This window comes from Pleurodeles waltl, chromosome 2_2 (genome assembly GCF_031143425.1).
Source record: "Pleurodeles waltl isolate 20211129_DDA chromosome 2_2, aPleWal1.hap1.20221129, whole genome shotgun sequence".
NCBI lineage: Eukaryota > Metazoa > Chordata > Amphibia > Caudata > Salamandridae > Pleurodeles > Pleurodeles waltl.
In genome coordinates, this window is record NC_090439.1 from 1,179,757,020 (window position 1) to 1,179,829,108 (window position 72,089).

The following is a 72,089-nucleotide window of genomic DNA, read 5'->3' on the forward strand; positions in this document are numbered from 1 at the left end:
TAGTGTGGGACAGGTTTGCTGTGCCACACTCAGCTCCTCCCTGGCAGGGCCCCCTTCACCCAAAAGCTCAGCAGTGTCTGCTTCCAGCTCTTCTGGCGTAGGTTCTGCACAGGGTGGGAATTCTTCTTCCTCAGAAGTAGAATCCACTGTAGAGGGAGGGATAGTAGGATGTGCTTTACTTCTACTAGCCCTAGCTTTAGGGAGCACTTGGTCCATTGTTCCAGGATCCAAGTTTCCCTGTCCTTTTTGCTTTTTGGCCTGAGCCCTGGTTAAAGCCAAAATATGCCCTGGGATGCCCAGCATTGCTGCATGGGCCTCCAACTCCACATCTGACCAAGCTGATGTCTCCAAATCATTTCCTAGTAGACAGTCTACAGGTAAATCTGTGGCTACCACAACTTTCTTTGGACCAGTAACCCCCCCATCCCCAGTTGAGATTTACAACAGCCATGGGGTGGCTAAGTGTGTTGTTGTGAGCATCGGTTACTTGGTACTGGTGACCAAGTAGGTGTTGTTCAGGGTGGACTAGTTTCTCTATGACCATAGTCACACTGGCACCAGTGTCCCTGTAGGCCTGAACCTCAACACCATTTATTAGGGTTAGCTGCTTGTACTTATCCATGTTAAGGGGACAAGCAACTAAGGTGGCTAAATCAATAGCCCCCTCAGAGACTAACACAGCCTCTGTGGTCTCCCTAACAAGACCAACCCCAACTAAGTTACCAAAAGTGAGCCCAGCTACTCCCTTGGATTGGCTATTAGTAGGTTTGCTCCCACCACCACTGCTATTAGTAGGGACACTAGGTGTAGCAGTAGGGGTTGTAGTGGTAGGAGGCTTGGTGCTTTTCTTTGGACAACTGGGATCTGTTGTCCAATGGCCTTTTATTTTACATAAATAGCACCATGGTTTATTTTCTTTGTTTTGATTAGAAGAGGATTTGGGCCCACCACCGCCACCAGAGTGTTTTTGTGGGCCTGATGAAGACTCATTTTTAGATTTGTCCCCACCCTTGTCAGAAGACTTACCATCCTTCTTCTTGTTGCCATCTTTGTCACTCCCTGTATGAACTTTTCTGTTCACCCTTGTTCTGACCCATTTGTCTGCCTTCTTTCCCAATTCTTGGGGAGAGGTCAGATCAGAGTCCACCAAGTACTGGTGCAACAAATCAGACACACAATTATTAAGAATATGCTCTCTCAGGATCAAGTTATACAGGCTGTCATAATCAGTAACTTTACTGCCATGTAACCACCCCTCCAAGGCCTTCACTGAATGGTCAATGAAATCAACCCAGTCTTGTGAAGACTCCTTTTTGGTCTCTATGAACTTTATGCTGTATTGTTCAGTGGTTAAGCTATAACCATCCAGGAGTGCATTCTTAAGAACTTTGTAATCATTGGCTTCACTTTCTTTCACAGTAAGGAGCCTATCCCTACCTTTTCCACTAAATGATAGCCATAGGATAGCAGCCCACTGCCTTTGAGGGACATCCTGTATAGCACAGGCCCTCTCAAGTGCAGCAAACAACTTGTTAATGTCATCCCCCTCCTTATAAGGGGGAACTATCTTGTGCAGATTCCTGGAATCATGCTCTTTTGCAGGATGACTATGGGGAACACTGCTGCTGCCACCATGGGTTTCTAAACCCAGTTTCTGTCTCTCCTTCTCTACTTCTAAGGTTTGTCTATCCAAATCCAGCTGTTGCTTCTTGAGCTTCAGTCTGGTTTGTTCCACTCTCAGTCTATTGAGCTCCCTTTCTAACAATCTGTCATCAGGGTGGGTGGGAGGGACATGCCTTGAAACAGAAGTATGGTGAGAATGGACAGAAGGAGACCTGTCCCTTACAGAAGGCACCCTAACAGCTTGGTTAACAGAAACATCACTTCTACTGTGGTGAGAATGAATGCTCTTGCTATGATGTGAGACAACACTATCTGTATGGTGTGACTCTACATCAGTACCAACTATGCTAGACTGTCTAGTAATGGGCAGGCTATGAAGTTTCTTTCCTGAATCTTTTCCTAGGGGGGTCCCTGGATCAGATTGGGAACCATTAGCTACTTTTTCAACAGATGGGGCCCTTTTGGCCTTATCTTGTTCTCTAAGCTTGTTAAGCAATAATTCCAAGGAAGGATTCTTCCCTACACTCAAACCTCTTTCTATACAGAGACTCCTTGCTCCTTTCCAGCTAAGGTGGTCATATGCAAGTTTGGACAGATGAACATTTTGGCCTGTGCCAGACATTTTTTGAAAGAGTTTAAGTGATAGAAAAAGAGAAAAAAGTTTTCAGAACTTTTAGAAAGACAGAAAAAAAAACTTTTTTAACTTTTTAGAACTTTTTGGAAAGTTTAGAGGTACTTTTCAGCACTTAGAAAAGAGTGAAAAGAGGAAATGCAAAACTTTTTGGTTAGGTGTACATACACTGAACTTGTTTTGTATATTTTTCTCTTATGAAAAGTACAATGACAAGAGTGGTAAGTAGTCTCAAAGCACTTATCCCACCACTGCACAACCAATGTAGGAGGCTGGACTGGCTTGTAGTGAGTACCAAGGGGTACTTGCACCTTGCACCAGGCCCAGTTATCCCTTATTAGTGTATAGGGTGTCTAGCAGCATAGGCTGATAGATAATGGTAGCTTAGCAGAGCAGCTTAGGCTGAACTAGGAGACGAGTGAAGCTCCTACAGTACCACTAGTGTCATATGCACAATATCATAAGAAAACACAATACATAAATATATTAAAAATAAAGGTACTTTATTTTTATGACAATATGCCAAAAGTATCTCAGTGAGTACCCTCAGTATGAGGATAGCAAATATACACAAGATATATGTACACAATACCAAAATATGCCGTAATAGTATTAGAAAACAGTGCAAACAATGTATAGTTACAATAGAATGCAATGGGGACACATAGGGATAGGGGCAACACTAACCATATACTCCAAAAGTGGAATGCGAACCACCAATGGACCCCAAACCTATGTGACCTTGTAGAGGGTCGCTGGGACTATTAGAAAATAGTAAGGGTTAGAACAATTGCCCACCCCAAAACCCTGAAAAGTGAGTGCAAAGTGCACTAAAGTTCCCCAAAGGACATAGAAGTCGTGATAGGGGAATTCTGCAGGAAAGAACACAAACCAGCAATGCAACAACGATAGATTTCCAGTCGAGGGTACCTGTGGAACAAGGGGACCAAGTCCAAAAGTCACAAGCAAGTCGGAGATGGGCAGATGCCCAGGAAATGCCAGCTGTGGGTGCAAAGAAGCTGCTACTGGACAGTAGAAGCTTAGGTTTCTGCAGGAACAACAAGGGCTAGAGACTTCCCCTTTGGAGGACGGATCCCTCACGCCGTGGAGAATTGTGCAGAAGTGTTTTCCTGCCAAAAGACTGCCAACAAGCCTTGCTATCTGCAAATCGTGCAGTTAGTATTTTTGGATGCTGCTGTGGCCCAGGAGGGACCAGGATGTTGCCAATTGCGTCAGGGGACAGAGGGGGCGTCGAGCAAGACAAGGAGCCCTCTCAGCAGCAGGCAGCACCCGCAGAAATGCTAGAAACAGGCACTACGAGGATGCGTGAAATGGTGCTCACCCGAAGTCGCACAAAGGAGTCCCACGTCGCCGGAGAACAACTTAGGAGGTCGTGCAATGCAGGTTAGAGTGCCGTGGACCCAGGCTGGACTGTGCACAAAGGATTTCCGCCGGAAGTGCACGGAAGCCGAAGTAGCTGCAAAAGTCACGTTTCCCAGCAATGCAGTCTGGCGTGGGGAGGCAAGGACTTACCTCCACCAAACTTGGACTGAAGAGTCACTGGACTGTGAGAGTCACTTGGACAGAGTTGCTGGATTCAAGGGACCTCGCTCGTCATGCTGAGAGGAGACCCAGGGGACCGGTGATGCAGTTCTTTGGTGCCTGCGGTTGCAGGGGGACGATTCCGTCGACCCACGGGAGATTTCTTCGGAGCTTCTAGTGCAGAGAGGAGGCAGAATACCCCCACAGCATGCACCACCAGGAAAACAGTAGAGAAGGCGGCAGGATCAGCATTACAGAGTTGCAGTAGTCATCTTCGCTACTTTGTTGCAGTTTTGCAGGCTTCCAGCGCGGTCAGCAGTCGATTCCTTGGCAGAAGGTGAAGAGAGAGATGCAGAGGAACTCGGATGAGCTCTTGCATTCATTATCTAAGGAATCCCAAGAGACAGAGACCCTAAATAGCCAGAAAAGAGGGTTTGGCTACCTAGGAGAGAGGATAGGCTAGCAACACCTGAAGGAGCCTATCAGAAGGAGTCTCTGACGTCACCTGATGGCACTGGCCACTCAGAGCAGTCCAGTGTGCCAGCGGCACCTCTGTTTCCAAGATGGCAGAGGTCTGGAGCACACTGGAGGAGCAATGGGCACCTCCCAGGGGAGGTACAGGTCAGGGGAGTGGTCACTCCCCTTTCCTTTGTCCAGTTTTGCGCCAGAGCAGGGCTAAGGGGTCCCTGAACCGGTGTAGACTGGCTTATGCAGAAATGGGCACCATGTGTGCCCATGAAAGCATTTCCAGAGGCTGGGGGAGGCTACTCCTCCCCTGCCTTCACACCATTTTCCAAAGGGAGAGGGTGTAACACCCTCTCTCAGAGGAAGTCCTTTGTTCTGCCATCCTGGGCCAGGCCTGGCTGGACCCCAGGAGGGCATAAGCCTGTCTGAGGGGTTGGCAGCAGCAGCAGCTGCAGTGAAACCCCAGGAAAGGCAGTTTGGCAGTACCAGGGTCTGTGCTACAGACCACTGGGATCATGGGATTGTGCCAACTATGCCAGGATGGCATAGAGGGGGCAATTCCATGATCATAGACATGTTACATGGCCATATTCGGAGTTACCATTGTGAAGCTACATATAGGTAGTGACCTATATGTAGTGCACGTGTGTAATGGTGTCCCCGCACTCACAAAGTCCGGGGAATTGGCCCTGAACAATGTGGGGGCACCTTGGCTAGTGCCAGGGTGCCCTCACACTAAGTAACTTTGCACCTAACCTTTACCAGGTAAAGGTTAGACATATAGGTGACTTATAAGTTACTTAAGTGCAGTGTAAAATGGCTGTGAAATAACGTGGACATTATTTCACTCAGGCTGCAGTGGCAGGCCTGTGTAAGAATTGTCAGAGCTCCCTATGGGTGGCAAAAGAAATGCTGCAGCCCATAGGGATCTCCTGGAACCCCAATACCAAGGGTACCTCAGTACCATATACTAGGGAATTATAAGGGTGTTCCAGTAAGCCAATGTAAATTGGTAAAATTGGTCACTAGCCTGTTAGTGACAATTTGAAAGAAATGAGAGAGCATAACCACTGAGGTTCTGATTAGCAGAGCCTCAGTGAGACAGTTAGTCACTACACAGGTAACACATTCAGGCACACTTATGAGCACTGGGGCCCTGGCTGGCAGAGTCCCAGTGACACATACAACTAAAACAACATATATACAGTGAAAAATGGGGGTAACATGCCAGGCAAGATGGTACTTTCCTATACACTCCCAGCAGTTTGGTTGGTTCATGGGCTTGCTTTTTAAAATTCGCTTTTATTTCATTAGTGAAAGGCATGCATGCCTTTTCTGGTGTTTAGCCCTCTTCAAGTGCACCGGCCAACTACTGAAAAATATGAGGCTCCATGTTTTAGCATGGTTTCTGGACTACTTTTTCTCATGATTTCGCAGTGTGCTCTTGCTACGCAGTTGTCTAGTGTTTTGCATGATAGTGACCATGTTACATGGATAGTTGCACTTTTGCCAGTTACACGGATAATTGTACTTTTGCCGATACTTTCACTGCGAGAAAACTTCTGTTTACTTTTGTGTGTCTGCTTTGCACTGATGGCGGCCGTCGGCTTGCTTATGTGAAACTTTTACATTTCAGTCTGTGGTAAGAAAAGTCAGGTTTGGAGTTTACAATGCTAATAGCTCTAACTCTAGCAAATGCGAGACCCACTGCATTGCAAATGCTTGTTATCACTGGCTGCCTTGGTATCTGCTTTATGAGTGCTAGTTGGCGTGCTAGAATCTGGAAATGCTCAAGATATCAACAAAAAATGCAGTAGGGGAGGAAAAGAAGTGTGGAGCCGTCATTTCTCTTCGGCCTTTCAAGTTACAAATGTATAGAACAGTGTTTTTCAGATATTCTGCTGCTTAAAAGAGGAAAAGAAACTAAAGGTACAGCATCTGCCTTTTATTTGTAGATCTGGTCACATTGGCCAGTGTTCAAAAACAGTAAAGGTAGTGTGTCATTTTCGAAGTGTTAGTGTCCAACATACAGGGCCTAATACTTAAAACTATTTGAACACCTAAGCCACTTACCCCCACAAACAGCCTGATTTGCAAACACAAACCCACATTGGCAATTCAGAAAACCTGACTTCACACTGATACATCGACTTATTCACTTAATATTTCTGAGGAGTGGGAATTCCTAGGCAGGGATGCTCTAGAAGGTCAGAGCAGTGCTGGAGACCAGGCTTCTGATGGGTGTTTGTGGCAGGAGCCTAGGTATTCCTTTTTTGTTTTAGGGGTTGAGCACACAAGCACTCTGGCCTGTTGTATTCTCTCTTTGGGCTTTCAACCACACACACTCTTGCCATTAATTTTTTGTTCTGCTTGTCTTAAATGCTTTATTTTTACAGGTGCATTTTGTGAAATGTCCCTTCTTTGTGTGTCAAGTTCCCTCCCATGCGATTTCACTAAGTGAAATTTTTTGTTGTCCATCACACTATGTCACGCTTCCGCCTATGTGTGATGGCCAACAACTCTCACGCTCATGGCGGATTTGGCGCTTTGAATCGGCTTGCTTCTGTCAACTGTTTTACTTTTCATTTTCAATTTATGTGGCAAGAAAAGTCAATTTAGGAATTTACGACGCTAACAGCTCTAACTCGAGCAAACACGAGACCTATTGCATTGCAAATGCTTGTTTTAGGTTTGTTATAGATGGAAGATGTCCTATAGGTTCTTCTGTAGCTTGAGGAATGATATCCTGAAGTATAGTTCTTGTAGGTGCTTGGGAACTAGTGCCTGAGTCTTTTACAAATTGAACCCCTTTCTAACAGGTATTATTGGTGATTTTAGGGGGAGTGGTTGTGCTCCCTTACAGTTTCTGCATTGTCATCTTTTGCTGTGATTACCATGATTTGGAAGAAATGTTAGTATATTTCCTATGTGCCATTACCAGAATTTTGTTTCTGCTGTAAGAGTATCCCCTGCAGCTTCACAGAGGATTACCCTTTGAGGCATTATAAATGTCATAGTTTTGACATTATGGGGTTCATTATGACCCTGGTCATGCTAATGTGGCAGTGGTTCGGCCAACAGGCTGGCGGTACATACTGCTACATTATGACATTAGCCAACCCGTCAATTTACCATACCGACTGCCATGGCGGTAGCAGCCGCCGGGCTAGAGATAAGAATCTCCAGGCCGGTGGCCGCTATTGTACTGCTGGCGGCATCATGACCCTGCCTACCACCTTGGTTTTCGTGGCGTTCCTTCCCTGTCACTGGTAGGAGGCTTGCCCACCCCCCAAACACTCTCCAGATGCCCCCCTCCATCCCCCATCCACACACCCCTTTATCCTACCTCCCTTCCAATCCCTCACCCCCATACACGCACACTCGCACACACGCATACGCACACTCACTCACACAGGCATACACGTATGCATTCACGCATGCATCCATTCATTCCTGCACACATCCGTACACACATTCACACTCACAGGCGGACATGCATTCACATTTCCATTCATACACACATTCTCACACATACATACACCCACGCAAACAACACTACACACAAATTTGCATTCACGCACACACTCACACACACAACCCCACACACACACAGCACCCCCACCCCCTCCCCTATCGGAAACACAACTTACCTGCATCCAGGGGTCTTCCGGGAGGGAACAGGATAGGGCGCTGCTACCGCCAGCAGCATCCATCAGCGGAACACCGCCATGCCGTATTATTTCTCACAACACAGCTGGCTGTGGTCTACTGGCGTGGCACTTCTGGTGGTAGCAGCGCTACCTGAACACCATCCGCCAGTACGGCCACAGACGGATTTCCACTCTTCTTGTGGCGGAAATCCAGCTGTGGTCATAATTTGGCGGAACAGATGTTAGCTGCGATGATGGTCTTTTGGCGGCTGTCACCGCGGTGGTAGGCGGCATTTACCGCCAATCTTAAAAGGAGAGCCTATATCTGTGGATTATAAGACTATGAAAATCTTAAAAGTTCCTGCTCCGGTACTTCTGCGGGTGCTGCCTGCTTCTCTGGGGGCTCTCTGAGTTGCTGAGCACCCCCTCTGTCTCCTCCTCCAAGGGGCGACATCCTGATCCTTCATGGTCCCCAGCAACACCCAAAAACCTCTACCGCAACCCTTGAGGCTAGCAAGGCTTGTTTGCAGTATTTCTGCATGGAAACACTTCTGCACACTCCAGCACACTGTGGGACATCTTCCATCAAAAGGAGAAGTTCCTAGTACTCTTCGTTGTTGCAGAATCCTAAGCTTCTTCATCCGGAGGCAGCTTCCTTGCACCTTCATCCGGGGTTTCCTGGGCTCCTGCCCCCCCTGGACACTATCGCGACTATTGGACTTGGTCCCCTTGACTTGCAGGTCCTCAGGTCCAGGAATCTGTCTTCAATGCTTTGCTGGTGTTTGTGGTTCTTGTAGAATCCCCCTATCACGACTATTGTGTCGTTTTGGGGTAGTAGGTGTACTTTACTCCTACTTTTCAGGGTCTTGGAGTGGGGTATCTTGAACACCCTGACTGCTTTCTTACAGTCCCAGCAACCCTCTACAAGCTCCAATAGGTCTGGGGTCCATTCATGATTTGCATTCCACTTTTGGAGTATATGGTTTGTGTTGCCCCTAGATCTATGTTCACCTATTTCATCCTATTGTAATTCTACACTGTTTGCATTACTTTTCTTACTCTTACTTACCTGTTTTGGGTTTGTGTACATATGACTTGTGTATATTACTTACCTTCTAACTGAGGGTACTCACTGAGATACTTTTGGCACATTGTTATAAAAATAAAATACCTTTATTTTTAGTAAGTCTGTATTGTGTTTTCTTATGATACTGTGCTATATGATACAAGTGGTATAGTAGGAGCTTTGCATGTTTCCTAGTTCAGCCTAAGCTGCTTTGCCATAGCTACCTTCTATCAGCCTAAGCTGCTAGAAACACCTCTATTCTACTAATAAGGGATAACTGGACCTGGCACAGGGTGTAAGTACCACAAGATACCCATTATAAGCCAGGCCAGCCTCCTACCCGAGCACTATGTTGAAGGGGTGCCTGCATTTGCACTAGAAAGCCAAAATGGTGCCACTGCAGCTCAAAGGGACATGAATCCACCCAGTTGTTTAGATATATGTTGTTAGTGCACTGGAAGCCTGCTAACCAGGCCCCAGTGCCCATGCTGTCTCCCTAGATTGATTTGTTGACTTGGTAATTTCCCTGATTGGCAAAGATTTTAGCACCTTGTAAGCCAATAATAAATGGCACCCAGGGCACCTAGGGCATAGGTGGTAAAGTGGTACCCAGAGCTGCAGCAGAGGTTTGTACCACCCCAGGTTACCAACCCAAATTGCTGATGGCAGGCCTGCCATTGCAGACTGCCAGGGTGGTGCAAACTGCTTGAATTCGACCATACCCTCACCATGAGTAGCACAGTCCTATGCACTGCCTTACATATATGTCAGACACCCCAAGGAAGGCCTCTGCCGGTCAGGAGGCAGGGTACATTACACTTAGGGTGCAGGAATGTAAGCATGAGCTTATATGTCTCTATAGTGTCCTTTCCATTAAAGTACACTATAAGTGCTGGCCACTCAGTAGGATAACATGGAACATAAGTCGGAGAAGACCCTGGTCACTAGCACCATTATTGTACTGCCTAAATATGTCCAGTTTGGTGTCAAACAACATGCTTTCTCTAACCCCAACCCAAATCTGAGTTTGCCACCCTTCTTTGTGCTATGGCTGTCCAGCCTGTGCTTTTTCCCTGTGTTTGCTGCTGGTGAGACAGATTTCTGCCCTCCTACCAGGTAGTGTGGACACTCCCAGGAGTCAGGATCACAGGCTAAGGCAGGAAGGAGGTCACACCTCCCACACTGCCTACCGGGCTGGTAAATAGAGCCATCAGGACGGTGAGCTTCAAAGGCTTCACTGCGAATGATAGCCATCTGTGGTGTCCCCAAGTGGAGGAAACAACCCCCCCCACCCTCAGGCACATTTGCTCCTGGTCAGGCAGGAAATTAGGTATGTAGGACAGGGCACACCCCCAGCAGGCCGACCACACGTTTATGGTGAGCAGCCCATCTGAGCACTAAATTTTTGATTTCTGCCATTTTAGGAGTGCCAGAATAGAGGGTTCTGGGTAGCTAAAGGTGGCCACTGGTTACCTCAGGGGCGGATTAGCTGTAAGAGCTAAGCCCAAAAGCACTCTTAGTCTCCCTTGGACTAGTGACACTAGTCCCATGCAAACTGCAGGTAAAAACACTCACAGGATCCGAAGATTCACTGGCCATTGGGCCCGCCATGGGATTAACAAAAGGAGTTACAGTCTTGCTTGTCCTCAAGTTTGAGGTTGCTACGTTACTCCCTCCGACCCCATGAATTCCCAAAGGATTTCTGCACCGTTACCACTGCCAAGTCTAGTTAGTTGCCAGTCTAGTAACTAACCCCCACACGTGACACTTCAAGTGCAGGACACATCGTGCAGCCTGCATCCCACATCTGCAACCCAGCCCTGAAGGAAAGTACCCCCTTTCTTGGCATGGTTACCCCCTTTTTCTGGCTGATGTCAGTGTGTTTGACTGTGTTCACTGGGATCCTGTTAATCAGGACCCCAGTGATTATGCTCTCTCTCCCAAAACTCTGTATTTTACCCACAATTGGCACACTGGTGCACTATTATAAGTCCCTAGTATATGGTGCCTAGGTACCCATGGCATCGGGACTCTAGGGAATCCCAATGGGCTGCAGCATATATTTTGCCACCCATAGAGAGCCCAAGCAAAGACTTCTGCAGGACTGCCATTGCAGCCTGAGTGAAAAGGTGCAAACACCCTCTCACTGCCATTTTCCACTACACTAGATCACTGTAGGTCACCCCTATGGTAGGCCCCCCTAGCCCAGAGGGCAGGGTGCAGGTACCTGTGTGTGAAGGTACCCCTGCATGAGCAGAGGTGCCCCCATGAACTCCAGCTCTATTTTCCTGGACTTCGTGCATTCAGGGAAGCCATTTTACCTGCGGACTGGACATAAGTCACTACCTATGTCCAACTACATAATGGTAACTCCAAACCTGGGCATGTTTGGTATCAAACATGTTGGAATCATACCCCTATACTGTGGCCAGTATTGGTTGTATGATCCCATGCACTCTGGAGGCTCCTTAGAGGATCCCAAGCAGTGATCCTACCAGCTTTCTGGGGATTCAATGGCAGCCCATGCTGCGGCTACCCTTCAGACGGGTTCCTGTCCTCCTGCTGCTTTACCAGCTCAAGCCCAGGAAGGCAGAACAAAGGATTTCCTTTGGCATTGGGGGTGGGGGAGGGGGTAGCACCTTTGGAAATAGGTGTTACATGGCTTCGGAGGGGTTGCCTCCCCAAGCCACTGCTATGCTTTGAAGGGCACATTTGGTGCCCTCCATGCATAAACCAGCCTGCACCGGTTGAGGGACCTCCAGTTCCTGCTCTGGCACAGAACTGGAAAATGGAAAGGGGATTAACTACTCCCCTGTCCATCACCACCCCGGGGGGTGGTGCCCAGAGCTTCTCCAGGTGGCCACTTGATTCTGCCATCTTGAATCCAAGGTGGGCCGAGGCCCCTGGGAACATCTGAGTGGCCAGGTCAGGCAGGTGACGTCACAGCCCCCTCTGAGTAGGTGGTCCCCTTAATAGGTGACAAATCCCCCTTCCAAGGCTATTAGGGTCTCCCTCTTGGGTGGGTCCTCAGATTCAATGTGCAAGACTCCAGCAGGACTCCTCTGCAATGTTTACTTCTGGACACTGGAACCTACAATCTGCAGCTACTGTGATGACTCTGCTCTGCAACTTTGTTTCTCCGGCACCTTCCAGCTACTGCAACATTTCCTCTGAGGAAGGGAAGTCTTCAGTCTGCACCAAGAAGCAAGAAGGAATCTCCATAGGAGTGAAGAAGTCACTCCCCTGCATCTGCAGGCACAAACTGCAGCAAAGACCAACTGCGTGGATCTCCTCTCCTCCAGAGCTGCATGAATCCTGCATCATGGATTGTGGTCTGGAGTGGTCCCCTTGGTCCTTTCTGACAGCTGTCTAACTTAGGAGCAGTAAGCCCTTGCCTCTCCACGCTGGACAGTACCCCATGCACTGTGTCTCTTGCAGCTACTAAGGCTTTTTGGCATCTCTTCCAAAGGATCTTCAGGTTCTGTGTAGCCCCAGCTCTCCTATCTGTGACACATAGCTCTCTGCATGCTTCTCCTGTAACATGGGACTCCTTTCTAGGTGTGCTGTATGGGCCTCTCTGCAAATCCTGTGATTGCGGGCTGTGGGTTGCCTGTGGGGGCTGCCTCCTCTTCCGGTGACTCTTCTCACTGCTGAGGGTCACCTGGGACTCCCCTTCATGGGTTGAGTCCTCTTGGACCTTGCTGGTTCCTGGCAGCCCAGCATTTCTTCTCCAATGACATTTGTCTTTGCCAAGGCTTGTTGGTAGTTTTTCCACACCACTGACCGACTGCAATCCATCATCCGGCGTGGGACGTCAACTGCATCACTCCAGGAACTCTTCAGCTGCTCCAGGGCTGCACTGCTGAATGTGTTTTTCCACCGTCGACCTGGTCTTGCATCCACAGACAGGTGGGTAGTGGCTCCTGCCACCACTGGACACTCCAATGTGAACTGGACTTGGTCCACTTCTTTACCATGTCTTCCTCTTCCAGGATCAACCTTTGGTTTGTTGCTGTCTTGTCTGGGTCTTGCAATATCCTTCCCTGAAGTCCTTTTGGTGGGTTTGGAGAGAACCAGGTACTTACCTCTCTTCTTCTGGTTGCTGGGGTCACTTTGGTACTTACCTTGTGGGTTTCCTAGTTCCTCCAGCTCCCCTCTACCGATTCCATTTTTTTGGGTGGGGGCCCAACTTTCACATTTCCCTTTCTTAGTATATGGTTTGCCCCCCCAGGCCTTAAGCACTTACTATTGTTTTCACTGTTTTCTATTGCATTCTATACTAATTCCTGACTGCTACTGCACATATAATAGTGTGTTTTACTTACCTAAAAGTTGGGGTATTGCCTATATGGCATTTTAGTATTTGTGTCACTAAAATAAAATAGCTTTATTTTTGTAACACTGTGTGGTTCTTTCATGTGTGTAAGTGTTGTGTGACTACAGTGGTATTGCATAAGCTTTGCATGTCTCCTAGATAAGTTGTGGCTGCTCATCCACAGCTACCTCTAGAGAGCCTGGATTCCTAGACACTGACTACACCTCACTAATAGGGGATACCTGGACCTGGTATAAGGTGATAATACTATAGGTGCTCACCACACACCAGACCATATTCCTACAGAGGGCTAACCCCCACACCATATAATACTCCACTTTCCTACATGGGGGTTTCAGCAGCGGGATGCTGACATTTTGTTTCACAGCACCACTTGGTCATGAGTGTATTTTGCACAAGATCAGATAGAACATCGCATCAAAAATATGTTTGCTAAATATTTTAGATTTTTCTAATTGGCTTGAACTCGAGGAGACTAGTTTGAGAGGAAACAAGGGCTAGGTTCGGCCTAACGTCCAAAGATGGTGTCAGTAATAACAGGGAAAAGGAGGAAAACCTTTGACCCAAATATCCCCAAAGGGATTGTCCCTCTGTATAGTGGTAAAGGTGACATTGATAAATGGTTTGCAGCGTTTGAAAGGGCTTCTGGAATGAGGAAGGTACTATCTCATCACTGAGGCTCTCCACTTTAGGAATAATTCCCAGTTACGGGCAGAGATAGACTTCTGATGCTTCCTATTCATATATGAAGAAGACGCTCATAGAAGGGTTTGGACTCACCACTAAAGAAGATAGACTGAAGTTTAGAGGCACCCAGAAAGGTCAGAGCCAGACATCGGTGGATTTTGTGGACTGGATTAAAGTCAATAAGGTGCTCACATGATGAGCTGTATAATCTGATCATGAAAGAGCACATCCTAACTAACTGTACCATAGAGAAATTGTGTTAGCATTTGGTGGATTCTGAGTTGACTTCTCCCAGAGGGCTGGGGAAGATAGCTGACAAGTGGGTCAGGTCCAGGGTGTCCAAAAAGAGCCAGGGAGGTACCAGAAAAAGTGTTCACAGGCTTCCCAGCAGTGGAAAGAGGTGATCAAGGATAACAATAAAAAGAAGGAGTTCTCAAAAGGGCCCCAAAAGACTTCTCAGGAGGGTGGGCCGAGGCTTCTCCCAGTCCAAAGGTAAAGGCTACTAGGCCATAAGAAAAGTGATGCAGCATGTTCCAAAAAGTCCCCCAGTGTTGGACAGTCCAAGCTATTGGCTATCATAGGAGTGGGGGGTAGGGTTGTACTCTGGAAAGGCCAGAGGTCACACTGAGGCTATTTTAGTTTCCCTGGGTGGGGTGCCTATTGAAGCCTTGGCACTCTTACCTGCAAGCATGAGAAGTATAGACAATGGTTAAAAATCAATAGGCTCTAGGGGATACAGATGCCAGTGTCACTATGGTGGCAGCCAGACTTGTGTCCCCAAACCAAATGTTTCCTGGTGTTAGTCATCAGGTTACCAATGCTGAAAATTAGACTAAGCTTTATCCTATGGCATTGGAGTGCTTTGAATGGGGAGGTAGTTGTGTCCCCTGCCATCCCAGTAGAGTGTGTTTTGGGAAATAATCTACAAACATCTGCATGGTCGGAAGCAGAAACAAAGGCTCATGCAGAATGCTGTGTCTCCCTGAGAAGATATGTGTTACAACCAATAGCACAGACAGTACAATAGGGAAACAAGGGGAGCTTGGATCCTTAAACAGTGAACCAAATGACCCTCATCCAGAGAAAGGGCAAGACATCTGCAAAGCCACCTTTTAAGGGGTCACAGGGCAGGGGGAGAATTATCCGGAGGGAAAATGCCCTGGTGCCTGAGGAGAGAACTGCAACTGAAGGGGCCTGGCAGAGCTTCTCAATGCAGGGACACCCTACAGAGAGGACCTGTGCCAACGGCAAAGATAATGCCCTACTCTTGAAGGCACTAGGCAGCAGGCTGCAAGGCAAGCAAAGGGAGATGACAGCGGTACCCACTGCATGTACTCTGAGGATGGGCTTTTGGAAACTGAGGCCGAGGGCCCCAAACAAGAGCAGAGAGGAGTGTAGAGATCCCCCAAAAGTAGAGAGAGTTTATCCTCACTTTGGCCCATGACACCCCCTTCGCTGGACATCTGGGACAAACCAAAAAGTGTGACAGGTTGGTTGGCAATTTTTATTGGCCCCATATACCAGAAAAACTGTAGGCATTTGTGCCCTACTGTGTGACTTTCCAGGGCAGTGGCAAAATAGACACACACTTGAAGGCTCCCTTAATTCCACTACCAGTGGTTGGAACTCCCTGTGAGAGGAAGTGATTGACAGTGTTGGCCCCATGGACCATCAGACTGCCTATGGGAATAGATGTATCCTAGTGGTAGTGGGCCATGCCCTAGGTACCCAGAAGTAATTCCTCTTAGGACTGCTACTGCTCCTGCAGTAGCAAAGACCCTAATTGGCATCTATACCAGGGTTGGATTTCCTAAAGAGGAAGTGTCAGATAGAAGCACTAATTTTATGTCTGCCTATCTCAAGCCTATGCGGGATGAATGTAGGGTGCATTACAAGTTCACTACCCCCTATCACCCTCAAACTAATGGTTTGGTTGAGAGATTTAACAAAAACTTGAAGGGCATGATAATGGGCCTGCAAGACAAACTCAAAAGGAGTTGGGATGTCCTGTTACCTTGCCTACTGCTGCATACAAAGTGCTACAACAAAAGGGGGTTGGGTTCAGCCCTTTTGAATATTTGTTTGGCCGTCCTATAAGGGGTCTATTGAGTCTTGTAAAAAAAAAAAGATGGGAGCGACCTCTCAAAGAGCCCAATCAGGACATAGTGGACAGAGTATATGTAGGAAAGTACCATCTTGCCTGGCATGTTACCCCCATTTTTCACTGTATATATGTTGTTTTAGTTGTATGTGTCACTGGGACCCTGCCAACCAGGGCCATAGTGCTCATAAGTGTGCCTGAATGTGTTACCTGTGTAGTGACTAACTGTCTCACTGAGGCTCTACTATCCAGAACCTCAGTGGTTATGCTCGCTCATTTCTTTCAAATTGTCACTAACAGGCTAGTGACCAATATTACCAATTTACATTGGCTTACTGGAACACCCTTATAATTCCCTGGTATATGGTACTGAGGTACCCAGGGTATTGGGGTTCCAGTAGATCCCTATGGGCTGCAGAATTTCTTTTGCCACCCATAGGGAGCTCTGACAATTCTTACACAGGCCTGCCACTGCAGCCTGAGTGAAATAACGTCCACGTTATTTCACAGCCATTTTACACTGCACTTAAGTAACTTATAAGTCACCTATATGTTTAACCTTTACCTGGTAAAGGTTAGGTGCAAAGTTACTTAGTGTGAGGGCACCCTGGCACTAGCCAAGGTGCCCCCACATTGTTCAGGGCCAATTCCCCAGACTTTCTGAGTGCGGGGACACCATTACACGCGTGCACTACATATAGGTCACTACCTATATGTAGCTTCACAATGGTAACTCCGAATATGGCCATGTAACATGTCTATGATCATGGAATTGCTCCCTCTATGCCATCCTGGCATAGTTGGCACAATCCCATGATCCCAGTGGTCTGTAGCACAGACCCTGGTACTGCCAAACTGCCTTTTCAGGGGTTTCACTGCAGCTGCTGCTGCTGCCAACCCCTCAGACAGGTTTCTGCCCTCCTGGGGTCAAGCCAGGCTTTTCCCAGGATGGCAGAACAAAGGACTTCCTCTGAGAGAGGGTGTTACACCCTCTCCCTTTGGAAAATGGTGTGAAGGCAGGAGAGGAGTAGCCTCCCCCAGCCTCTGGAAATGCTTTCATGGGCACATTTGGTGCCCATTTCTGCATAAGCCAGTCTACACCGGTTCAGGGACCCCTTAGCCCTGCTCTGGCGCGAAACTGGACAAAGGAAAGGGGAGTGACCACTCCCCTGACCTGCACCTCCCCTGGGAGGTGTCCAGAGCTCCTCCATTGTGCTCCAGACCTCTGCCATCTTGGAAACAGAGGTGCTGCTGGCACACTGGACTGCTCTGAGTGGCCAGTGCCACCAGATGACGTCAGAGACTCCTTCTGATAGGCTCCTTCAGGTGTTGCTAGCCTATCCTCTCTCCTAAGTAGCCAACCCCTCTTTTCTGGCTATTTAGGGTCTCTGCTTTGGGGATTTCCTTAGATAACGAATGCAAGAGCTCATCAGAGTTCCTCTGCATCTCTCTCTTCACCTTCTGCCAAGGAATCGACTGCTGACCGCGCTGGAAGCCTGTAAAACTGCAACAAAGTAGCAAAGACGACTACTGCAACTCTGTATCGCTGATCCTGCCGCCTTTTCGACTGTTTTCCTGGTGGTGCATGCTGTGGGGCTAGTCTGCCTCCTCTCTGCACTAGAAGCTCCGAAGAAATCTCCCGTGGGTCGACGGAATCGTCCCCCTGCAACCGCAGGCACCAAAGAACAGCATCACCAGTCCCCTGGGTCTCCCCTCAGCACGACGAGCGAGGTCCCTTGAATCCAGCAACTCTGTCCAAGTGACTCCCACTGTCCAGTGACTCTTCAGTCCAAGTTTGGTGGAGGTAAGTCCTTGCCTCCCCACGCCAGACTGCATTGCTGGGAACCGCGACTTTTGCAGCTACTCCGGCCTCCGTGCACTTCCGGTGGAAATCCTTTGTGCACAGTCCAGCCTGGGTCCACGGCACTCCAACCTGCATTGCACGACTTTCTAAGTTGGTCTCCGGCAAAGTGGGACTCCTTTGTGCAACTTCGGGTGAGCACCGTTTCACGCATCCTCGTAGTGCCTGTTTCTGGCACTTCTCCGGGTGCTGCCTGCTGCTAAGAGGGCTCCTTGTCTTGCTCGATGTCCCCTCTGTCCCCAGACGCAATTGGCGACATCCTGGTCCCTCCTGGGCCACAGCAGCATCCAAAAACCCTTTCTGCACGATTTGCAGCTAGAAAGGCTTGTTGGCGGTCTTTCGGCGGGAAAACACTTCTGCACGACTTTCCACAGCGTGGGGGATCCATCCTCTAAAGGGGAAGTCTCTAGCCCTTGTCGTTCCTGCAGAACCTTCAGCTTCTACTGTCCAGTAGCAGCTTCTTTGCACCCACAGCTGGCATTTCCTGGGCATCTGCCCATCTCCGACTTGCTTGTGACTTTTGGACTTGGTCCCCTTGTTCCACAGGTACCCTCGACTGGAAATCCATCATTGTTGCATTGCTGGTTTGTGTCTTTCCTGCAGAATTCCCCTATCACGACTTCTTTGTCCTTTGGGGAACTTTAGTGCACTTTGCACTCACTTTTCAGGGTCTTGGGGTGGGCTATTTTTCTAACCCTTAATATTTTCTAATAGTCCCAGCGACCCCCTACAAGGTCACATAGGTTTGGGGTCCATTCGTGGTTCGCATTCCACTTTTGGAGTATATGGTTTGTGTTGCCCCTACCCCTATGTGTCCCCATTGCATCCTATTGTAACTATACATTGTTTGCACTGTTTTCTAAGACTATACTGCATATTTTTGGTATTGTGTACATATATCTTGTGTATATTTGCTATCCTCATACTGAGGGTACACTCTGAGATACTTTGGCATATTGTCATAAAAATAAAGTACCTTTATTTTAAGTATATCTGTGTATTGTCTTTTCTTATGATATTGTGCAAGTGACACTTGTGGTACTGTAGTAGCTTCACACGTCTCCTAGTTCAGCCTAAGCTGCTCTGCTAAGCTACCATTATCTATCAGCCTAAGCTGCTAGACACCCTATACACTAATAAGGGATAACTGGGCCTGGTGCAAGGTGCAAGTACCCCTTGGTACTCACTACAAGCCAGTCCAGCCTCCTACAGTATATGAAAAAAGCAAACGGATACCTTGAGGCCAGACAGAAGCTTAAATAGCACTGGTATGACCAGAAGTTAGCATTGGTGGAGTACCAACCCGGACACTGGTGTGGGTTTTGGAGCCTGCAGCTCCCAGGCCCCTCCAGTTCAAGTGGATTAGGCCCTATCCAATTGTGGAGAAGAAGGGGGAATTCAAATACCTAGTTAATTTGGGTACCCTCGGGAATCCTCACAGGGTCTGCATTTTAACCGGCTAAAACCACGCCAGGACAGACCTAACATGGTCATGCTCCTTGTCTTTGATAAGGGCCAGGAGGAGGAAACCCTTCCCTGACCTTCTGTCAAACAACCCTCAAGACGGGAGAGCAGAGGGTGTACTCTTGTACTCCCTCTCTACCACACAGCAAACTGACTGCAGGCAAGTCCTAGGACGGTTTGCTTACCTCTTTTCCTTAACTCCTGATTGTAGGAGGCTGGCCTGGCTTGTAGTGGGTACCAAGGGGTACTTTCACTCTGTACCAGGTCCAGTTATCCCTTATTAGTGTAGAAGAGGTGTTTCTAGCAGCTTAGACTGATAGGAGGTAGCTATAGCAGAGCAGCTTAGGCTGAACTAGGAGACATGCAAAGCTCCTACTATACCACTAGTGTCATATGCACAATATCATAAGAAAACATAATACACAGATATACTAAAAATAAAGGTACTTTATTTTTATGACAATATGCCAAAAGTATCTCAGTGAGTACCCTCAGTATGAAGATGCCAAATATACACAAGATATATGTACACAATACCAAAAATATGCAGTAATTGCAAAAGGAAGTAATGCAAGCAGTGTAAAGTTACAATAGATTGCAACAGGAGCACATAGGTATAGGGGCAACACAAACCATATACTCCAAAAGTGGAATGCGAACCACAAATGGACCCCAAACCTATGTGAGCTTGTACAGGGTCACTGGGACTGTAAGAAAACAGTGAGGGGTAGAAAAATAGCCCACCCCAAGACCCTGAAATGTAGGTGTAAAGTGCACCTACAACCCCCAGAAAGCACAGAAGTCGTGATAGGGGGATTCTACAAGGAAGACCAACACCAGCAATGCAACAACAGTGGATTTCCAGACCTGAGTACCGGTAAGACAAGGGGACCAAGTCCAAGAGTCGCAACAGTGTTGAGAGTGGGCAGATGCCCAGGAAATGCCAGCTGAGGGTGCAAGGAAGCTGCCACCTGATGGAAGAAGCTTTGTGTTCTACACGAAACGAAGAGGACTAGGAACTTCGTCTTTGGAGGATGGATGTCCCACGTCGTGAAGAAGCTTGCAGAGGTGTTCCCACGCAGAAAGACCGCAAACAAGCCTTGCTAGCTGCAAGGGTCGCGGTTAGGGTTTTTGGATGCTGCTGTGGCCCACGAGGGACCAGGATGTCGTCACTTGGATGAGGAGACAGAGGGGGTGCCCAGCAACTCAGGGAGCCCTCACAGAAGCAGGCAGCACCCACAGAAGTACCAGAACAGGCACTTAGAAGAGGAGTGAACCGGAGTCCACGCGAAGTCACAAAAGGGAGTCCCACGACGCCGGAGGACAACTCAGAAGGTTGTGCACTGCAGGTTAGGGTGTCAGGGACCCAGGCTTGGCTGTGCATGAAGGAAATCCTGGAAGAGTGCACAGGTGCCGGAGCAGCTGCAAATCATGCGGTACCCAGCAATGCAGTCTAGCGTGGGGAGGCAAGGACTTACCTCCACCAAACTTGGACTGAAGAGTCACTGGACTGTGGGAGTCACTTGGACAGAGTTGCTGAGTTCCAAGGACCACGCTCGTCGTGCTGAGTGGGGACCCAGAGGACCGGTGATGCAGTCCTTTGTTGCCTGCGGTTGCAGGGGGAAGATTCTGTCGACCCACAGGAGATTTCTTCAAAGCTCCTGGTGCAAGAAGGAGGCAGGCTACCACCAGAGCATGCACCACCAGGAAACAGGCGAGAAAGCCGGCAGGATGAGGCGATACAAGGTTGCAGTAGTCGTCTTTGCTACTTTGTTGTGGTTTTGCAGGCGTCCCGAGCAGTCAGCGATCGATCCTTTGGCAGAAGGTGAAGAGGGAGATGCAGAGGAACTCTGGTGAGCTCTTGCATTCGGTATCTGAAGAATTCCCAAAAGCAGAGACCCTAAATAGCCAGAAAAGGAGGTTTGGCTACCTAGGAAGGAGGATTGGCCACTAAGAGAGGCAAGAGCCTATCAGAAGGAGTCTCTGATGTCACCTTCTGGCACTGACCACTCAGATCAGTCCAGTGTGCCTGCAACACCTCGTGTTTACAAGATGGCAGAGGTCTGGGGCACACTGGAGGAGCTCTGGGCACCTCCCCTGGGAGGTGCAGGTCATGGGAGTGGTCACTCCCCTTTCCTTTGTCCAGTTTCGCGCCAGAGCAGGGCTGGGGGATCCCTAAACCGGTGTAGACTGGCTTATGGAGAAATGGTCAGCATCTATGCCCATCAATGCATTTCCAGAGGCTGGGGGAGGATACTCCTCCCCAGCCATCACACCTATTTAAAAGGGAGAGGGTGTCACACCCTCTCTCAGAGGAAATCCTTTGTTCTGCCTTCCTGGGCCAGGGCTCCCTGGACCGAAGGAGGGCAGAAACCTGTCTGAGGGGTTGGCAGCAGCAGCTGCAGTGCAAACCCTGAAAAGGCAGTTTGGCAGTACCCGGGTTCTGTGCTAGACGGGGGGGATCATGGAATTGTCTCCCCAATGCCAGAATGGCATTGGGGTGACAATTTCTATGATCTTAGACATGTTACATTGCCATGTTCGGAGTTACCATTGTGAAGCTATACAAAGGTAGTGACCTATGTATAGTGCACGCGTGTAATGGTGTCCCCGCATTCACAAAGTCCGGGGAATGTGCCCTGAACAATGTGGGGGGCACCTTGGCTAGTGCCAGGGTGCCCACACACTAAGTAACTTAGCACCCAACCTTCACCAGGTGAAGGTTAGACACATAGGTGACTTATAAGTTACTTAAGTGCAGTGGTAAATGGCTGTGAAATAACGTGGACGTTATTTCACTCAGGCTGCACTGGCAGGCCTGTGTAAGATTTGTCAGATCTCCCTATGGGTGGCAAAAGAAATGCTGCAGCCCATAGGGATCTCCTGGAACCCCAATACCCTGGGTACCTCAGTACCATATACTAGGGAATTATAAGGGTTTTCCAGTATGCCAATGTGAATTGGTGAACTTGGTCACTAGCCTGTTAGTGACAATTTGGAAAGCAGAGAGAGCATAACCACTGAGGTTCTGGTTAGCAGAGCCTCAGTGAGACAGTTAGGCATCACACAGGGAACACATACATGTAGGCCACAAACTTATGAGCACTGGGGTCCTGGCTAGCAGGGTCCCAGTGACACATAACAAACACACTGACAACATAGGTTTTTCACTATGAGCACTGGGCCCTCGTTAGCAGGATCCCAGTGAGACAGTGAAAACACCCTGACATATACTCACAAACAGGCCAAAAGTGGGGGTAACAAAGCTAGAGAGAGGCTACTTTCTCACACTGATAGGACAGACTACTAGTCCTGAGCTAAGAATTTACTAGTGTGAGTCAAAAAAACATCTTTGGGGAATCGTGAGAGTATTGCATGGTGAGGGCTATTCCCCACACCACATAATACTCCACTTTCTTACACAGCACATTTCTACCCTGTCCTTTTGATGCAGGAGAACCCAGCAAGATGATTTGCGGCGCTGCCTGCACAAACTTTCATAAACAGAGACCTTACTTTGTAGGTGTGTGGGGACTTTTGTTGCTCAAGTGGTGCAATCCTTTTATGCAGAGCTTTGTTGAGGCAGAGGGACTCTCTCCAGCAGTGGTGGCTTCTTGTGCACATTTTCGTACTTTAATAAAGGACTTCTTTCTGTTAACTGTTTTTCATTTCAGATTCATTAGTTAAATGCTTACTTAAGCTTGTTTTTTTTACTGTATATGGTGAATGCTAATTAAGGTTTATTTCATTTCTTTATGTATGTTTATTTTATATATATATATATATATATATATATATATATGGCTAAATCGTTTTACATGTATGTATTGTAATATTCTATCCTTATTGTGTTTGACATTGTTTTTGTTTTCATTGTTTCAGTGTCTTGTTGATATTGGACATTTTCTTCATTTTTGTTTTCAATATTATATCTTTCTGTTTATTATTTGCAATATTTTTGTAGTCAATATTTTCTAATATAGAAAATTCATTTGCATTTTCTCTATATTTTTAAACAATATTTTTGCATCTCAATGTTTCTTTAGTTAATATTCTGTCTTAGAAGCCCCTCCCTTTAGAGCACCCAGTTGTGCACAATACTGCATCATTAAAACTGAACCATCATCATCAATACTTATCCATGCATTTCAATCACCCAATGACTGATAAATGATGACATATCAATATGTAAATGTTACTTACAACAACCAATGGTGGAAGAGAACGAATCATTTGTCTTTCTCTGGATAGAGTATTTATTACCTCTGCGAAACTGCTAAAGCTTTCCCTAGCCAAACCAACAAATACACATAGGGTATGTTTGCATTGATAGTTATTAAAAACAGATCACTTTCTGGAAAGCAGCATCTTAACACATTCAGATCCTGCTACTAATACAGCTTATGGGAATGAAAAGGAGGAGGAGCCATCAGCTATTAATGGAAGGTCATTCCAAGTATAGAAAGAATGATTCATATTTAAAATCTAGTAAAGGTTGTGGACTTCAATATAAAATGAGTGTGAAATATTTTTACAGTATTACTGATGGAATATCTTACACTATGGGTACAAAAGGCTGGGCCTTTTATCTATTGGAGCTTCTGGTGCATTCTGTAGGAAAGTACCATCTTGCCTGGCATGTTACCCCCATTTTTCACTGTATATATGTTGTTTTAGTTGTATGTGTCACTGGGACCCTGGTAACCCAGGGCCCCAGTGCTCATAAGTGTGCCTGAATGTGTTACCTGTGTAGTGACTAACTGTCTCACTGAGGCTCTGCTAATCAGAACCTCACTGGTTATGCTCTCTCATTTCTTTCCAAATTGTCACTGACCGGCTAGTGACCATTTTTACCAATTTACATTGGCTTACTGGAACACCCTTATAATTCCCTAGTATATGGTACTGAGGTACCCAGGGTATTGGGGTTCCAGGAGATCCCTATGGGCTGCAGCATTTCTTTTGCCACCCATAGGGAGCTCTGACAATTCTTACACAGGCCTGCCACTGCAGCCTGAGTGAAATAACGTCCACGTTATTTCACAGCCATTTTACACTGCACTTAAGTAACTTATAAGTCACCTATATGTCTAACCTTTACCTGGTAAAGGTTAGGTGCAAAGTTACTTAGTGTGAGGGCACCCTGGCACTAGCCAAGGTGCCCCCACATTGTTCAGAGCCAATTCACTGAACTTTGTGAGTGCGGGGACACCATTACACACGTGCACTACATATAGGTCACTACCTATATGTAGCTTCACCATGGTAACTCCGAATATGGCCATGTAACATGTCTATGATCATGGAATTGCCCCCTCTATGCCATCCTGGCATAGTTGGCACAATCCCATGATCCCAGTGGTCTGTAGCACAGACCCTGGTACTGCCAAACTGCCCTTCCTGGGGTTTCACTGCAGCTGCTGCCAACCCCTCAGACAGGCAGCTGCCCTCCTGGGGTCCAGCCAGGCCTGGCCCAGGATGGCAGAACAAAGAACTTCCTCTGAGAGAGGGTGTGACACCCTCTCCCTTTGGAAAATGGTGTGAAGGCAGGGGAGGAGTAGCCTCCCCCAGCCTCTGGAAATGCTTTGTTGGGCACAGATGTGCCCAATTCTGCATAAGCCAGTCTACACCGGTTCAGGGACCCCTTAGCCCCTGCTCTGGCGCGAAACTGGACAAAGGAAAGGGGAGTGACCACTCCCCTGACCTGCACCTCCCCTGGGAGGTGTCCAGAGCTCCTCCAGTGTGCTCCAGACCTCTGCCATCTTGGAAACAGAGGTGCTGCTGGCACACTGGACTGCTCTGAGTGGCCAGTGCCACCAGGTGACGTCAGAGACTCCTGCTGATAGGCTCCTTCAGGTGTTAGTAGCCTATCCTCTCTCCTAGGTAGCCAAACCCTCTTTTCTGGCTATTTAGGGTCTCTGTCTCTGGGGAAACTTTAGATAACGAATGCATGAGCTCAGCCGAGTTCCTCTGCATCTCCCTCTTCACCTTCTGATAAGGAATCGACTGCTGACCGCGCTGGAAGCCTGCAAACCTGCAACATAGTAGCAAAGACGACTACTGCAACTCTGTAACGCTGATCCTGCCGCCTTCTCGACTGTTTTCCTGCTTGTGCATGCTGTGGGGGTAGCCTGCCTCCTCTCTGCACCAGAAGCTCCGAAGAAATCTCCAGTGGGTCGACGGAATCTTCCCCCTGCAACCGCAGGCACCAAAAAGCTGCATTACCGGTCCCTTGGGTCTCCTCTCAGCACGACGAGCGAGGTCCCTCGAATCCAGCGACTCTGTCCAAGTGACCCCCACAGTCCAGTGACTCTTCAGCCCAAGTTTGGTGGAGGTAAGTCCTTGCCTCACCTCGCTGGGCTGCATTGCTGGGAACCGCGACTTTGCAGCTACTCCGGCCCCTGTGCACTTCCGGCAGAAATCCTTTGTGCACAGCCAAGCCTGGGTCCACGGCACTCTAACCTGCATTGCACGACTTTCTAAGTTGGTCTCCGGCGACGTGGGACTCCTTTGTGCAACTTCGGCGAGCACCGTTTCACGCATCCTCGTAGTGCCTGTTTCTGGCACTTTTCCGGGTGCTACCTGCTTCAGTGAGGGCTCTTTGTCTTGCTCGACGTCCCCTCTCTCTTCAGGTCCAATTTGCGACCTCCTGGGCCCCAGCAGCGTCCAAAAACGCCAAACGCACGATTTGCGCCTAGCAAGGCTTGTTGGCGTCCTTTTGGTGGGAAAACACTTCTGCACGACTCTCCAAGGCGAGAGGGATCCGTCCACCAAAGGGGAAGTCTCTAGCCCTTTTCGTTCCTGCAGAAACCTCAGCTTCTTCTGTCCAGTCGAAGCTTCTTTGCACCCGCAGCTGGCCTTTCCTGGGCATCTGCCCATCTCCAACTTGCTTGTGACTTTTGGACTTGGTCCCCTTGTTCCACAGGTACCCTAGATTGGAAATCCACAGTTGTTGCATTGCTGGTTTGTGTCTTTCCTGCATTATTCCTCTAACACGACTATTTTGTCCTTAGGGGAACTTTAGTGCACTTTGCACTCACTTTTCAGGGTCTTGGGGAGGGTTATTTTTCTAACTCTCACTATTTTCTAATAGTCCCAGCGACCCTCTACAAGGTCACATAGGTTTGGGGTCCATTCGTGGTTCGCATTCCACTTTTGGACTATATGGTTTGTGTTGCCCCTATCCCTATGTTTCCCCATTGCATCCTATTGTAACTATACATTGTTTGCACTGTTTTCTAAGACTATACTGCATATTTTTGCTATTGTGTATATATATCTTGTGTATATTTCCTATCCTCTCACTGAGGGTACACTCTAAGATACTTTGGCATATTGTCATAAAAATAAAGTACCTTTATTTTTAGTATAACTGTGTATTGTGTTTTCTTATGATATTGTGCATATGACACTAAGTGGTACTGTAGTAGCTTCACACGTCTCCTAGCTCAGCCTAAGCTGCTCTGCTAAGCTACCATTATCTATCAGCCTAAGCTGCTAGACACCCTATACACTAATAAGGGATAACTGGGCCTGGTGCAAGGTGCAAGTACCCCTTGGTACTCACTACAAGCCAGTCCAGCCTCCTACACATTCACACTATGGGTGCCTCTACCTGATCCCAGCCAACCTATAGCCACAAAGGCTATTTGCAACCTTTCATCTGATCTCTACACGGACTGTGATTGATCTCGGTGACTGACTGAGTTAAAATGTCTCTTTGGTTAATTTGACAATCAGCGTCTTGTGCCATGAGGATTTGTGATTATGGAAAGGACCACACAAAGAATTCTTTAGATGCAAAATGCTTATTTCAACTCATGTTCTAGAGCAATGACTCATCACTTCCAACTACCTTTCTTACCACTCCAGCTTGAAAGGGTAGTTTGGTATATAAATGCATGTTTGTATGCCAGGCTAACAGATGCTTGTTGAAAATATATTCTCAGTAGAATTCAGGACGTTACCAGCTCATCTAATGTATGTGTCATGATCTCTCATTAAACACATATATGTATGGACAAGGGATTTGCACAGTACAACCAATCGAATACGCGTTGTCGCCGACACTTGGACAATCCTTCTGAGATACAAAAAGAAATGTCTGAAAAATATATATTGGTCAGCTTTAATAGATTGTAAAATCATAAATGTTGATATTAAAAATGGATTGCATTTTTATTTCTCAAGCTGTTTGGAAAGCACTAATCTATCAGCGTCCACTTCTCAGGATGAGGTCTGGATCACCTTCTTTTCACAGATCCACCTGGTCTTGGTGATGCAGTCATCGGGTTGGATCTCTTTGCTTCTGAAGGCTCCACATCTGCCTCCACGTCCATTGTCTTTCAATGTAAGGCTAGTAAAAAATATAATATTTAAGAGTAGTATCAAACTAGAGATATTAAGTATGTAAAGTACAGAAACCGATGGAACAATGCAGATGTGGTGCAACTGGACTGTAGGAACCATCAACATGTTTCTCTGGTGTGACGCGTGTGACTAGGCTGTGGATTCTGTGCACAACCCCATGTATGAAGCTAATCCATGGAGCACGGCAATTCTAAAATCAATGAGCTAGAAGGGACCACCCTTGTATGTCAATGTAAGAGGGATCCACCCTTGTATTTCAATGTAAGAGGGATCCACCCTTGTATGTCAATGTAAGAGGGATCCACCCTTGTATGTCAGTGTAAGAGGGGTCAACCCTTGAGTGTCAATGTAAGAGGGATCCACCCTTGTATGTCAGTGTAAGAGGGGTCAACCCTTGAGTGTCAATGTAAGAGGGATCATCACTTGTATATCAATGTAAGAGGGATCAACTTTTGTGTGTTGATGTAAGAGATATCAGCACTTGTATATCAATGTAAGAGGTATCAGCACTTGTATATCAATGTAAGAGGGATCAACCCTTGTATGTCATTGTAAGATGGACTAAGCATCCAGCCATATGAGACAAAAACACTTCCAAGTGAAAGGACCGTTTCCACTGAGGATTTTATTCCAAAGTGCCAAAAATACTCTACGGTCTCACCTCCTGTGGGACATAGAATATGTGCTACCAAAGTTTTGAATTCAGGCCGGGTGGGGGGTTACACTCCTTTCCTTAATTCTAGTGGCAGCCCATCAGCTAGACATTGACCTGTTTACTTTCTCTCTGAATCAACCCTATAAATACACTCTTTATTGAGCATCAAGAGCAGAGTGACTGCTTCAGTTTGCGAAATGTGGCATCCATATTTAGTTCTTTTGCATTTAAATGTCATTGCACTGGAGTGTGCAGGCAAAAGGAAGGGAGCCTCAGTCTCTAATGTAAGTACTGAAACTGACTCCCCTGCTGCCTTGGATGGGTAGTAAAAAACAACCATAATTCAGAGGCAAAGGGCTCCTCCACCTCCAGTGCCACTGCACTTGTTGCACTAATGCTATTGAGGTCCATACTTGTATGTAAGTCTTCATCTTCCCATCCCTGCGATCTTCTTGACCTCCTTCAACCCCTTCTTCTCTTGTTTTACCTCCATCACAATTGCTGGCATCCACCGTTCACTCTTTTCCCTCTACTCCTATTTCTCCACTTCACTTCCCATCTCCATTCTCCATTGGTGTTTCTTTTTCCCACCGTATCTCCTCCTACTTTACTTCCTGTTTCTCCCCTTGCCTTTTTCACATTCCCTCCTCTCTCCTATTCACTTTCCCATACTCTTCCCATTTTTCCAGTTTATCGTTGTCTTTCCTTGTATATATCCATAGTCCTGTCTGCTTGTTTCCTTTGTGTTTCTCCACTATTCGCCTTTAATTATCCCACAACTCACCCTTATCCCCTCTACTCTCCACTGATGTTCACATGCACTGGAATTACCCAGCCCCTCTCTTACCTATCTTCATCACTCTTCTACTTTCCTCTTACTCGCCTGCTCGTCAAGCTCTCCCCCAAACTCTAGGCCCTTATTCTACTCTTATCAGTGTCTATGTGTCTCTTCTTCCTTGACTGATATTTCCATACTCCTCACCTTTCACCTCCTATGTATATCACTACTTTTAACCTTCCATGCTCCTTCCAGTCTTCTGAGTATTCTCTCTATGGTTCTGTTGTATTGTTTGTCACCACTCTCACCTGTACTGACTATCCTACATTCCTCCACTCCACCCCCACTTACTCTTCCCTTTCCATCCCTCTGCCACCAATAGCTTTCAACACCAGGGTCATGAAGGCCTTATCCAGTTCCGGGTTGGTCTTTGCATTATGGGACTTGTAGTCTTCTTTATACCATAATAAAATCAGAACTTAAAGTCCCAGAATACAAACAAAACCCTGGGCTTGATGAGCTAATCAAGCAGGGACACTTGAGAGCTCCGTAATTTCATGTTTCTGTCAGTATCCATTCCTTGCTTCTAAGAGATCTGTGAATCTTCTTCACAGTGCTGTCACTTTCAGGCTTTTAACAGTGCACAACTGTGTGTTTCCTCACAGGTCCTTTGCTGCATGCTTTAACTTCTAATGCTTGAATCACCTGCCTCCCATCTCTTCCCTGTACATTGACTCCAGTGCCAACTTTTTTGTCTCATAATATCACTAGCCCACTCTTCCCAGCTAAGCACACTGAAGCCAGGGTGGAGGTTTCCGTGTACCTGTACTGACCTTCCCATGACCTCACAGTGATACCATTGTTCAAATTTCCATCCACACCAACATCATAACCAAGCTTCTCACCCCCTAAAAGTAACATCATCCCTTTCAATCTCAACACCACCAGTGCCAAGATCCCCATCCCCTGACTGTGACACAGTGATGATGTCATTTGAGAGGTCATATGATGTAATGTGAGGTCACAAGCAGTGCCTGGTGGGGGTGCAAGTTATAGTTAGCTCAGGTAACTATAACTGCTAAATTTCTGTGTTGTTTTTATTCGGTCCAAAATGTTGTTGTTGTTACTGAAATTATCCTAACTACAATAATGTTACTTAAACGTTTGGTATTTTCAGTCAATATCTATGTATAAAGACAATACCCTTTCAGGCTTAGTGTGCCGCACAAATTAAGCAAAACAGGAAGCAACCAACTCTGGGTAGTTCCCATAGGCGGAGAGCAGCTCCTTCATGTGGAGCACTCCACAACACCATTCACACTCTAAAACTGCTCACCGCAAATGTCTATTTTTATAGCAGAGTGTTTAAGCATTGGATTAACACAGTGCCATGCCTGCCAAACTAGAAAGGCACAAAGCTTTTTAACATTTTTACAGTAAAGTCTTTAAGCATAGCTATCCATGGCAAGTTTAAAAATTACAAACGCTTTTACCACTCCAGGTACAGTATTACAGCTCTGGATTGATAAAATTCCATCCAAGCCAATCTGTAATGAATGAAAGAAACTCTTGACACATGTATTTAGATCTCAGACTTTGACAGTGAAGTAATCTTGACAAATGTGTTTCACTCTCAGAGCTCGTCAGAGAAGTATGGCTGTGGCTCAACACCAGGAGGCGCCCAGTATAGGTCAAAACCAATCACTCACAAGCTTAGAGGTTTGCATAAATTGTGTAAAACAGATATAGGAACTGTGATCAGTTCCTAAGGCTCGGGTGAGAGTTGATCTTGTTGGAGCACATCTAGAACCCTAGCAACACTCTAAACCTGCCCACATCAAATGTATCTTTTTCATTTTCTCCAAAAATATATATATATATTGGACTACAGTCTAATTATTTTATGAAAGCACATGTTTATGCAATTTATGCTTTACATTATTCTGTGCCATTTACTATGCATTACACATGTCAAAAGCTGGCCTGGTTGTAGAGTACATTTTAACATGTATGGTGGTAATGAAGGAGCATTCCAGTGTTACATCTAGTCCAGCTCCTGTCCTGTAAAATCCGGGTATTTTTCTTCTGAATCAATTGAGCAATAACAATTGCGCCAAAGGGACACCATATGTGTGTGTACATTTGGCTGACTGCCTGAACAATCTCTTGGAGAGCTATATTTCAAGAAATGTCTTTATTGAAAGTTCTGTCTCTGCAGACACAGCAAATGGGGGATGCATTTGCAGTTTCTCCTCTGATTCTTCCACTGGAAGTTCATATAACTCTCTTGTCTTACTTAGTTTTACATAAGATAGGTAGAGCCACAATCACAGAGCTCATCTGGGCAAGTAATTGGCTTGCCTTCCATAACTGTTCAACTTCATGTAAACTCATGTACTTTGTAACCCACCATTTGTAAAGTTTAATACTGTCTTTAAACCTATGTGTCATGTAACCACCATCCTTTAAATGGGGTTGTCACCTGTCTGCTGTACAGTGTTCTGATAACTTCAAAGCACCTTATCCAATTCTCAAATAAATAATATATATTTTTATAAGGTAAATTGACCCTCAAAGTTTCATGGATGATGGGTTTTGTACTTCAAAAAAGAGTTCCTTTCCTTGGGTTTATGTAGCTAAGGCCACGATTTATATTTTTTGGTGAAAATTGCACTAATGCAGTTTTGCACCAAAAAGTTTAGCACCGGCTTGCACCATTTCTGTGCACCAGCCGGGGGGCACCATATTTATGGAATGGTGCAAGCCAGTGCAAAGGGTAGGCTAGCGTAAAAAAACATCATGTTAGTCGGGTGGGGCTGGCGCTATAGAAGAAAGGGGGGTTTGCAATAAAAAATGACGCTAGGCAGGTTAGAGTAAAATTAAATGATTCTAACCTGCCTGGAGTCATTTTCTGAAGCAAGACCAACCATGCCACATGACTCTTGTCTTAGAAGACAATAGTCATGCCCACCACCCCAGTGGCCAGCACAGGAGACCAGGGTCCCCTGGCATGGCCATTGCACCCAGTGCCATGTAGGAGGGCCATTACAGGGCCCCCAATGGCACTTAAAAAAAATAATACTTACCTATACTTACCTGGGATAGGGTCCCCCATCCTCCACTGTCCCTCTGGTGTGGACTGGGGTGTCCATGGGGCCTGGGGAGGGCACTTGTGGGCTTATTCCATGGTGTTCCATCATGAAAATAGGCCCACAGGTCCCCTAATGTCTGCCCTGAACCAGGAATTAGAAAATTGTTTTACCCCTCCTCCATCCTGTGCCTGATTTTAGCACAGGGGGATAAATATTGCGCTAAAGCCATAGTCATTTTTTGCATAGGAACGCCTACTCTGCATCTCATTAACGCAAAGTAGGTTTCCACGTCCAAAAAATGACTTTAACTCCATACATTCGGCGCCAGACGGGTCTAGTGCCAAAGTATAAATATGGAGTTAGTTTTGCATCAAATTTGAGTAAAAAGAATGCCGCAAATTTGGTGCAAAACAAGTATAAATATGCCCCTAAGTGTACTATCTTCTAGCTTCCTATAGTTGTCTAGGCTGTCAACTGGATGCCCTCAGTGGAAAACAAACCAATTGTTGATGTTTGCTGTCCTATAAGATTTGCCCCCACCAGTCCTGCCTCAAGCTCTGTATCCCTTCCAGAGCTATAAAGTGATTAGATGGGTTGTTGACATGTAACATAAAGCAGATGGGGGGCTGTGGGAAGCAGATGCAGGTGTTCTGATGTTACTACAGCTTGCAATCAAACTTATTGATAGCAGCGACTACACAGCATTTTCCGACAGCTGCCATAAATTTTTTTTTTTGCTGTTTTATATATAGCAAACTCGACCCAAGGGTATTGGAGCGCTTTATATGAGCATGTTATGTTACACAAGGACACAGTAATTTTGGAAAGCATGTGTAGTTCAAAGCCCCGTTTATAACACTGTCGGTCCCTCATTTGGACTGCCAAATGGGAGCTGAGTCCTATCCCGTAGCACAGAGGGGGGTGAGCAGCACCCTCAGAATGCACACTATCTGCATATTCCGATGGTGCTGGGCAGGGGGGGCCCCTGCACTGCCCATGCCATTTATGGCATGCCCCACCTTTGGCCACCAACACACCCTTGCCTCCAGCCTTTCCATGGTGGTCAGACCACCATTGAAAGGCTGGCAGTAAGGGGAGTTGTAATCAGCCAGGTGGCACTGAGTTCAGCACCGTCCTGGCTGCGTACAACTCCAACTGCCGTCATGCGGTCAGGAACCATGTTCTTGGTGGGGGACAGCGGTCTCCTGGTGGGTTCACCCACTAGGTTTGTAAGTGGGCTGTCTGATCACTTGGAGTGAAGTGATCTGACTGTCTTAGGACCACCACACATGTAATGAGTCCCGGTCGTGATTTGATCAGAATTACAAGATGTTCATCTTACACCGAGACTCAAACCTGCCTTCCCAGCTCCAAGGTCTGCAGCTCTGGCAGTTATGCCACTACCTCTCTCTGATTTATCTAATTGTTTACTGCAGGTTCAATGCCCTCCGACTCCAACACTACCAAGATCACCTGCGGAGTCCCCCTAGGGTCCTCCCTCAGCCCCACACTCTTCAACATCTACATGATCCCCATAGCCACATCCTCTGAGCACACGGAATCACTATCCTCTCCTATGCAGATGACACCCAACTCATCCTCTCCCTCACCCGCAACCCCACCACCGCCAAAACCAACCTACACGCCACTCTCCTCGACACCGCCAACTGGATGACCACTAACCACCTCAAGCTCAACTCAAACAAAACCGAGATCATCATCTTCGGCCCCAACAAAACCACATGGAATGACTCCTGGTGGCCCACTGCCCTAGGCCCCGCACCCACCCCCGCAAACCACGCACGCAACCTCGGCATCATCCTAGACCCCTCCCTCTCCATGACACAGCAAATCAATGCTCTAACCTCCTCCTGATTCCACACACTCCGCACTCCAAAAAAATCCTTTAAATGGATTCCCCCAGAAACCAGAAAGACAGTCACCCACGCACTCATCAGCAGCAGACTGGACTACAGTAACGCCCTCTACGCCGGCACCACACTCAAACTCAAACACAAACTCACGCCTCGTCCTTGGCCTCCCCCACCACAAACGAATCTCACCACACCTCAAATCCCTTCACTGGCTCCCATAGACAAGAGAATCACATTCAAGATCCTGATCCACGCACATAAATCCCTCCACAACACTGGCCCAACCTACCTCAATGAAAGAGTTAACTTCCACACGCAACCTCCGATCAGCCGACCTAGTCCTAGCCACAGCCCCCGCATCCAACGCACCACCACAGGAGGCAGGTCTTTCTCCTACCTAGCCCCCAAAACCTGGAACTCCCTCCAAACCGACCTTCGCAAAACTAAAGACCTACTGGTCTTCAGAAAGAACCTCAAGACATGGTTGTTCGATCAGTGACCCTCCCTGCCCCCCCCGTTTCCCCTCCCCCAGCACCTTGAGACCCTCATGGGTGAGTAGCGCTCTACAATTTTTTTTGGATTGATTGTTTTTTGAATATCAGTCATCCCTTCAAGGAGTTGATGCTTTCTTATAGAGTGAATGTGTAGAGTGCATGTCATCCTGGTCTCTTTATGTGGTCTTCCACTGTGTATGTACATGTGCAAGGTCTCTCCAGCAATGCCAGAGCTGAACCCTCTTTTATCGCTCTTATGTAGTTGTTTACCCAGAAAGATCAGACCCCCTCATGGCTGTTGTTATTCAATAAGAAACTGGAGTCAAGAGAGTCTTCACTAGCACAGCCTAGGGTAAGTGAATGGAAGAGATACAGCCACAACCCTACCTCCCAGTCTGCAGTCTGGATCCATTCATCCACCTCCAATCCATTGTGATGTCACTGTACCTTAAGCCGATCCACGTGTACAATGAGTTCTTCGCCACCATCTCAACTAAATCCTAGATGTAAAGAAGCATTAGAGGTAACTCTTCAGTGTCCCCTGTTTTCCTTCTTTTGTGCATCTGTAATGTAAACATGTGTTGCTCCACTATATATTTATAGTTGCATTGTGCATAGACTTGCTTGCATAGGTGTTTATGAGACCACGATTATAAGTCTTATTTTATTTAAGTACACACCTATAAGAGTCCTACTACCAGTCTCATTCTCATCTCAATTACATGTGCACAGAATCTACTCAGTATTGTTTGAGCTTTTGATATGTTCCTAAAGGTTCCACCTCCCTCTCCCTGTATTTGTCCCCTGGACCTGCTTTGCTTGCTTTTTACATGTTTATAATCGTGCAGACAGTGATGTTGGAGATAGGTTTGAAGTTGCTAAACAAAAATCTCATTAGGGATCTGACATTAAAGTGAGACTGATACAACAGATCACTAATGCTCTACCATCACAAAACTTAAATTTTTAACATATCCCGTTGACATCACACTGCTATGTTAGGCACATATTTCTCTCTCAGTGTGTCCATTGTTGATGACGATTACCAGCTATCATCTTACAACACAAGGTCTACAGCCCCAAATGGAACAGTCTTCCGGATCTTATAGAATGCCTCGGCTCAATGAGCTATAGGAAGCCAGAAGAACCCACCATAGACCCCATACTCTACCATTTCATTCTGGTCATCAATGGTTATGAGGTCTGAGAATCGGGAGGCACAGTATTCCTGACTCGAATTCCAGGATTTGAATTCCTCAGAGAAGAAATAGCACCTGCCTCCTAAAAGAATCCAGCTGTAGGGGCAGATCTCACACAGGCAGCCTGAGAGGAGGAAAAGAAGGGTTTAATGAACTGAAGTTGGAGGGATTTGCTTTGAAAAACAAGATGATAAATTTACATATAGTAGTTATGTTTGAGGTAGAGTTTTCTTGGCAAAGGCATTTTTTTATTTGCCTAAAACCTTCGACTTTGTTGATTGATTTGGATTCAAATTGGCAATCAGTCAACTAAGTGTCGGCATGCCATGTTTTTCAATATCTATCGATAGGAAAAAACATAAGTGGAGAGGTCAAAAGTTTATCACTTCCAATTTCCAATCCCAAAAGAAATTATGTTAATAAATAGAGCAAACATCACACCACTTAACAGATTCACACCAAACATGACACGAAGGGAGAACTTTACTCAAATAGTGAGCTTTTTTTGATTTGCTGTAAATCTATTCGGTAGATTTTGAAATATTTGCATTTAAAAAAGATTCCTGATGGGTACTAAAAGTTTTCTATATCTCAGCCATATAAACTTGTGAGCCAATCCTGGCTATCACATTTTCAAAGTTTAAGGCAATGTGATTGGTTGGACTATGGCTGAAAAAATGTTTTTAACATCCATCTTGAATCACAGGATTTAGAACTGACCTGCAAGTTTTATGCTGTGTAAAAATAATGTAAAGTCTCTTTCAAAGTTTAAATTGTCCAGTTCGGCCCAAGAACTTGTCTACTAGGCATGGGCAGAATACAAAAACTCAGCTAGATTCCATGGAGTACTGCAAGCAAGTGGAATCGGGCATGTCAAACTGTTTGTGCTGATATTCAGCACCAGCATTTTCTTCTGTGCTGTAAAATCAGCTTGAACAACACAACACGGCACGCCAGAGGGCACTGCTTCTTTCTGCCACTTGAGTAGATTTTCTACTTGAACTGAAGCTTTCGCAACACAAACTGTTGAAACCACCCTCATTGAGAAATCTGGCCGGGAAGAGTTCTAGTGCCCAGTGCTAGAGAATGTAAATACTTGCACGCCAACTTAATGTTTGTGAGCCACATGCAAGAGAAAACTCCACCATGTGTAAGTTGGTAGAGTTTTGCTGGAACTCCATGCTCCAAGCGGAGTGCGGAGTGGGCAACACTCTGCCATCAGAATGGAATTTTTGATTGTAGGAGGCTGGCCTGGTTTGTAGTGGTACCAAGGGGTACTTACACTCTGTACCAGGTCCAGGTATCCCTTATTAGTATCTAGCAGCTGTTCGATCTCATTTTTAGGTCCACGTGTTTGTCCTACGCTGACAAATCAGTCTGAATGGCTCAAGAGGGTGCTGCTTCTTTATTGCCACTCAAGTTGATTTTCTACTCGAGTGGCAGCTACCTCAACGCAAACAGAACGTTTCTCAACGCGAGCAATCGCAAACATCTGTGACTGCCCGCTTTGAGAAACCTTGCAGGAGGTGGTCTTGAGTAAGATTTTTCTTGCTCGCACTCGCCAACTCACCGTTGACAAGCATCAGCGAGATAAAAACTCTACTGTGCTCCAATACACGAAGTTCACCACCCACCCCTATTCTTTAGTCACTTCTTGTTAATAGGGATAGTTATGCTCTTTTGCCAAGAACTAGGAACTTTATCAAGATTTTAACATGCCTTGAATAGTGGTGTCAAAAAGCTTGCCTTTCAATGACTACAGTAACCTCAGATAGCTTTTCTTTTCATTTTATGACATTGGAATTTATCTTTTATATAGTTTAGAGGTAGTACTTTTCACAACAATACACTAAAAATATGTAACATTCCTAAAATGAGCAGTAGAGATCAGAGAGTGTCAAACACCTGAGGCCCATTTCTTGTAGTTTCTATTTGAATTCTCTTCCAGTTTGAAATTTCCTTCTTCTGCCTTCAGTTGGTATGTGCCCCCTAACAAATTAGAGAAAGTTTGTTTTTTTACCCACAAATTGAATTTCAATCTCCATATTTACTATTCAGTGACTAAGAAGGCCCTCCTAATCGTTAGCAATAGGAGCAGTTTGTAAATAATTAGGCAAAAATCATCTGGGACATGTCCTAAAATGTATGATGTCAAGATCCCCTCCGAGCTACTCTTAGGTCTGGAATGCATTGATTTTCTATGCAGAATTTTCCTATTAGAGTGAAAGGCAAAATCTTCAAATCTCTACTAGGTATCTAATAAAGCATTTCACGCCACATAATTCATCTAGAACTCAGCCTCGTAGTGCTTTAACCCAAGATTGTGCTGCTATCTTAAAATGGGGGCCATAGAACAAGTACAGTGGCCCAACACTCACCAAGAGCACTCAGTAAGAGTAGCGTTTTGTTGCATGAGTTGAACGTGTACACATTTCTTAAAAATTTAGAATTCGCTTTTACAAAGTTTTGCTTGAAGCCTGGGCTTATCTTGCCTAGCATATTACAAAAAAATCATATTCAGTTTTCATTACAAAACTGACAGTTAACAATAGTTTTACTTCAGGTATTGACTAATGTACAATCACATCTGTGGCATGTATGCCACACTAGTATAAGAATAGCCATGTAGACCCGGCGGTGCAGGGAGCCCTGAGCTCCCGGGAGCCCCCTCAGCACAGTACACCATGCATGGGCCCCTAGCCTGAGAGCTCCTGTCTGGGTCAGGGTGGCCCTCCTTGTACTTGCAGGACGAGCTCCCTCAAGTTTGGTTACACCACTAGTATGCCCTGCCAGCCAACAAATGAAAGCAGGGAAATCAAAAACGCAGACCTAGAACCTGTAACACACAGAAACCAATCCAGTCCCGAAGAAATCCAGAGTACAATGATCAACCATGCCCATCACGCAAAATGCAGCCCATAACGAACACCAACTCGCAACAGCAATGACCAGAAGAGAAAAGCCATCTCCTCAACCTGGCAACAGAGAAGATAGTATGCCTACAATACGCCGATGATATTGTCCTCCTGAGCCAAACACCAATTGGCTTACAATCTTCTATCAATGTAGTAAAATCCCAACTGGACCAGCAAGACTTTGAGCTGAACCTAAAGAAAACCAAAGTGGCCCGTCTGGTTGATACCAAGTATAAGTCACTCACTTGGTTCATCAGGGACAAAAGGTTGTGGTAGAGGTCATGTATAAGTACTTGGCCATCAATTTGGGGCACCAGTTGTCCTTTAAACACCATCATTCTGCCTTCATATGCAAAAGCACGTTCATTAGTCTTTGCTATTAAACAGCAGAACAAGAAACTCAGTTGCCCCTCATTCGGTCACCTACTAACTGTGATGGCAACTGATTCATTCCAATGGCATTTGGTATGGGGATTATGCATGGTGGGGAAACGGAAATGCTCAATATGCCACAAACAAGAGCCTATAAATCAGTCTTCTCCTTACTAAAATCATCATCTCCAGCCCAACTTTGTTTCAGATCTGGTTAAAAAATCAAAAATTACAAAGAATGAGCACCTTTGTTAAATATGCTGGACACTGTGTGCCTCTTAGAAGGGCTCCCTAAATAATCTATGATGGATGGAAATGGAGGAACAGTTGAAGAACAAACAAAAACAACTTGGAGAGAATATTTAGAACAGGCAATAGAGGAATTAGGCATTTGAGACGCATGGGCCATCAACATTGAAGGAGCAGCCTTCAGCAGAGTAACTAATTCTGCAACCAAATACCTGTCCCATCCACATGATAAGAACCATCTTGCAAAGAGAGGGCACGCCTGGAGCCCCAGGAGCACCTGCTAGCTCACGTCTCTCCGGCCTTAAAACACCAGTTTATCTTATAGCGATTCGATCACATAGACACTAAAGATCTCACACCATCCTGGAAGTGTCGGCCATCCAACCCAGGCTGCAGCCTATGTGGCTACAAGCAAGAGTCAGTATTACACATCTTCTGCTCATGTCCAGAAGTCATGGACCAAAGGAAAAAGCAACTAAAGCCAATGTTCTTGAAACTTCTTATTCGCTCCTGCGGGAAAGCTGTGAGTCACTGGGTGAGTGGAGCCTTCAACCCGCTAACTTGCCAGGGAACAACATTTTAAAAACTGGCACTGAAGAAGCTGAATGGCACCAGGAATAAGAACAGATATGACTAGTGTGCACTTTAAGATTTCCAGACACACACTTTATAATTAGATTTAGTATGCACTTTAAGAGTTCCGCACATGCATTTTATAATTAAATTTAGTATGCTCTTTAAGAGTTCCACATATGCACTTTACAATTAAATTTAGTATGCACTTCAAGATTTCTGCACATGTACTTTATAATAAAATTTCGTATGCACTTTAAGAGTTCTGCTAATGCACTTTATAATTAAATTTAGTATGCACATTAAGGCCCATATTTATAGTTTTATAGCACCTCAATTGCGTCATTTTTTTTACATAAAAGCGACGCAAACTTACAAAATATAACTGTATTTTGTAAGTGTGTGCCGCTTTTGCTTCACAAAATGACGCCAATGCGGTGCTAAAAAAATATAAATATGGGCCTAAGAATCCCAGACACGCATTTTATAATTACATTTAGTATGCACTTTAAGAGTTCCAGACATACACTTTATAATTACATTTAGTATGCGCTTTAAGAGTTCCAGACACGTACTTTATAATTAGATTTAGTATGCACTTTAATAGTTCCAGACACGCACTTTATAATTACATTTAGTATACGCTTTAAGAGTTCCAGACACCACTTTATTATTACATTTAGTATGCGCTTTAAGAGTTCCAGACATGCACTTTATAATTACATTTAGTGTGCACTCTAAGAGTTCCAGACACGCACTTTATAATTACATTTAGTATGCACTTTAAGAGTTCCAGACACGCACTTTATAATTACATTTAGTATGCACTTTAAGAGTTCCAGACACGCACTTTATAATTACATTTAGTATGCGCTTTAAGAGTTCCAGACACGCACTTTATAATTACATTTAGTATGCGCTTTAAGAGTTCCAGACACGCACTTTATAATTACATTTAGTATGCGCTTTAAGAGTTCCAGACACGCACTTTATAATTACATTTAGTATGCGCTTTAAGAGTTCCAGACACGCACTTTATAATTACATTTAGTATGCACTTTAAGAGTTCTAGACATACACTTTATAATTACATTTAGTATGCACTTTAAAGCCACCAGCCTCAGGATACAGACTGGAGGTGATTAGGATGTATTTTAACGAGCTCCACACACACACTTTAGATTAAAAATAAGTACGCACTTTAAGGGCTCTGCACATATACTGTACATCTGCAAACAAAGGTATTACGGCGACATAAGGCCATTTACAGTCTCACATGCAGGAAGTTCATCTGTCCGCAAAGTGGCATTTTAACTAGAAACGTACCCATGAGGTTTTACGTGCTTTAAGTTGAGCATCATTTCTTATTATTATAAGCACTATCATTACCGTCGGTCTCACGCATCTTGTTTGAGAGCTGTCAGTTACCATTGTATAGATATTAAATTTTTACCAGCTGCATGCAATGATTTTATTAGCTCTGCAAAGAAACTTTTACTTACTTAATGTACATTAACTGAGCACAACGAATTTCTTCAAAACATCTGTCAACTGAAATTTATAAACATGAATTACATAGATTTATTTTTACTCTTTGAATTACCTTTTTATGGTGTTTGCAAGCTTGGAACTCAAGATTTACAGCAAGTTCTACTCATCTTCTCAGCTTTTCATAACTTGAGATGTTGTTACTTAACAAGAATGTTTGTGATTCACAAAGTATTTCGCTAAACAAGCTACATCAATAAACTCACATCGCTTTTTAAATGTGTGATTTCGTTTTATATGATGTTAATGTTATTGTAAATTGTGTTGCCTTGTTACTTATCCTCGTTACTGGGACTCTACCAAATTAATCCATTATTTGAATTGAGTGAGTGTCTCTACCTTTGGAATCTTCACACACGTGGTCCTTTAACTCCTCTGACGTCAGCTGGATATCCTCAAAGACAAAACCAGAATTCAGGAAAGTCTGTGGACTGAGGCAAGTGGCTGAAGAGCTCAGTGGAGTCCAGAAGTAACCTTTGAACACTGAATAACAGAGTGAATAAAATACCTGTAGGTGGGTTGGTATGAGATAACCAATGTTATTTCAATTGCTAACAATTAGATATAAACAGGTGATGAGCAAGGAGTGGGTGGGAAATAATACAGAATGACTCCCACTCACAAACTACTGCCATGGCACTTGCAGAATCAAACAATAATTATTCTGTGCATTGTTCCCTTTACTCATAAAACACAAAAAATATGGCTTAGGACGTTTCTTTCTTATGTATTGATTCATAGTAACTTGAAATGCATTTTTATTTTCATGATTTATTGAACATTCTTATTGATTAAAGAGGGACTTCATTTACATTTAAAAAGGAACCTTCAACTATGTGCACAATAATTGGTTAAGGAGTATAATACAATGGAGGAAAGGTACTGAGGCTTAAAAACTCCAGCATCAGTCCCATTTAGATTGCTCACCACACTCACTGATACAACAGACATCAGTGTGAATCAGGATGACTGCTTGGGGTTCCTTATTGTCGACTGAGACCTCTCTGAACTTCACAAGAGGGAACAAGAGGTGATGCTCTCACACCCCACAAACCTGTTATACCTTCTAATTATCTGCTTATTTCTGGGTTCAGAGAACAAGGGGGAAGGTGGGTTGTTACAAAAAGAGGAGGATTGATGGATTGGAGCTGAATATCAAAAGCACCAAGTATAGGGACAGAGAAAAAGGCACAGAGGAGAGATACCGAGAGAGACAGAAGAGACAAAAATAAGTGAGTCACAGCACTCGGAAGTGGCATCCATGCATGCTGTACATATAGTTTTGTTATTGCAGTATGGATTTTTCTATTGTTTAGCCTCATCTCTAAGGCGAGCCTGATCCTAAGATGGCTGCCTAATATCTTTTGCATCAGCGCGGCCTCCAAGATGGGGATCTGAAGTTTCGATCTTGAGAGAGGTCTGGCTGCAATCTAGATTTCATCATTCATCGATGCTCTCGCTCATCCTGCCACAGGGCTCATGCTGTTTTTGAACATGAACCTTGGTTGCTTTTCATTCTGTTCCAGGCTTCGGCTTCACAGTCTCACTGCAGGATGACTGTCCAGAACTCTCGGTCTCACAAGACATTCAGGCCGATATCCATCTTTTATCTTACCCGGTGTTCCCGTCATCCTGCTCCCAGACCACAGCTGGATTCAGCACAGCCATTGGCTTGTTACATTCCTGCATTCAGTGCACTGATAACAAGCATTGGCATAGCCAATGGGTCTACCTTGTAAATCAAAGTGCAAGCCAGACCTCTTGGCGTTGCTAATGCATGTTACATGAGCAGTTATTACCCCGGTGACCCGCAATACCAGTACTCACGGATGATGAAAGTGGATTACGCATGCTTGCATGAACCCCAATGGGGACACTGTGAGGTAAATCTGTGTATGTGTCATGAATAGTGCCCTCCATGCACCCTGGCTGTACACACATTGTGGGTTACACTGCTGAGCTCATATGATGTGGGGTACCCATATGTTAGGGTGCTCAAGGGGGTTTACATTCCCTCTTTGCTTTAGAATCCTTTGTAAAGAAAAGTGCACATTTAAGCTTGAATATTCACCCGAGAGAAACGCATGTCTGATGCTCAGTGGGCCTGCGCCAGTCTGCAACTGGACAGAACAGCTGCATAAGTACATTTAGAAACATGATAGCCAAGGTTGCACAACTCAGTCCCACCTGCGCCTGTCCCGCCACACATCCTGTGCTTTGTCCTGTCATGAAAACAGTGTATGGAGGAGAGTTCCAATGGAGCTTTGCTGTACAGAGAAGAAAAAGCAAGGGTTTCACTTTGACTCAGGATGGGCAGTTGATTATGAGCCCAAGGCTGGATACAAACTGATGCCCACAGCACATTCAGTGCCCTGGGGCTTCTAGAGGCTGAAGTGTTTGCAGTGACTATATCCCAGGATTGAGACCAGACTCTGCTGGTGATGAAGGATGCAGGAGGTGACCTGCCCTGTATCTAAAGGACCTGCCATGTTCATCTAAGATCAGCATTCAGAGTCTTGCAGTCAGGAAGCTGGAGATGCCTAGACTTCCAGAACCAGTGGGGCGTCCCTTCTGTTACCACATCCCCTAGATGATGGACCCCAAGAAGGCTATCCTTACAACAGATCCCAAAGAGCCTTCACTGATGGGGAACCCCTGAGCCCGTCCTTTACATAAGGTTGGGAGATGCAAGAGGAGGGTGGACAGGGCAGACACAGCATCACTTGACTGGTTACCATCCACCTCTGAATGGGGGGGGGGGGGGTAGTACCACAAACTCCAACATTAGGGAATTAAGAATCTGAGCTCTGCATATTCCTTTTTCTCTGAGTTTATTAACTTGAAAGAGACAGAAAAGTTATTTTATCAGTCAGTATACTCAAGGTTGAAGATACTTACTGACACTTGTGAGACTTATGACAATCCCCAGCTGAAATACGGCCACGCCCCCAAGAGCCACGGCCACAGATTTCCAATCCGTGGGAGAAGGATCTGCAGAGGCACAGAAGTCATTGGATGAACGAAAATATACATTTTTCTCACATTTGAAACTTGCTGAGGATCACTTTGTGGATCCCGAGTAAAAATATCTACAGTGCAGTATTGTACAGTGTCAATGTAAGCCCTAAATATGCATCTCTCACCAATGAAATGTCTTGAGAGCAATGAAGGCCAAGTTGTATCTAACCCCAAAAGGCTTCACTTTTTATAACTCAGGTTCAGGGCCTTTAACAACTGGTACAGCCCTGGGCAGAGGGCTATAAAGCCACATAACAGACCACTTGGGTGGTAATAGACTTTAGTCAGTCCTGGGTGCACCAGTGGTAGAAAGTAGACCTCAGTGGTCTCAATGGTTAATTAGTCATGTCTGAAACAGGGGTCATGACCCGGGCCTCTGGAATTATACAGCAATGGAGGATTAACTGTGTCAGGGCTGACCTCATTATATAGCACCAAATGCAACATTACGTAGCGATTTATGCTTTTAATGATCATTTTATATGATTAGAGACAGATTATGAATAACATTCAGTAATATTATCTCACTATTTTAATATTTCCACATACATAACATACATAGACTGATTTCAAATTCAATAGATTTTATTCACAATGTTAGTCAACATTTATTGATAGTATCTTCCTTGAAGAATAGCAGTGGCCTTTTATTTACACTGTCCTTTCTACCTCTGAGAATAGAACATGTGTAACACACATACAGTGCTGCATTAAACAGAAACAAATGACATAAGTAAAACATTTTTTATTAAAAGGTGAGCCACATTTATTCAGCTCATACCTGCTGTGTTCCAAACCTACCTCCAGCTTTGGGTTTACCTCGCTTCACACTACAGGTCCCTTGGAAGTAGTCCATCAGCGGAATCATACTCAGTGCATGTCATTAATACTGAGCCAGTGTTTAACCAAGAAACACTGTAGAGTCCAAGGCATTGGACATTACACAGAGATGTAATTGACTCTATAAATTAGGAATGTCAGTACTCTCTGCCCACAGTGTCACATTTGTAAATGCCTGAATGCCTCTTTCACAATCACCTGCTAAAAGGTGAGCAGTTGGGTTTGTAAAGCGTCAGGTGTGGGATTTCACCCCATGTGCAGTGACGCAGGATGTTGTGCTCCTGGTGGCTCTAATCATGGTCCCATATGGGTGACTTTATTTACATACTACAGTATTTAATACTCTGCTAGTATCTCACAACTACTACTCTTGAACCCTGGATACATATGTCCACTCGATGAACGCTAGACAAGGCCCCCTGTTATACTGAGATTGAACACAGCCAAGCGCCAAACTGTCGAACTCTTAAACTTTAAGAACTTGTATGTGGCTCAGAGTAGTAGCCCTGGGTACTAAGATATTGCGTGTCTACTCTTCCAAGCTACCAGCTCCATTTAAGCACAGGTGGAAAGTTTGAAAAATTTGGAGACGTAAAACATTTCTCTAAGTTAGCGCCTGCCTCGAGGAGGTGTAATTTTTTGGTGCAAAGCACTATCAATACATGTTAGTAGATTGGGGTTTGCATTAAAAACCATAGGTGTAAGCTTGGGAATGCCCCTGTAACCATGAGATGCCCCTTGGCTTTGAGTAAACTTTCCACCAGACAACAAATAAACAATTTGAGCTGTCAAATTAGGTGACTTTAGACTGGCGCAAAGTGCTGATAACTATGTCCCTGAATTCCCTCTTGGAGCCACATGCTAACAAACAGCCCTTTAATTAATCCAGGACCCTTACTTTTCCAGGGCTCCCTGGATCTCTCTGGGATGCTCACCTTTCTTCCTAGGTTTCCCTGGGCTCCTTGAATATATGTGGGATGCTCACCTTTCTTCCTAGGTTTCCTCCGTCGCTTCAAGTGCAGCGCTGTGTATCTATCCTTGTCTTCCATCAGTAAATCCTGGTTGAATCCACAGCTGAGGAGCCTCTCGGACAAGGCACTTGTGCTGCTTTTGCAGTGTTGAGTGTTTGCAGAGCGCTGCGAGTGCACAGGAAGAGGAAGCCACACACGCCTGACCCTAGGTGGCCACAGACATCTACTGCTTTTATGTTCTCTCAGTGACCATAGGCAGGAGGTGGGGAGCGGCTCAGATTTGAAATATCCTCTCAGGGCATCTGACACTCAGAAACATAAGGAGCTTGGTTCATGGCATTCAGACTCTATTGGCGCCTTGAGACCCTCACGGGTGAGTAGTGCGCTTTACAAATCCCTGATTGATTCATTCATTGATTGACTCTATAATCAGCAGCTCAGTGGTACAATGTCCTCCCTGGGCATCTGACGCTCAGAAACACAAGCAACTTATTTCATGGCATGCAAACTCTATAATCAGCAGCTCAGTGGTGAAATGTTCCCTGTGGGCATCTGCCCGCAGTCTCTACCTCTCCCTCTTCTGTATTTCTACACCCTCCTCCTTCTCTCCACCTCACTGTCCCTCCTCTCTCTTCTCACTTTGCTCTCTTTCTTTGCCCCAGCCTTCTCCATTTCCCCTCTCTCTGCTTTGTCTCTTACTCTCAACTTCACTGTCCTCTCTCTCTGTTTTACATTCCCCTTCCTAAAACGAACCTGTCTCTCTCTGCCTCACCCTCCCCTCTCTGTTTTACATTTTCCTTTCTCCATCTCAGTCTCTTGTCTCTCAAGTTTTACATTTTCCTCTCTCCATCTCACCCTTCTCTCTCTTTGTTTTATATTTTCCTCCCTCCGCCTCATCCTCCTCTTTCTCTCTCTTATACATTTCCCTCTCTCTCTTTCTCACCGTCCTCTCACTCTGTTTTACATTTTCCTCTCCTCGCCTAACCCACTCAATGTTTTACATTTTCCTCTTGTCACCTCACCCTCCTCCCTATCTCACTTTTACATTTTCCTCCCTTCGTCTCACCCTCCTCTCCCTCTGTTTTACATTTTCCTCTCCTCGCCTCACCCTTCTCTCTCTGTTTTACATTTTCCTCTCCTTGCCTCACCCTTCTCTCTCTGTTTTACATTTTCCTCTCGTTACCTCACCGTCCTCCCTCTCTCACTTATACATTTTCCTCCCTTCGTCTCACCCTCCTCTCCCTCTGTTTTACATTTTCCTCTCTTCGTCTCACCCTCCCCTCTCTGTTTTACCTTTTCCTCTCCTCGCCTCACCCTTCTCTCTCTGTTTTACATTTTCCTCTCGTCACCTCACCAGCCTCCCTATCTCACTTATACAGTTTCCTCCCTTCGTCTCACCCTCCTCTCCCTCTGTTTTACATTTTCCTCCCTTCGTCTCACCCTTCTCTCTCTGTTTCACATTTTCCTCCCTCCGTCTCACCCTCCTCTCCCTCTGTTTTACATTTTCCTCTCTTTGCCTCACCCTTCTCTCTCTGTTTTACATTTTCCTCTCTTTGTCTCACCCTCCCCTCTCTGTTTTACATTTTCCTATCCTCGCCTCACCCTTCTCTCTCTGTTCTACATTTTCCTCTTGTCACCTCACCCTCCTCCCGATTTCACTTATACATTTTCCTCCCTTCGTCTCACCCTCCTCTCCCTCTGTTTTACATTTTCCTCTCTTTGCCTCACCCTTCTCTCTCTGTTTGACATTTTCCTCCCTTCGTCTCACCCTCCTCTCCCTCTGTTTTACATTTTCCTCTCTTTGCCTCACCCTTCTCTCTCTGTTTTACATTTTCCTATACTCGCCTCACCCTTCTCTCTCTGTTTTACATTTCCCTCTCTTTGCCTCACCCTTCTCTCTCTGTTTTACATGTTCCTCTCCTCAACTCACTCTCCTCTCCCTCAGTTATACATTGTCCTTTCTTTGCCTCACCCTTCTCTCTCTGTTTTACATTTTCCTCTCCTTGCCTCACCCTTCTCTCTCTGTTTCACATTTTCCTCCCTTCGTCTCCCCCTCCTCTCCCCCTGTTTTACATTTTCCTCTCTTTGCCTCACCCTTCTCTCTCTGTTTTACATTTTCCTCTCTTCGTCTCAACCTCCCCTCTCTGTTTTACATATTCCTCTCCTCGCCTCACCCTTCTCTCTCTGTTTTACATTTTCCTCTTTTCACCTCACCCTCCTCCCTATCTCACTTATACATTTTCCTCCCTCCGTCTCACCCTCCTCTCCCTCTGTTTTACATCTTCCTCTCTTTGCCTCACCCTTCTCTCTCTGTTTTACATTTTCCTCTCTTTGTCTCACCCTCCCCTCTCTGTTTTACATTTTCCTATCCTCGCCTCACCCTTCTCTCTCTGTTTTACATTTTCCTCTTGTCACCTCACCCTCCTCCCTATTTCACTTATACAGTTTCCTCCCTTCGTCTCACCCTCCTCTCCCTCTGTTTTACATTTTCCTCTCTTTGCCTCACCCTTCTCTCTCTGTTTTACATTTTCCTATACTCGCCTCACCCTTCTCTCTCTGTTTTACATTTTCCTCTTGTCACCTCACCCTCCTCCCTATCTCACTTATACATTTTCCTCCCTTTGTCTCATCCTCCTCTCCTTCTGTTTTACATTTCCCTCTCTTTGCCTCACCCTTCTCTCTCTGTTTTACATTTTCCTCTCCTCAACTCACTCTCCTCTCCCTCAGTTATACATTGTCCTTTCTTTGCCTCACCCTCCTCTCTGTGTTTTACATTTTCCTCTCTTCGTCTCACCCTTCTCTCTCTGCTTTACATTTTCCTCTCTTCGTCTCACCCTCCCCTCTCTGCTTTACATTTTCTTCTCTTTGCCTCACACTCCTCTATCTCTGTTTTACATTTTCCTCTCTTCGTCTCACCCTCCCCTCTCTGTTTTACATTTTCTTCTCTTTGCCTCACAATCCTCTCTCTCTATTTTACATTTTCCTCTCTTCGTCTCACCCTCCCCTCTCTGTTTTACATTTTCTTCTCTTTGCCTCACAATCCTCTCTCTCTATTTTACATTTTCCTCCCTTCGTCTCACCCTCCTCTCCCTCTGTTTTACATTTTCCTCTCTTTGCCTCACCCTTCTCTCTCTGTTTTACATTTTCCTATACTCGCCTCACCCTTCTCTCTCTGTTTTACATTTTCCTCTTGTCACCTCACCCTCCTCCCTCCTCCCTATCTCACTTATACATTTTCCTCCCTTTGTCTCATCCTCCTCTCCTTCTGTTTTACATTTCCCTCTCTTTGCCTCACCCTTCTCTCTCTGTTTTACATTTTCCTCTCCTCAACTCACTCTCCTTTCCCTCAGTTATACATTGTCCTTTCTTTGCCTCACCCTCCTCTCTCTGTTTTACATTATCCTCTCTTCGTCTCACCCTCCCCTCTCTGCTTTACATTTTCTTCTCTTTGCCTCACACTCCTCTATCTCTGTTTTACATTTTCCTCTCTTCGTCTCACCCTCCCCTCTCTGTTTTACATTTTCTTCTCTTTGCCTCACAATCCTCTCTCTCTATTTTACATTTTCCTCTCTTCGTCTCACCCTCTCCTCTCTGTTTTACATTTTCCTCTCTTTGCCTCACACTCCTCCCTCTCTGTTGTACATTTTTTGTCTCTCCATCTCACCCTCTTCTCTCCTCATCTCCCCCCATCTGTCAGTGTCTGCTTCACTGCTGCTGCCTTTGTGGTACGTTTTGTGGTTTGTAAAGGAAGCTTGAAGTGTTACCTTACAAGCGCCTGTGCATGTGCCTGTGTCTGTGTGTGCTTGTGGGTGTGTGTGTGTGTGTGTGCATGTGCTTGTGGGTGTGTGGGTGTGTGTGTGTGCGTGCATGTGCCTGTGTCTGTGTGTGCTTGTGGGTGTGTGGGTGTGTGTGTGTTTGTGTGTGTGTGTGCATGTGTCTGAGTGTGCTTGTGGGTGTGTGTGTGTGTGTGTGCCAGTGTCTGTGTGTGCTTGTGGGTGTGTACTTTTTGCGCTCCTGCTGCCCTGTACCTATTCTTTGGGTGTCTGTGTTGTGTTAGTGAACGTGTTAATGTATTTTCTCTTAAAAAAGTCAAAATGCTTGACATTGCCAGTGTTTTTGTCACACTTAAGTCTTTTGTGTTGGGAGCTTGCGGTCTCTTTTAATATAGTAGGACTGTCACAGGTACCCGTGCTGTCCACATCTAAAGTCTGTGAACAAATGTAGCAAGAGTGCGGGGAGTCAAAAAACCAAGGTGCCTGGGGACTAGGGACCCCCCTGCAGACCCTTCCTCAGGAGGGCCTGGCTCTCAGTTTGCAATGTGTGACATTAACATGACAATTGTCATTACTTATGTGTGACACCGGGAGCGACACTTAATCACAAGCTGAGCACAGAGTACAGAGCTTCAGAAAGCAAAGCCTGGGGACTAGGGACCCCTCTGCAGACCCTTCCTCAGGAGGGCCTGGCTCTCAGTTTGCAATGTGTGACATTAACATGACAATTGTCATTACTTATGTGTGACACCGGGAGCGACACTTAATCACAAGCTGAGCACAGAGTACAGACCTTCAGAAAGCAAGGCCTGTGGACTAGGGACCCCCTGCAGACCCTTCCGCAGGAGGGCCCGGCACTCAGTTTGCCAATATGTGACATTAACATGTTTGCAGTGCGCTGAAGTGTGACAGTTTCATGACTCATAAGTCACAATGTTCTTGACTTATGTGTGACATAATCACAAGCTGACTGAAGGAATTGGTTCTAAGTTTCATTATTGCAGAAACTACATCGTTTTTATTCAGCCTCGAGGGTTGGTTCGGAGTCACCTGCAGACATGTTACTGTGGAGGAGGGGGTGTCTCTTATCTCCATCTGTCGGGGGAGGGGGGTCTGAAGTCTTCTCTAACACAACTGGAAGTCTCTCGTGGTGCAGGACACACAGTGCCCAAGTGCTGCCTTGTGATGCTGACACCTTCACACAGTCCGTCATGTTTAACAAGTGGCGCGAGACTAGCATTTTAAAACGGAAACTACTACAAATCCCAGAATGCAATGTGCTGTAGTCTAAGGAGCAGGAACTTGTAGAGGTTTCTGACCTGGGATAGGCCATGTGGGAGCTGTGAGCAGCGGAATCCAGTTGGTGGTAGAAGCTGGACAATGAACAAATGCTCCTCAGGCTTTATTTCTAATGTACCTTATTAGATCAGTACATGAATTTCTATAATTAATTATCGAGTCTGCCCCCATAATAAACATAAGAAACGTGACAAAACAAAACCCCAAAACTCTGTCTGACAAGATACTTAAGTCAGCTCTCACCTGTTACTGTGATATGCGCCTTGATGCCTCTCCGTGGCCGCTGCAGCGCTATGACTGTCACTGCATTGCTTGAGAGCTCACTCTGGCCCTCATTCTGACCTTGGCGGGCGGCGGAGGCCGCCCGCCAAAGTCCCGCCGTCAGGTTACCGTTCCGCGGTCGAAAGACCGCGGCGGTAATTCTGACTTTCCCGCTGGGCTGGCGGGCGGTCTCCTTCAGACCGCCAGCCAGCCCAGCGGGAAAGAGGCTTCCACGATGAAGCCGGCTCGGAATCGAGCCGGCGGAGTGGAAGCTGTGCGACGGGTGCAGTTGCACCCGTCGCGTATTTCACTGTCTGCGCAGCAGACAGTGAAATACATTGAGGGGCCCTCTTACGGGGGCCCCTGCAATGCCCATGCCAGTGGCATGGGCACTGCAGGGGCCCCCAGGGGCCCCGCGACCCCCCCCTACCGCCATCCGGATCTCGGCGGTCCGACCGCCGGGATCTGGATGGCGGTAGGGGGGGTCAGAATCCCCGCGGCGGTGCAGCAAGCTGCGCCGCCGCGGAGGATTCAATGGGGCCGCGGTACACTGGCGGGACCCCGCCAGTGGTGCCGGTCCGACCGCGGCTTTACCGCCGCGGTCGGAATCCCCATTGGAGCACCGCCGGCTTGTCGGCGGTGCTCCCGCGGTCCTCCGCCCTGGCGGTCAAAGACCGCCAGGGTCAGAATGAGGGCCTCTGTCTTTACTGGACCCGCCCCACAGACGGACATCAAACATCTCTCTTTAGAACCGGATGCACAATCCAACAAGCATTGGCAATGCCAATAGGTCCAGCTTATGGATGCACTGTCAAGCCAGACCTAAAAATCCATGTATTTAATGACTGTCCTCCTCCCATCTTTGCTGCTGTGAAGAAACTTTATAAATGATCTACTTATCTCAGACACTTTAGTAGCATTGCAGTGAGATGTGTGCGCCCCCAAGGGTCAAAGTCAGGCAGCTGAATAAATTAACAGAATGATCACAGCTGTGTAGAGTGCAGGCACTTTTTTGAGGAAGCACACAACTTCTGCTCGATATCATCAAGAACTCCTTGCTCCCAAAATGTGGGTGGAGCCAAGGTCCCTCTTCTGGTGATGCTCACATAATTGTCTGGCGACAGCTGTGCTGACGGGACAGATCATGAAAAGGGAGGCAGTGTCTCCTGGGCTGTAATCCTGAGGGCTGGAATCTCCATTTGTGCAAACACTTCAGTATTGTCACTGCCAAGACCGGACTGGAAGAGAATGTAGAGGCTGGATGACTCCGATTCTCTGAACCACTGACCCCAAGAGATGCACATTCCCTGGTGGAGTTATAGGAGGTTTGTCCTTGTGACTGGAGGAGTTTGCATATACGCCACCATTAGGAACTCAAGTAACCATACGCTTAATATCACATTTTAGAATTCCTATAAGGGGAGGTTAGCTGTGTAAATAATCAGATTTAGAACATTGGAATGCTGGAGATCCACGATTCAGGCCTATTACTCGGATTCAGGGCCTTTAACAACCGGCGTAGCCCGCGGCAGCAGGCTGAAAGGCCATATAACAGACCGGTCTGACTGCAAGGAATTGTAGTCAGTCCTGTGTATACTTATGGTAGAGTGCAGAAATCAGTGTTCTCAAAGATCAACTAGTCCTGTCTAACACAGGGGTCATGACCCGCGCCTCTGGAATTATGCAGCAATGGAAGATTAACTGTGTCAGGGGTGACTAAGAAATGCAGCACTGAATGCAATTTATGCAGCAAATTATGCAGCAAGGGAAAGCAAACTATGGGTCATTTTATAGATTAAAAGCAAATTATGAATACATTCAGGAATACTATCTCACTATTTTAATATTTCAACAAAAATCAGTTCAACAGAAGGAACCCTGTGTTTCTCCAAAAACAAAGATTTGTTTTGTAAAACTTCAGTAGATTTTATTCAAAAAGTTAGTCAATAATTATTGATATTGTCTAGCACAGAAGCAAAGCAGTGACCTTTTATTAATACTGCCCTTTCTACTTCCCAGAGTTAAAGAAATTGAGTATAACATATACAATATGGCATTAAACACATAAAATGCCAACAAGTTCAATATTTTTTTAATAAAAGGTGCACCACATTTTTCAGCTCATACCTGCTGTGTTGTAAACCTACCTCCAGCTTTGGATTTACCTGGCTTCACACTACAGGCCCTGTGGAAGTAGTCCATCCTCGGACTCATACTCAGTGCATGTCATTAATACTGAGTCAGTGTTTAACCAGGAAACACTGTAGAACACAAGGCTTTGGACATTCAACAGAGATGCCAATGTCTCAGTCCATTAATTGTTTGAACTGTTTACACAAACGCCTCAATACATCTTTGCTGATTACTAAAAGGTGAGCAGTTAACTTTTGCAAAGTATCAGGTGTGGGATTTCATCCCATGTGCAGTGACACTAACAAGCTTTATGCTAATTTAACTTTCTTCCTTTAAGTCTGCAGATTTTGTAAGAGTTTGTAGATTCTGTGTGAAGTGTGACAAGCTATGATTCCATTGAAGAAGATGAGGGAGCAGAGTTTGGGTCTCTTGGAGGCCCTGGTCATGGCCACTATGGATGACTTTACCTTCATGCTTTAACCCTCACCACAGCTGTGTGGTGTTCTGCTGGGATCTCACACCTACAGCTCCTGAACACTGGTCACGTATCTCCCTCTGTGAACTCCAGACAAAGACCCTCTATGATGCTGACTATCAACACAGTCAGTTACCAAATTGTAAAACCCTTAAACTTTGAGAACTTCTACATGTCTAAGAGAACAGCACATGGTTCATTTAGAAAGAGGGTTTCTGTGCTGTGTTCTGCTGGGAGGGGAGAGCTGGACTGCACTATGTTACCTAAAGTATTGTGCTGCTCTGGTCCCAGCGTTGGTGCTCTTCCAGGCTGCCTACCACCACGTACACACGTGCACCATGGTGAAAGGTGTGTGCGATGTCTAGCATAGGTAGGGCAGTGAATGGTTACCCTTCCAGTACCAAATACTCAGCCCAGACATACTGTAAAACTTTTCAAACTTTGCATGTGAGTTGTGCAACGAGCAGGCACCATTTGTAACTTGCAGAAGAGGCTCTAGAACCCAGAGTGTGTCCCAGAAGCCAGCTGTACCTTGGGGAACATAAGGCATGAATCTACCAAAGCTGTCTGATCTTAGCTCCACTCCATGCCTCTTTCTTCCACGACCATACCCTTTCTGCCCCTTTATCTCTCTTCTGCAGTTTTAAATCCCTGCTGGTTTTCCTTTGATAAGGATTGTTATTATTTCTTGTCCGCTCTCTTTCTCTCTGTTTTTACCCTTTCCTGTAATATTCTGCGTCAAATTCTACTGACGAAAAATTATCCTGGTCCCCAAAACAGAGTGATTTTGGCCTCATCTGCAACCACCAGCTCCTTTTATGCACATACCACACATGGGACCTTTTAAAACTTTGCAGAAGTAAAACATTCATCTAACTTTGCGCCTGCCTCGAGGAGCTGTACGTTTTTGGAGTAAACCTCTGTCTACAAATATTAGTCAATAGGGCTTGTCATCCACAACCATAGGTATGAGTTGGAAACACCCTTGTACAGTCTGAATACTCCCTTGACGTTCAGGAACATTTCCAACACACTGGAAATTAAATAACTGGTCCTGGATCTTTTCTTGAAGCTGCATGATGACAAACATCCTTTTAATGAATCCAGTAACCTGCAGCGTCTCAGCTCCTCCAGCTCTCGGAGGATGCTCACCTTTGTCCACAGGTGTCTTCCTTCGCCTGAAGTGCAGCGCTGTGTATCTATCCTCGTCTTCCATTGGTGAATCCTGGCGGCATCCGCAGCTGGGAGCCTATCATAAGGCCAGACACTTGTACTGCTGAAGGAGGGTCAGTGTCTGCAGAGTGTTGCACGTGCACAGGAAGAGGAAGCCACACCCACCGGACCTTAGGTGGCCACAGACTCCTACTAGTTCCAAGTGCTGTCAGTGACCACAAGCAGGTGGCAGGGAGCGGCTCAGTGGTGAAATGTCCACTGTGGGCATCTGACGCTCAGAAACACAAGCAGCTTAGATCATGTAATGCAAACTCTATAAACAGCAGCTCGATGGTGAAATGTCTTCTGTGGGCACCTGACGCTCAGAAACAAGCAGCTTAGATCATGGCATGCTGACTTTATACTGTAAAGAGCCAAGGGATGAACATTTACACTGTATAGAGGAAAAAACACCATTGAACTGGAGAATGTACATCTGATGCCCCCCCCCCATCCCACTCATCTTTAAACTCCCCCCTTTTTAACACAAAACATTTAATTTATGAGATCATCAAAGCCACAGAAGGTTAAAGGTGACCCTCATCAGGACTCCTCTCTCCCTCTCACCCTCCTCTCTCCCTCTCACCCTCCTCTCCCCCTCTCTCTCTCTCATCCTCCTCTCTCCCTCTCACCCTCCTCTCCCCCTCTCTCTCTCTCATCCTCCTCTCTCCCTCTCATCCTCCTCTCTCCCTCTCACTCTCCTCTCTCCCTTTCACCCTACTCTCTCCCTCTCTCCCTCTCACCCTCCTCTCTCCCTCTCATCCTCCTCTCTCCCTCTCACCCTCCTCTCTCCCTTTCACCATACTCTCTCCCTCTCTCCCTCCTCGCTTCCTCTATCCCTCTCAGCCTCCTCTCTCCCTCTAACCCTCCTCTCACCCTCTCTCTCTCTAATCCTCCTCTCTCCTTCTCACCCCCCTCTCTCCCTCTGCAGGACCAGATCCAGGACTTCTCTCTCCCTCTTCTCACTCACCCTCCTCTCTCCCTTGCACCCTCCTCTTTTCATCTCTCCCTCTCTCCCTCACACCCTCCTCTCTCCCTCTCAGCCTCCTCTCTCCATCTCAGCCTCCTCTCTCCCTCTCAGCCTCCTCTTTCCCTCTGAGCCTCCTCTCTCCATCTCCCCCTCCTCTCTTCCTCTCACCCTCCTCGCTCCCTCTTTCTCTCTCATCCTCCTCTCTCCCTCTCACCCTCCTCTCTCACTCTCACCCTCCTCTCTCCCTCGCACCCTCCTCTCTCCATCTCTCCCTCTCACCCTCCTCTCTCCCTCTCTCCCTCTCACCCTCCTCTCTCCCTCTGAGCCTCCTCTCTCCCTCTCACCCTCCTCTCTCCATCTCTCCCTCTCACCCTCCTCTCTCCCTCTGAGCCTCCTCTCTCCATCTCAGCCTCCTCTCTCCCTCTCACCCTCCTCTCTCCCTCTCACCCTCCTCTCTCCCTCTGCAGGACCAGATCCAGGACTTCTCTCTCCCTCTTCTCACTCACCCTCCTCTCTCCCTTGCACCCTCCTCTCTTCATCTCTCCCTCTCTCCCTCACCCTCCTCTCTCCCTTGCACCCTCCTCTCTTCATCTCTCCCTCTCTCCCTCACACCCTCCTCTCTCCCTCTCAGCCTCCTCTCTCCATCTCAGCCTCCTCTCTCCCTCTCACCCTCCTCTTTCCCTCTGAGCCTCCTCTCTCCATCTCACCCTCCTCTCTCACCCTCCTCTCTCACTCTCACCCTCCTCGCTCCCTCTCTCTCATCCTCCTCTCTCCCTCTCACCCTCCTCTCGCCCTCCTCTCTCACCCTCCTATCTCCCTCGCACCCTCCTCTCTCCATCTCTCCCTCTCTCCCTCTCACCCTCCTCTCTCCCTCTGAGCCTCCTCTCTCCATCTCAGCCTCCTCTCTCCCTCTCACCCTCCTCTCTCCCTCCTCTCTCCCTCTTTCTCTCTCATCCTCCACTCTCCCTCTCACCCTCCTCTCTCACTCTCACCCTTCTCTCTCCCTCTGCAGGACCAGATCCAGGACTCCTCTCTCCCTCCTCTCTCTCACCATCCTCTCTTCCTCGCACCCTCCTCTCTCCATCTCTCCCTCTCCCTCTCAGCCTCCTCTCTCTCACCCTCCTCTCTCCCTCTCAGCCCCCTCTCTCTCATCCTCCTCTTCCCTCTCACCCTCCTCTCTCCAAGTCAGCCTCCTCTCTCACTCTCACCCTCCTCTTTCCCTCTGAGCCTCCTCTCTCCACATCTGCCTCCTCTCTCCCTCTCACCGTCCTCTCTCCCTCTCACCCTCCTCTCTCCATCTCACTCTCCTCTCTCCATCTCACTCTCCTCTCTCTCTCTCACCCTCCTCTCTCCCTCCCCAGGACTCCTCTCTCCCTCTCACCCTCTCACCCTCCTCTCTCCCTCTCACCCTCCCCTCACCCTCTCACCCTCCTCTCTCCCTCTCAGCCTCATCTCTCCCTCTCAGCCTCCTCTCTCCCTCTCTCACCCTCCACTCTCCCTCTCCCCCTCCTCTCTCCCTCTCAGCCTCCTCTCTCCCTCTCCCCTTCCTCTCTCCCTCTCTCACCCTCCACTCTCCCTCTCAGCCTCCTCTCTCCCTCTCCCCCTCCTCTCTCCCTCTCAGCCTCCTCTCTCCCTCTCCCCCTCCTCTCTCCCTCTCTCACCCTCCACTCTCCCTCTCAGCCTCCTCTCTCCCTCCACTCTCCCTCTCACCCTCCTCTCTCGCTATCACCCTCCTCTCTCCCTCTCAGCCTCATCTCTCCCTCTCAGCCTCGCTCCCACCCTCCTCTCTCCCTCTCACCCTCCACTCTCCCTCTCACCCTCCACTCTCCCTCTCCCCTCCTCTCTCCCTCTCAGTCACATCTCTCCCTCTCACCCTCCCTTCTCGCTCACACCCTCCTCTCCCCCTCTCACCCTCCTCTCTCCATCTCACTCTCCTCTCTCTCTCTCACCCTCCTCTCTCCCTCTCACCCTCCCCTCACCCTCTCACCCTCCTCTCTCCCTCTCACCCTCCCCTCACCCTCTCACCCTCCTCTCTCCCTCTCAGCCTCATCTCTCCCTCTCAGCCTCCTCTCTCCCTCTCTCACCCTCCTCTCTCCCTCTCCCCCTCCTCTCTCCCTCTCTCACCCTCCACTCTCCCTCTCAGCCTCCTCTCTCCCTCTCCCCCTCCTCTCTCCCTCTCAGCCTCCTCTCTCCCTCTCCCCCTCCTCTCTCCCTCTCTCACCCTCCACTCTCCCTCTCAGCCTCCTCTCTCCCTCCACTCTCCCTCTCACCCTCCTCTCTCGCTATCACCCTCCTCTCTCCCTCTCAGCCTCATCTCTCCCTCTCAGCCTCGCTCCCACCCTCCTCTCTCCCTCTCACCCTCCACTCTCCCTCTCACCCTCCTCTCTCCCTCTCCCCTCCTCTCTCCCTCTCAGTCACATCTCTCCCTCTCACCCTCCCTTCTCGCTCACACCCTCCTCTCCCCCTCTCACCCTCCTCTCTCCATCTCACTCTCCTCTCTCTCTCTCACCCTCCTCTCTCCCCCCCCAGGACTCCTCTCTCCCTCTCACCCTCTCACCCTCCTCTCTCCCTCTCACCCTCCCCTCACCCTCTCACCCTCCTCTCTCCCTCTCAGCCTCATCTCTCCCTCTCAGCCTCGCTCCCACCCTCCTCTCTCCCTCTCACCCTCCACACTCCCTCCCACCCTCCTCTCTCCCTCTCAGTCTCCTCTCTCCCTCTCACCCTCCACTCTCCCTCTCACCTTCCTCTCTCTCTCTCACCCTCCTCTCTCCCTCTCACCCTCCCTTCTCGCTCTCACCCTCCTCTCCCCCTCTCACCCTCCTCTCTCACTCTCCTCTCTCTCTCTCTCTCTCATCCTCCTCTCTCCCTCTCACCCTCATATCTCCCTCCCCAGGACTCCTCTCTCCCTCTCACCCTCTCACTCTCCTCTCTTCCTCTCACCCTCCCCTCTCGCTATCACCCTCCTCTCACCCTCTCAGCCTTATCTCTCCCTCTCAGCCTCCTCTCTCCCTCTCACCCTCCTCTCTCCCTCCTCTCTGTCTCTCAGCCTCCTCTCTCCCTCTCACCCTCATATCTCCCTCCCCAGGACTCCTCTCTCCCTCTCACCCTCTCACTCTCCTCTCTTCCTCTCACCCTCCCCTCTCGCTATCACCCTCCTCTCTCCCTCTCAGCCTCATCTCTCCCTCACAGCCTCCTCTCTCCCTACTCTCTCTCTCACTCTACTCTCTCGCTCTCACCCTCCTCTCTCCCCCTCCCCCTCCTCTCTCCCTCTCAGCCACATCTCTCCCTCTCAGCCTCCTCTCCCTCTCACCCTCCTCTCTCCCTTTCACCCTCCCCTCTCGCTATCACCCTCCTCTCTCCCTCTCTGCCTCATCTCTCCCTCTCACCCTCCTCTCTCCCTCCTCTCTCGCTCTCACCCTCCTCTCTCGCTCTCACCCTCCTCTCTCTCTCACTCTACTCTCTCACTCTCACCCTCCTCTCTCCCTCTCCCCCTCCTCTCTCCCTCTCAGCCTCATCTCTCCCTCTCCCCCTCCTCTCTCCCTCTCACCCTTCACTCTCCCTCTCACCCTCCTCTCTCCCTCTCAGCCTCCACTCTCCCTCTCACCTTCCTCTCTTTCTCTAACCCTCCTCTCTCCCTCTCACCCTCCTCTCTCCCTCTCCAGGACTCCTCTCACCCTCTCACCCTCCTCTCTCCCTCCCCTCTCGCTATCACCCTCCTCTCTCCCTCTCAGCCTCATCTCTCCCTCTCAGCCTCATCCCTCCCTCTCACCCTCCTCTCACCCTCCTCTCTCCCTCTCACCCTCCTCTCTCGCTCTCACCCTCCTCTCTCCTTCTCCCCCTCCTCTCTCCCTCTCAGCCACATCTCTCCCTCTCAGCCTCCTCTCTCGCCCTCCTCTCCCTCTCACCTCCTCTCTCCCTCGCACCCTCCTCTCTCTCTCTCACCCTCCTCTCTCCCTCTCAGCCTCCTCTCTCGCCCTCCTCTCCCCCTCTCATCCTCCTCTCTCCCTTTCACCTTCCTCTCTCCCTCTCAGCCTACTCTCTCCCTCTCACCCTCCTCTCTCCCTCTCAGCCTTATCTCTTTCTCTCACCCTCCTCTCACCCTTCTCTTTCTCTCTCACCCTCCTCTCTCCATCTCACCCTCCTCTCTCCCTCTCAGCCTCCTCACTCCCTTTCACCTTCCTCTCTCCTTCTCACCCTCCTCTCTCCCTCTCAGCCTTATCTCTTTCTCTCAGCCTCCTCTCACCCTCCTCTTTCTCTCTCACCCTCCTCTCTCCATCTCACCCTCCTCTCTCCCTCTCAGCCTCCTCACTCCCTTTCACCTTCCTCTCTCCTTCTCACCCTCCTCTCTCCCTCTCACCCTCCTCTCTCCCTCTCAGCCTCCTCTCTCCCTCTCAGCCTCACCTTCCTTCCCTCTTCTCTCTGCTTCACCTTTCTCTCTCTCCACCTCACCCTCTCCTCTCTCTGTTTTATTTTTTCCTCTATCCATCTTACCCTCCTCTCTCCATCTCAGCCTCCTCTCTCTCTCTCACCCTCATCTCTCCCTATTCTCATCCTTCTCTCTCCCTCTCACCCTTCTCTCTCCCTCTCTCACCCTCCTCTCTCCCTCTCACCCTCCTCTCTCCCTCTCATCCTCCTCTCTCCCTTTCACCTTCCTCTCTCCCTCTCAGCCTCCTCTCTCCCTCTCTCTCCCTCTCACCCTCCTCTCTCCCTCTCACCCTCCTCTCTCCCTCTGCAGGACCAGATCCAGGACTCCTCTCTCCCTCCTCTCCCTCACCTTTCTCTCTCCACCTCCCCCTCTCCTCTCTCTATTTTATTTTTTCCTCTCTCCATCTCACCCTCCTCTCTCTCCACCTCCCCTCTTCTCTCATCCTCTCGTTCCCTGCTGCTGCCTTTGTGGTTTGTTCTGTGCTGTGTAAAGGAAGCTTGAACTGTAACGTGCCAAGTCTTTCCTTTTTAGAAGTCACAATCTTTGACATTGTCAGTGTTTTTGTCACCTGGCGCCACAAGTTAAGAAAACAAGCCACTGCTAACATGCACATGTTATAATTGCTAAAGACAATCGAGGAGTACACGCGGGTTCATTCATACACCATCAGCTCTTCGGTCCAGGCACTGGTCAGAGCGGAGTGTCAGCAGCACTCACAGCAGACACAGCAGCAAGGAAGGGTCCATTGTGGCAGAAGAAGCTGGGGAGGCAGGAGAGCAGAGGGATGGAGCCGGGAATGAGAGGTTATGCATTGGTATGATCCAAACCTACAGTAGGTAAATATAACCTATGGTAGGTAAACACAACCTATGGTAGGGAAATACAACCTGTGGTAGGTAAATACAACCTGTGGTAGGTAAATCCTGATCATATGCACATTCTCAATCACTTTTCTTTGGATGAAAAAATGCTTTCAGGCTGTTACTAAGCTATGACTGTTGATGTCTCTTAAGTACTTTGTGATGGGAGTTTGCAGTCTCTTGGTTTAGTGGGACTGTCATAAATACCAAGGTGTCCACATGTGCATGATAACGGCCGCTATCACCACTGTCTTCAGTCCTGTCCCCCGGGACATCAAGAAGCCCAAAGCATTGAGGTTACTCATGAAAGTTAAACAATTAGGCTGTGTAAGTGAGGCTGAAGGCCCATGTGAATCATGAAGGAAAAGAACAAAAGATTGTCTTCTATTTGTGAATGGGTCTTGGGTGGGTGATGGCTACCTTGGGGAGTCTAGCTGACCTGACCCTTCCTACTACGACCGGGCCTGACCCTCTGCATCTTCAGCTGCCTCCTAGCCCTTGAACACTTCAAGACACTCTCTGATCTGGAGCTGAGAGTGAGGATCATGCTCTGATGTCACCATAAAGGTCTTCAAATTACTTTTCTTCAGGTCTCTTGTCCCCACAGTAGCGGCTGCCCCGATGCACCGGCTGAACGTCATATTTTCTCCTCAAGTGTGTTTTACTTAAGATCACAGTTTGGGTGTGAGTCTCAAGTCCAACTATCAACCAAGTTCTTTCCCACTTTCATCCATTAGGTTGGTGAAAATGACCCGCCACGTTGCCTCTCAAATTATTCAGAAAAGCTGAACATCTTGGATTTGCTGCAGATGTTTCTGTTGAGTGGTGGAGGTGGGGCTTCCATTGGTAAATGTTCTGGATGAGCTGAGGATCAGCCTGTTCATTACTTGAAAGAGAGAGGATAGTTATTTTATGAGACGGTATACTCAAGGTTGAAGGTACTTACTGACACTTGTCAGACCTATGACAATCCCCTGATGAAACACGGCCACGCCCCCAAGAGCCACGGCCACAGATCTCCAATCCGTGGGAGAAGGATCTGCAGAGACACAGAAGTCATTGGATGAACAGAAATACACATTTTACTAAGGTTTGAAACTTTCTGAGAATCACTTTGTGGATTCCGAGTAAAATTGAAGAATAATAAAAATATCTGAGTATTGTACAGTGTCAATTTAAGTATATATCTTTCATCAGTGAGATGTCTTGAGAGCAATGAAGGCTGAGTTGTAACTAACCCAAAAAGCTTCACTTTTACGCTCAACGAAAGAAAAGGTAAATAAGTGTTGCGAAGATGTTACTGCGGAAAAAAAGAGAAGTGAATGGTTCAATGACTGATCCTCTAAATGACTGTCCCCAAGGGATGCCCATTCCCTGGGGCTACTGTAGGAAGCCTGTCTTGTGAGTGAATAACAGCTTTAGGAATCATGTGACCACACGTAGTGTTCCTATAAGAGGAGGACAGCTGTGTAAATACTCAGATTCAGAACATTGGTATGGTGGGGATCCACGGCTCTGGTCTATAACTTGGGTTCAGGGCCTTTAACAGTCGATATAGCCCTCGGCAGCGGGCTATAATGCCATAGAGTAGACCAGTCAGGCTGTAATGAATTTTAGTCAGTCCTGGGCACACCTAAGGCAGAGTGCACAAATCAGTGTTCCCAAAGATCAACTAGTCCTGACTAACAAGGGGTCATGACCCAAGCCTCTGGGATTTTAGCAATGGAGGATTCCATGTGTCAGTGGTCACTTCATTATGCAGCATCAAATTATGCCTTATAGATCATCTTATATGAATAAAGGCAAATTATGACTAACATTCAGTAATATTATCCACTATTTTAATATTTCAGCATACATCAATACAACAGAATGAACCCAGTGTTTTTCTAAATACATAAACTGGTTTCAAATTCAGTAGATTTTATTGAAAATGTTGGTCAACATGTGATGATGTCGTGTAGGATGAAAGTGCAACAGTTGCCTTTATTAACACTGTACTTTCTACCGCCAAGAGTAGAAAATGTGCAAAACATATACAAAGTAGCATTAAATAGAAAAAATGCCAACAAGTAAACATTGCTTATTAAAAGGTGTGCAGCATTTATTCAGCCCATACCTGCTGTGTTCTAAACCTACCTCCAGCTTTGGGTTTACCTGGCTTCACACTACAGGTCCAGTGGAAGTAGTTCCTCCGCGGAATCATACTCAGTAGAAGTCATTAATACTGAGCCAGCGTTTTACAGAGATGTAATTGACTCCATAAATTAGGAATGTTAGTTCTCTCTGCCCACAGTGTCACCCTTTTAAATGCCTGAATGCCTCTTTCCCAATCACCTGCTAAAAGGTGAGCAGTTGGGTTTGTAAAGCATCAGGTGTGGGAGTTCACCCCATGTGCAGTGACGCAGGATGTTGTGTTCCTGGTGGCTCTAATCATGGTCCAATATGGGTGACTGTATTTACATACTGCAGTATTTAATACTCTGCTAGTATCTCACAACCACTACTCTTGAACCCTGGATACGTATGCCCACTTGATGAACTCTAGACAAGGCCCCCTGTTATACTGAGTTTGAACATAGCCAAGGGCCAAACTGTCAAACTCTTAAACTTTAAGAACTTCTAAGTGACCAAGAGAAGTAGAACTGGGTTTATTTAAAACCAAACCTGCTGTGCTGTGTTACTCTAGGAGAAGAGACACTAAGATATTGTGTTTCTGCTCTTCTAGACTACCTATCATCATACACGCACCTTTTCACCATAGTGCAATGGTGTGCGTGATGTCTAACATAGGATTTATACTAAAAGGGTACCCTTCCAGTACCAAATAGTAAACCCAGACATACTTTAAAACGTATCAAACATTGTATGTGAGTTGTACAACACAGCACACGTGCACCTTAATTTGTAGAAGAATACATTCTTAGTCACAAAGATGTTCTCAGAACCCAGCATACCGCTGCTGACCATGCAGGTTGAGAATGACAAATCTTTCTAGTCTTGATTCCGCCTCACGCCTCTTTCTTCCACCCCACACTCTCCCTGCCCCTTCATCTCACTTTTGCAGGTTTTTTTCAGTCCTGCTTTCTCCCTTTCTTCAAGTTTCAAGTTTATTTTTATTATGTTGCAGAACTCTGTAGAGCTCCACATATAGACTCCAGATTCATACAAATAAATATTATAGAATTTATGCACACTAAAACTGCCCACCCCGCCCAGTAATGTCTAAGAACATAAAAACAATAATTCTTTAAAACAAGTTTCCTTTGAATTTCATCAGTGGAAATACGAAGAAGACAAGTCATCCCATCATAAAACAACCAAACAGTCATGCGGAATATCCTCAATATTAAGAAATATAAACTACGTTAGATTCCAATGTGAATTAGAGTGGAACAAATGGTCTCAATACCAAATTAATCAAAACCAAATGAATCAATACCCAAAAAGTGAGACCTATAAACTCTGAAAGAGTTAAAAGCACTAAGGGGCATATTTAAAAAAGAGCTGCTGCACTGTGTGAAGGGCCACTTTTCTTGCGCCCTTTCCTGCCACCACTATGTGTGCACTGTATTTAAAAAACGGCGCACCATGGCGCAGGGTAGGGGGCAATAGCGTCATTTTTCATGACGCTATTGATGTACTCTGCAGGAGTAGCGCCAAAATATTAGAGTACATTCTAAAGAAAGGAAGCCCCTTTTAACGCCTTGCAGCATTTTCTCGGCCTCCTAACAGGGGAATGCTCCCTTTGCATACATTATGCCTGCCACAATGTGGCGCTAGGTGGCGCTAGGCATTATAAATATGCCCCTAAATATCTTATTTGAACATAGGAAGTGACTTGGGGCCTCATTACGAGTTTGGCGTATTACAAGTGCCATAGGATACACTGGAACCTGTAATGAGGTGGACGGGAAATCCGTCACGTTTGTGGCTTTAATCTGTGCTTGAAAGGAAAAAGATGCCTAAGCAATGTTTCATTCGGGAATTTCTTACATCCATTGTGAACATACTACAAATATCATAGAATATAACAAAAGCTTTACAAAACCCTTGAAAAAAATTAAAACTTTTATAACAAAATTTTATTTGGAGGTGCATATAGTGTCTTTAATGATGCAGAGGCGGAATAAATGGACAACTGTTTACAGATCGGCCTCAACCAAATTCTCCGGTGCTGCGAGAGCTCAGGGACGAAAAAGAAAACATGCCTGAGATCCAGCAGGCTGTTATTACACAAATTACACATTTCTGAGGAACGGTACCATTTAGCCGATAGCCGAGTGGAAGCCCTTAATTAGGGAGCAGGCCTCCCTATCTGAGTGGAGTCTCAAGGTCCAGGTCGCTTGTTTTAAACAAACTTTTAAATGCTGACTAGATATGGCAGAAATCAAGGAGGGATCTAATTGCAACAGATCTACAGCAGCAATACAGTTTCTATAAATTGTTGATTTCTCTTTTAGACCCTCTGGAACTTATTTTCTTAGCCAGTACCTTAATGTGTCGTGTTCACCCTTTACGAGGCACAAAATCCAAAGCCCCACCCATGAAAGACCCTGAACATAAGCGCTTCTTAACCCGATTCTAATCTTGAAGCTGTCGCTGAACGTGCTGAGGTAACAGAGGCCAAGATTCAGAGGGCTGAACCTTCCAACCTCTTTAAACAACCCCAATTTGAGATTTCAATCAGTTTAATACCGCACAAAAGAGGAGCGGGTATCTTGGCTCAAAAGACCTCTAAAAATGTGCAAAATGCCTCCTCCCTGTGGCCCTGTAAAGTGAGCCCAAGCCTTTAACCTGGGATATGGCTTTGTGCATGTTATTTTTCATGTGAGTTTTATTGCTTAGCTTGCCACATATGATCTTCCCCAGGAAGGTGTATTGCTTTACAGTTTCCATGTTATGACCCCCCCCCCCCCAGGAACCATGCAAAGTTTCCATATCTCGTTGTTTTTCCTCCTGTGAGCACACATGACTTTGCTTTTACATACATGAATCTTCAAAAAGTGAGTTTCAGCAAAAAGTTGTAATGACTGCAGGTGACTGCTTAGGCCTTTCGGCGTGAGTCCAAAAATAACTATGTTGAAGCATACAACAGGCACGGCGTGTTTTCCCCCAACCAAAGGAGAAATACCCTTGTTCCAGGACTAAAAATCCAGAAGGACAGAAATATACAGGGAGAAGCGGAGGGGAGCAGGCAAACACCCTTGTTTTAGCACATTAGGGGTCAGTATTATTTGGGATAAACCCCTGTCCCCACCCAAGAGGATTCTGCACCAAGTATCAGTCTGGAGGTCACAAACTAACTTAAAAGGGGGGCTGGCATACCCCACCTAGCAAGCTTATTTCACAGTGATACGATTTACCTTATCAAACACTGTGTGAAAGTCTAGAAACGCCATGTATAGCATTCCCCCTTAACATTAACATATTTTTCTTGTATTATTTGGAGGGCAGTCATGTTGTCCATCCTTATGTGCTTTCTACTGAAACCCATTTGCTCCAGTGGGATAGAATTATGCTCTTCCGTCCAATGATTGATCTGAGTAAGCAAATCTTTTGCAAAGACTTTACTCACTGCGTGCATGACAGTGATTTGATGATAATTTTATGGTAGATTCTGGTCACTTTTCTTGAAAAGTGGAACTATAAAGCCCCCCTTCCAGGAGGGAGGAACTTTTTTGGGCAAAGTACCTTCTAAAAACAGGGAAAATAATTTTACTCCAGAGGGGACCATTTGATTTTATAACAGTGGCTGGGATTTCATTTGGGCCCATAGCAGCCGGATGGCACATTGCCTTAATTACTAGCTCTAGCTCTTTTTGAGTTGGCTGGACCCACAGAGAAATGTCCTCCACTACTCTACAATTCTTAGCGACTCCTGCATTTGCCACGTAGATCCCCTGAATGAAGGTGACCCACTTTAATCCATCAATGGCAGCTGGGATGGAACTAGCCTTTGTACCGCTTCCCTCCATGACAAGTGCCCAAAAGGACCTCGTCTGGCCTTTAAAAACTGCCTCTCTAAGTTTTATCCAAAATATATTCTCCTCCGCTCTCTTTAGATGTACCTTCAACTGGCTCCTCCTGCTTTATAAAAACTTTGGCGCACCCCTTTACGATATGAACCAAATATTGCTCCCTTACTAAGGAATCAATTTCCCGATTTAAATAGAGGAGGAGTCTGGGGATCCCCTTCGGTATCACAACTGAGGACATTTGCTTAGCAGCTTTAGTTAACAACTGTATAAGAGTAGAACAACATTTTATTTCTTTCCCCACCCAATCAGGGAGTTTGTCAAGGGTAGCCTCTAAGATGTCCCCCAGGTCTGCAATTGCCTTGAGGTTCCAAAACGTCCTTCCTGTTTTCCTACTGAACCTCACGGCCTCCCAATCAAGCCTCCAAGAACCAACAGGCAACATTCACACAAAGAATAAGGGGATTGTGGTCACTGAGAGAGGGTTCGACAACCTTTAGGTCACTCAATAAAGAGGAGGCACAGCCCACCACTGAGTAATACAAAATTTATGCCCCCCGGGCGCTTTATGGTTCTATGAGGGGGGGAATCAGAGAGGACTATCAAACACTCCACCTCTTCCAGCAAGGTCACCAGAGCTTTTCCTCTCTTATTGGTTTTTATTTTTGGAGGGAAAATAACTGGCGGTATCTGCAAAGCATCTTCTTTTTCAGGGTTCCGCAACTGGTCCAACACAAAATTAGATACCTTACAATTCAAATCCCTCACAATAATTATATATGGGGGAAGTACCGTATCTGTCTCTTTCTTTATATAAGAAAAAACCTTACCTAAAAGGACATAATAAGGGGTCTCCGGTGTTATGTAAGCGTTTACGAACAGGAATGGCTGGATTTTCAGAGTACCATCGTATCTAAGCAAAGTTACTGCCATGAAAATATTACTAGGGTCTCAAAGTTCCACTGAATTTCATTGGACAAAAGACGTGCCACCCCTTCCTTCTCATAACCCCTCCTTGGCGTGGATGCTTTGCAATCTAGAACGATAAAGTCCTCACAGACCAGATCCTCAGTACACCACGTATCTTGGAGACAAACTACGTCGGCCTCCAAAGAGCAGAATTAATGCAGCTTCTCCTGACTCTTCTTTATGCCAGCAGCATTCCAGGATATGATTCTTAACTCATTGTGAATAGGAACTCATTGAATCTTAACTCATTGTGAATAGGAAGGCCGTTGCAAAAAACTACCCTGAGTAACGCAGGATAGTGCACCGGGCAACCAGTTCCATTTAGGGGGATCCTCTTTCAGCCTTCCCTGGGTGGGGGATGCAGGCAGTTCACTAATGGATACCTGTCTACCCCGCTCATCTAGATGGATGTTCAGGCCCCTTAGATCGTGCCCCCACCTCCCGACAGGAGCATGGGCTGTGCCTGTTGAAAACTATTGTTCATAGCTTGCAACCTATCCTCTTCTAATACGGTATTACATCAATCCCCCTCCTTTGCAAGCATTCAGAAAACCTCAAAAACGTGTTTGCTATACCTTTGGAGTGTAAAGTAACCCTTGATTTAAAACCGTCTTCAAATGGTATTAGGGAAACCAAGTCGAAGTCACTACCTTGAATGAGTTTTAGATTTACGATCTCAGATTAACACTGGAGCAAGGAGTTCCTACTCAGGGTTAAATCTGCATTGAACAGGGAGATTAAATCTAACCTGGGAGAATCCACAGAGCACCATACAGGGTCGGGATCTTCAAACGCTGTGAGGTCCCTTTTCATACCCATCTCTGTGACGGGAACAGCCAAAGGCTCCAAGGAGGAGGGGACCAGAGACAAAGGTGCCCATGTTCTTCCTCCGCCCTCCACCCCTCCATTAGCTGACCCATGAGCAGAATCTACCGCTGGAAGGGGTGCTTGCAGAGATCGTGTTATACCATTGACAGTCTGAGTAACAACCGTACCCGCTCTAACGCGAAGCTTCCTACGACCCTTGTGGTGAGTCTACGGAGGGGTTTTTCTTCTTCCCTCTCTTCTTCTCCTGCTTTTCCTTCCTGTTCCCTTCCTCAACCTGCGGGGCAACCAACTCGCCCATACTTGCTACCGATCTAGGCTCTGATTTAAATATCAGAAACAGGCTCTGACCACCTCCCTGTCTGTCTCCATCCAGATGCTTCCCGATGTAAGAGGTATTAAAGATAGATTTTATAGACTCCATGGGACTCTCCATATGGGAAACGTTCATAATGTACTCTTTACTTTGTGGTTTACCAGCCTGCGGGGAGAAATCCGGACAAGCGGCCACTTTCTGGGTGTTTCCCAAGCTTGGCCTTGCAGCACCATTGACGTCCCCTTCATCACCCGGGCACGAGGCCTTTCCCAGATCGCTGCTCACAAGCTCCTTTAACATTTTCATAACCGTGTCCAGAACACAATCAGAGCCCCCAAAATGTTTTTCTAACAACTTTCGAATTGGGGACAGAAGCCTTTCTAGACACAGGAAGGACGCTGAGACTGTCATCTCTTCCTCGGGTGGTGAAATCATTTATTACCCCTCGCTTCCATGTCTGGTGTTACAGAGATGTGTGATTTCAAGGGAGAGGACTCTGGGGGTGCCACTGAACAGTCACAATCCCGTAGGAGCTGCCGCAGTCGGGGTACCCTCTATCTTCGCGGCCATCCTGTCCTCTTGTTGTCTGTACCCCCTACACAGGTCCATGTTCAAACCTGGGAGGATAAAATCATCTTGGACGTAAGAGAGGGGAGAAAAAGAGGAATTCTCAGAGACCTCCTTCCGGTTAGGGGAAGATTCAGTGCAGGAGAAGAATTTGACCCAGTGGATTCGGCGCTTGCACAAACCCTCCCCCGCAACAAACTACCCGATCTCAGCTCTTCACAGTCACCCCCAAGTCCTATGTCTTTGGAATTCCACAATCGGGGGCTCCGCCTCTTCAGCGGTCCCGCACCCTAAATTTAAAAAGCTGGACCCTCAGACCCGACAGCAGAGGCCCCCTGCGGCCGGGTAGAGGGGAGTACTCTCATGTCCCCAGTAGTGCGCGGAGGTGCGACTTTCTCCAACCAGCTAAATCCGCAGAGGAGGCCCCAGGGATGGAAACACGTTGTCCCAGCTCCGACTTACTGGCGCAGCTTGTGGGGGCTGAATAGAGATCACACGGAGAAGGCAACTGAGTTCATAAAAACACGTTACAATTAACCAGCTCAAGAGAGCGGAGGCAGATCCCGCGGGTCCCACAAGGGCCGGGGCAGAGCGGGGCAGAGCGGGGCAGCCCTGTCCCAGCAAGCGGCCCTGTCCCACTGCGGCCACCTCTGCGCAAAGCAGCCCCTGGGCCCCGACGCGCACCGCAGCGCACTGCACTCTGCCGCTGGGAGGCGCTGTTGCACCACACCTGTCCAAGCAGAAAAGATTGCTGCAGATAGACAAAGGTCTGTGCATCCCCCGGCAGCCCATGTCCAGTCCTCTTTAATACACCTTGGCCGTCCAGAAGTATTTAATTCACCATCTTCCAACCCCAAGGGAGACAAAGAGGCTGTGAAGTCTCCATCTGTATCCAAGTCTGAAGCTGCAAGAGACGCCATAGAAAGCTGCACATCTTCAGTATTTCATTATATCACTGTAAAAGCACATTCTGGCCTGGAGCCCTGTCTCACATGGAGAATGGAAAGATGGGGACAGTCTCTCCTTCCCGCTTTAGGGCAGGTACAGTTCAGCATCTGATCTATTTCCCACTGGGCTCTAATAATGCTGAAACTTTGGGACCTGCCCTTGTGACACTTCTTAGAAACAAATTCTGCGCTGTTTCGTTTTTTCTGTAAATTGTATTTGAGTTTTGGGAAGTATATTGTTTTGCCACTGGTCAGGAAGGCTTGTGTGCTTTCTTCAAGTTGAAGCATGATTCATTAAATGTAGAATATTTTTTGCAGTTTTCTGGATTATGGTAATATTATTGTATTTATTATTTTATCATAGTACTGTTGTATCTGCTTGTATGTGAATAAAGACTTTTGATGATGATGTATCTTAAAGGGTTAACGTGCCTGCTGCAGAGCACTGCAACCAACCTCCAAATCACACATGCAATCCTTGAGAGGTAGCTCAGTGGGTTTTGTTACAAATATCCTAGTGTTACCTACAGGGCTCTTTTCCGACACTAGTAAATAGTTTGGTGTCCTAAATGACTGCAACACGCTTCTGTATTTACCCAGCAGACCCAGCATGCATACGTGTGATTCTTCAGAGGCATAATGTTAGAAAGCACCATAAATCCATAAAGGATATTGTAGTTTATAGCACGGACTGAAATTGCTTT

The 72,089-nt window shown here is 46.7% G+C and overlaps 1 protein-coding gene across 1 annotated transcript; it reads right to left on the reverse strand.

The window, feature by feature from the left end:
* Positions 1–27,555: 27,555 nt before the first annotated feature.
* Positions 27,556–46,499, reverse strand: LOC138283050 (killer cell lectin-like receptor subfamily F member 1). Its single transcript, XM_069221191.1, has 6 exons — positions 46,389–46,499; positions 44,444–44,536; positions 41,885–42,028; positions 35,861–36,012; positions 35,077–35,189; positions 27,556–27,782 (listed from the first exon to the last, which is right to left on the reverse strand). The coding sequence occupies exons 1-6, from the start codon at positions 46,450–46,452 to the stop codon at positions 27,653–27,655; spliced, it is 696 nt and encodes a 231-aa protein (XP_069077292.1). The 5' UTR covers positions 46,453–46,499; the 3' UTR covers positions 27,556–27,652.
* Positions 46,500–72,089: the final 25,590 nt, after the last annotated feature.

Coding starts and splice junctions, on each gene's coding strand:
- LOC138283050 (XM_069221191.1), bottom strand. CDS start 46,452: ATGGAAGACAAGGATAGATACACAGCGCTGCACTTGAAGCGACGGAGG. Junction 44,537..46,388: donor GAGGAAACCTAGGAAGAAAG/GTGAGCATCCCA, acceptor GTGCCTCTGCAG/ATCCTTCTCCCACGGATTGG. Junction 42,029..44,443: donor CATAAGTCTCACAAGTGTCA/GTAAGTATCTTC, acceptor TCTGTTATTCAG/TGTTCAAAGGTTACTTCTGG.